Raw genomic sequence first — 59,407 nt, 5'->3', positions numbered from 1 at the left:
CCAACTACTCCCACTCCTTTGTTTAACTATATGGTCAATGTGGCCAAGTCAACTGAGGGAACCGTCATAGACTACACCTAAGTACTTCACCGACTCCACTTGAGGTATAGTCTCGAGACGGTAGGATAGCGATATCTTAACGGGAATAATAAATGGGAAAACCAGTATCGAGCATTTTCTCAGGTTAGGTGAAAGGCGAATCTTTTTTAACCAGGTTTCTATGGCGTAGAGATAGCTCTGAATTCTAGGGTTTGACAAGAATTCGTCAGGGAAGGAAAGAACATGGCTGAATAAACGTACACTCGCCAACTGAAAAAAAATCAAGAGACAGATTGACATTTCGGCGCCCAATACTACGGAGAGTTCTGTAGTAGATAATATAGGGAGTGAATATCACTGTCTTATGCATAGAAAGCAATATCGTCTGCGTATACATACGTTTGTCCATCTGGATGCCGAGGAATGGAAATCATGAGAACGTTGAATAATAATGGAGAAGTAACAGCTCCTTGAGGAACACCTTGTGATTGATTATGTATGTTCGAAAAAAAACCTCTTGGAGAGCAGTAGAGTTTCCTCCCATTTAAAAATTCACATGTCCATTTTACAAGATAATATGGAAACTCTAGATTTCGTAATAGTATATCCAATAAAATTGCGTATTCTACACTGTCGCAGGATTTGGAGATGTCTAGTGTCGCAATAGCACATATCTGCCTTTGGCGCCGTGCTAATCTTATTCTACTTTCTAAGTCTGCGTGAGCATGCCATATTGGTATGCATCATGGTCTTCGTTCTCTACAAATTTAAGCATAGGGGCAAATAGTGTTCTTTCAATTCCTTTCACCAAATTTGAGGCTAGCGCGATTGGTCTAATGCTATCTATTGTATATCCTTCCCCATAATTTTAAGAACTGGAATTATTTTAGCAATTTTTCATGCAGACGGAATCCACGAAAATCTAATTGAGTGATTTATAACAGCTAACAGGTCATCAGGAGCTCCCTTAAATAAAATTTTGATCATGGCAGATGTTACCCCATCTGCGCCTGGAGTTGAATCTGGTGGTCGCTCCACGTTTTCAGCCAGTTCTAACATTCTAATTTCTACAAAATTATCTGACGCCCTTCGTAAGCTAGGACAATGTGACAAAACTGAAGAAAATCTAATTTCTAATCCCATTGCGATTTCTGCTAGTGACTGTTCCCTTTCATTACTGCTCAAGACTTTTAAAGTGAATAATATTTGGACGCAGAAGTACTTTCCTACTGCGGAGAAAACTGAGCAACGCGCGTTTATTGTTATTGTTAGATAGGAAGTCAAAACGGTTGCAGTCGTATTCGTCTTTGGCTTTTCAAACTGTATGTTTAAAGACGGCTTGAAAAAATTTATAATCGCTCCAATTTTTGGGACTCTGGTTATGTAATAATTTTTCCAAGCGCCTTTTCTCTTTCTATAACCACAAGCGCATTCTTCATTCCAACAAGGGCTGTATGAATTTCTGTTATTTAGATGAATCTCAATGTCAGACGTTTTGCGAGAACCTTCCAAAGCGGTACAGCTAATCGTAGTTTTATGCTCAGTGCACGCGTCAGACAGAGGTAAAAGAACCTTTCGTGAGCATTTTCTAAAATTATTGTAATTAATGAAAGTTCGCACGTGATCACTCGTAAACGCGACAGGGCGTGCTACTTCAAAAACTACCGGAAGGTGATCACTGCGTGTCGCATATTCAACAGTCGACCAAGAAGATACGGAGATACTCGAGTCACATAATATAAGATCTATTGCAGAGTAAGATCTACCCCGCATAAACGTAATAGATCCTGAGTTTACACACGTTAACCCATTGTCTATAGCCAAGTTCCATAATCTGGTGCCGCACAAATCTTTTAATCACCATGATATATGGTGAGAGTTGAAGTCACCTGACAGTAGGATGTCCCGTCCACAAGAACGATGAACCCTATCCTGTGTGCGTATGTCAAGTACGCCAAGAGGAAAATATTCATGTGCTATGGTAACGGGGCAACTTCCAAGGAAATTCAGCTGTATCGCTAGTATTTCACATCAGGAGTTAAAAGTTGAAATGAAATTTTGGCCTTAGGGCAAATTTGAGGCGAAATAAATATAGTTAATCCGCCACCTCTAGAGGGATGGTCTAGATGAAATGATCTGTAAAATATTATTTGCAAATGTTTTGCAGAATTTGACCAAGCTTCTTGTAAAAGAAATAAATCATGGTTAAGTTGAGTAGTTAGACAAGATAAATCTACTGAAGTAAAATATATAGAGTGGCAGTTCCACTGAAGCACTTTCAGTGACCCTATGGTTTAGAAAGTGTCGCAGCCAAAACTGCCTTCTGTAGAATGTTTTCTTTTCGTATAACGCTGCGCTGACTTTTCTTAGCTTTTGAGTGAGGACCGGAGGAAGAAACATTGATTGATGACATTGTTCTTTTATACGCTCGAGTGTTTTGTTTCACATCTATCATTTTCAAATCTTTGTTAACCAGATTACCATTAGCAGGCCTCACGGAAGAGGAAGTCGTAGGTTCGACACCGTCATTAGAAGGATGGGTACCTGAATTTCTATCACTAGTTTGCAGCTTAGATCATTGGTTTAGGTCGTTGTAGGACTTAGACAGCTAGCTTGGATGAAATGAGATAATTGACTAGAGATGGCCGGCGATATACAATCACCAAGGCTCATTCCCAGCCGTTCCTTAGCTTTTGTAACTGCCTTTTCCACAGCCGCTTCTAAAGTTGTTGTTAGCGATACGCCTGAGATAAGAGTTTGTCTCCCAGTATCCCAGTAACACCCGCATAACCAAGCACCCTTTCATTCACAATGCTTATCGCCTCCTTCCTGGAGCAACGTCATTTGTCAATTATTTCTGCCACCAGCAGCAATTATTGAGCCCTAACAGAGCAGTTGGAAACTGGCTGGGTGATTTCCGCCACGGAAGCAGCATCGCTCATCTCGGGCACTACAATCACTTTGATCGTCCTCTTCCCCACATGTGCAACAACACTGACTTGTATCCTGTACAACTATGGCTGTATCGCCAAAAGTCACAGCATTGTAGCGGACGTGATGCCAGAGGTTCAAATTTGAACACAAGGGGCAACACCTTTAGTTCTGGTGGACAGGAAGTACTTGCGAGCGTTGCAATCACCGATTCTGTTGGGACCCTCTTATTACATGTCTACCACTCGATTGTAGCGATAAACACCAATTACACCAGTCCCAGACAATCTCTCTAGTGTTTCTGATTGAGATAGATCAACATTGACACCTCTGACTATTTCCTTAGTGCATGCGAGGTAACCAGGGATGAAGGCACTAACCGGGCAGTAACGTGAATGATGAATACTTAAGCAAAACCGCGAGACAGGTCTGGTCTGGTGATCTGCGCACGATACCTCGGCGGCCGAACTGTCTCGCTTCTGTGATGGTCTGGTATGCAGAGGTAGCAGCACGGAGAGATTTCTTGATAGCCTGGGGTTTGGTGAGCCGTATAGAGCCTCCATTAGAAGGAACCAGAGCCACCAGGATGCTGCTCGCGTCATTGCGGGTAAACAAATCATGAGGTAATTCGTCTGTCGGAATAGATGCTGTCCAAGGGGAAAAACCCCTGCCTGGGGAGTTTTTGGACATCAGCTAAATATGAAGCAGGTGCAAGAATAGTTAGGAGATCAACCAATAAGCTTAGAAAATCCTAATGCCACCCAAAACCTGCCCAAGTAACAGGAGCACTGGCGCAACCTACCCTAGGGAATTGACCATGAATTGGGTGGTGAGAAAACTGTTCTTATCAATTTTTTAAAAGAAAATGAAGTGAAAGGAAATGTGTCTTGTAAACGTGAATTAAGATGTCTACAGTTACAGTATGTTTTATTGCTGCTGATGCTCGAGACACTTCGTCTTTCCCGGCCCAAGGGCACAACCACAAAGGTCTGCGTTCGATGCACAATCTCGTTCCCGGTACTTTGCGGTAAGTACGTATTTTTTGTCTCACCACGCTGTGAACTTCTGAAATAAAAAGGAATGCATAACCGACAGTGCAACGGGACCTTTTTCTTCGAGCGCAGCATCTCAACCCACTAACCACTAGGCCGCGATCGCTTTCTTTCTTTATGAGCTGTACAACTTCAGTGGAATACATTCGCAACGACGGAGATATTTACATTTCAGTGGCTTTCTCTAAACACACACACACCGACGTCAATAAAGAAAAGAAATAGCGGAAGATAAAGCTTCCTCAAACATGCAAATTCATCTAATACGGCGAGCCAGTGTGGCGGCAATGGTTGAGCTCTGTAGGCCTCACGGATGTATGCGACACTTTCAATAAAGGCTTTTGAAGAATGTGCGTTAACGTCGGCATGACGTGCTTGCATTCTTGTCTTCCACAGGTTGGGAAATCTTAGCAACATTAACATGTCGTAGGGGATGCCGTCCTCGCTGTCCGCAGTTAAGAAGTGAATTATACGCGGTGTTATTGGACATTCTTATTTAAGTGTAGTTCAGCGCGTACCTAGACCACGATCGCACGCAAATTCATTTCGCGCGTGAGCCGACTATGGCTATTTGAAGTTTGGTATGCAGTCACGCACCAGCTTCTCGAGTTCGTTTCTCGTGACAGCTCGCATACTTTAGGCGGTACTGTGTTCGGTATAGACACACATTACCTAGGAATTTCCTCGTAGCAGCTAACGCTACGTAGAAACTGTGCGACCCTGTACCGCCTTCATGATCGCCCCAGTTCGAGAGGTTGTAACGTTTTATCGCCGGACTGTAAAGGGCATCGTCGTTTTAACGTACACTACATGACTTAGCCATACTATGTACGTACCATTGTATAAGAAATAGTCGCTGATGATGTCACAATCCATGTTTCTCTCGCTTACGCTCGTCCAGTATTTATCTGGAACCCAACAGTCGGCATGTTGTAAGTTGGTGTCGAATGGCCGGAGTAGAAATCATGTTGTCAGCGTCATACGATCGTCGTCACTATCGTCTCGCTGCTGTCGTCACAGACACAACTACTCTATTTACACAAACGCGAATTGGTTCACATGATAGCGCTTTGCATAATCCCAGACAATGCTGGAAAGCTGGCTACCTGAAAAATACGTTGCATGACATCGATTTCCACAGTGCGTGTTATGAGTGCCATGTTTCATTTTTAACATCGGCAAAGTACAGTTGCATAACCTCGAAAGAATACTTCGAGCAAATTGGAATTGTTATTTGTTCCCCGCGTGAATTATATTTGGTCTTTGCTGCATGACATTTATAACGCGTTTTTACATATTTGCAGATATTCTTTTTTTTTTCATTCAAAACGCTCCTGCAACTTCACATGTTTTCCAGAAGCCAACATGGCCTCCTGACTCTGGGCTGTCATCATATAGTTGCAGGGTTTTTTGCCGGCGGCACGTTCTAGAACGTAAAACTTGTTTTCATGTAACACTTTATTTCTTACGTGCCTTCCGAGATATTTGCCACGTGCCCATTCTCACTCGTCGCATTCTTCACCGTGGCCAGTCTAGGCAAGGCATCGTCATCAGACAGCTTGTCACCTGGACAATGTGCAACATGAAAGACAAACTGTTCTGTTTCGGTCACCCATATTCCTATTCTTCCTTTCAGTTGAGCAAGACAGAGGAGGTAGGCGAGACTTGAAGTGCCTCTCTTTATTAAGGTAGCTGCGGAAATACCTTAGAGCTTTGACTACTGCAAGTGGTTTTTTTTGCTGCTGAATAAATGCATTCTGGTGTGGTGCCCAAATAGACTACTTGGCCAACTGGATTTATGCAACTAGGCATGCCCCATCGGGTAGGTAAACATTCTTGGTCGAATTCCCAAAATGGGCATGAGAAGCGAAGAAGTCAGCATCAAAAGCGGCCGAGTGGGGAGAAAGAAGGGAATAGAAGTGAATGCCAAGCGTGTGTTTAGCGAGAAGGGTTGAGTTAAACAGAAGCGAAGCAGTAGCCGGTAACAAAAAAAAAAAAAAATGAAGAGATCGGCCACAGGAAAGTCAAGAAATAGCATAGCCGAGTGGAGAAAAAAAATCTAGTGAACAAAGGGAACATTGAGCGAGGACCAGGGTGTGCATTGAGCGAGGAACATTGAGTGTACATAGAAATAAAGTGAAGACGTTTTTAGCAGACATGAAAGAAGGCTTCGCTTATACCTAATTTTCATACATACGTAAGATGCGCCACTTTTTTCTTTACCTTTTGAAGTCAAGGAGAACTTGCCACCTTAAAGGGATGTCGGCTACCGCTCGTCACAGGTAAAGCAAAAAAGAAAAGCTCACAGGACGGCTACAATTGTGTAACGCCTAAAGGCGTTTCAATTCGCTCCCGATCTCGAGCTCGCCAAATCGCTTCGAGGTCTGAAGGTCCTGCTTCGTCCATGACATTTCAGTGTAAGTTATGCTTTATTCCGTTCTCGTCTGTTCTACTGTGCGCCTCTTCAATGCCCGAGTGCTCGCCGGCATACTAAGCATGCACTGGCGCAGCGGAAGGTGCTATGGAGACGACGGCATGATAAAGTGATCACGATTGTGAAAGAATAAAGATAGTACAACGACGACAGCGTGACGGCGATGGCGTGATCGCTACTGTACGACAATGACTGTATGACGACGATGGCGAGAGGATGACGGTATGACGACAGTCTGGTGACGAAGCTGGAACGGCGACGATAGGACAACAACGACGGCACCACGACGACGATATGACAATAACTGCATGAAAATGACTATGACGACGGAATGACGACGATTGCATGACAACGCCAGCATAACCACGATTGAATGGCGACAGCGTGATTACGATGAAATGACGAAGAACGTCGATGGAAAGACGAAGGCGGTATGACGATGACGTCATGACGAAAATAGGATGGCGACGAGTGTATGACGACGATGGCATGGCGAACACGACGTGAGGACGACGGCATGACGACGACTGTATGATTAGAATCGTTCGACGACGATGGTGTGACGATAGTGTGACGACGACAGTGCGGCGTCGACGATGAGATGACGACAGCGTGACGATGATGACGCATGCCCAGCGGCACGGCACCCACCGGCACATACCCATTAGAACTGTAGACTGTAGTATCTCCGGGATCGGCCCACCATCGCGGATGGTGTCAACGGCGCAGCTTAGGCAACGAAAAAGCTTTAAGAAAAATCTTTAAAAGCAAAGCGCCAAAGTAACGACAAGCGCTGAAAACAATCTGAAAGCACCAACACTCATGCAGAGCTGTGCGCCCTAGTAAAATGAAGGTACAGCAGAGCGAACAAGAACAAACATGGACACGAACTGTTTCGTAAACAAGTGAAAGTACTGAAAAACAGTCTGAGAACGGGCACAGAAGCTGTTCCCTCCCTCCCCCCCCCCCCCACACACACACATACACACCTCGCAAACAGTCACAGCCACTCACCTATGTACGCCGCTACGTACGTATGCACACATAAACACGACACAGCTCTCCGACATTGCCGAGCTGTGAGCGGTCTCATTTCTTCGCATTAATGTATTTGTTCTTGGTTCGTAGCGCGAAGTGGGACACACACAGACTAGAAGAAGACAGGACGAGCGTTTCTTCTAGTCTGTGTGTGTGTCACTTCACGCTACGAACCAAAAATATGTTGCTGTACCAACTCGCCCAAGTTTCCATCCTTTTGTGACATATTTGTGTTCTGCGTTTACGATAGAAGAGAGCATGAAACCACAGGCGTCTCACCAACGGACCATCGCTTATTGTAGCACGGCTTATCAGGCAGTATGTGCGGCAAAACACTTTACGACTCGTTCAATGTCTGTAAATATAGCCAATCTTAGAAGGAGTCGTGTATCAGGAGTACAACAGTCGCACAGAGGGCTTGAGACAGTTTTCTGACGCTTGTTGTTGACAAAACCAACTGGCCATCGTCTTTCTTTCCCTACCTGCGACTCACTTGAGATAACACCAATGCCTCGAAAAGCCCAGGCGTAATCTGTGCGCACTTCAAGTGCTCGATAACTTCGTCCCTCCACGTGCCCCTACCTAATGCTTTCTTTAGTGCCCCAGAGAAATGGGACTGAAGAACGCGTGGACAGACTTGTGTGGATTCCCGCTGGCACTCATTATCTTATCTGTGGGTGTGTGGGATCGGTCAAGGGTGTGACAGTAGAGTAAACCGCTTTGTCGCACAGCCACGGTATTACGAAACTTGACAATTTGGGATCCGGAGAGATAAGGATTGGCATACGTCGGCTGGTAGAAAGGGAACTGCAATGCTGCACTTTTAAATGAATGATGTACGTTCCTCGTTGTGACTAGAGACAGTGAGATGAATCACATCTTGCACGACCAAATGTACTGATGGAGGCAGACGCTTCCCAATAGGCCGACAGTGCGTTTACTCACCTCTAGCTTGCGTTCGGTGGATCGGTTCGGCCATTATCTTCACTTTAACTAAGAAGCATTCTTGTTTTTTTCTAGAAGTCGCTCTATTTGGCATTCGTGACCGAGGCATACTGTTGCCAAGCAGTCTTGAACGCAGACAATCAGCATAAGAAACGCAATTCTGTGATTTAACGTCCCAAAACTCTACAGTGTGTTATGAGCGACGCTGCAGCGAAGAATTCCGGAATATGCGAGTATGAGAGTAAGGGAAAGCTCTTCTGCAGATGAAAAGTCTCCCTAACAAAACATAATTGCAATGAATACTCAGAATGATGACGCACCTGGCACGTTTAGTATCCAAACTTGCCGTGATTCTGCAACGTCTGACAAACATTCATATTGGATTTGCCCCAAAAACATGCATTTCACTGCTGAAATAGTATACTGAGCTCTCCTCCTTCTTGGGTGTCTACAATCCTGCAAGCGAGACAATTGTTTCTGCTGATGCTTCATCTTTTGAGGCTCGGAGCAGCGCTAAGACAGAAAGAGATTACAAGTGCTCAGATATCGCTCACGCTTCACGATTTCTTGTAGGAGGCTAAACAGTGCTACCCAGAGATTGAAAAGGAAGCTCTCGCGCTTGTGTGAGCCTGTGTAAAGCTCAACGATTATCTTGTTGGCAAAACGTTCATTATAGAGACTAACCACAAGCCACTAGTACGCTTGTTGACTTCCAGAGGTCTCGATGATCTCACTCCCAGGCTACAGAAACTGAATATTCATTTATTTGATACTGTCAACCCCGTTCTTGGGTCATTACAGGGAAGGTGATGTGCCAAGAATACATGATACATAATTTTCTTTCTATGCAACATACAAATTAACTGACGTTTTTGGTAGTTAACAGCAACAACGAGCAAAAAAAAGGAGCAAAGAACTGTAGTTATACAAAAAAAAGGTCAACAAAAATGCTCGTAGTAAAAATTCAGTATACATCCTCGCAACAGAAAGTATCTAACGCATTTTCAAATTCGGCAGAGCCCTCGTTGCTGCATTAGGCAATCTGTTCCATATTTCGATCGTGTCAGGAAAAAAGGAGAAACGAAAAGCATCAGTACATGTTAGATAAGGTTGAATAGCTCTGCTATTGTTGAGACGATCACATCTCCTTCCTGGAGGTTGTAGATATAGATCCTTGTTTATTTTTGTTCGCCCACTCATGATTTTAAAAAGAAACTTTAGCCTATGCTTACATCTGCGTTCCTCCAGAGGCTCTAGTTCACAAGATTTTAACAAGGCTGTAACAAACTCACTTCGTCGGTATTTGCCACATATGAAACGGACTGCCAATCTTTGTATTCTTTCTATTTTTGCTTTCAGGACTTTCTGATGAGGGGACCACACAACACTAGCGTACTCGAAGACTGGTCGTACAAAAGTTTTGTAGGCTGTTACTTTCACGTCCCATGTGGCGCATTCCAGTTTCTTCTTTAAAAAGTATAGTTTTTGGTTTGCCTTGGAACATATATTATCAATGTGTGAATGCCATTGCAATGTGTGCATAATACTGACTCCTAAGTATTTGAAAGAAGCTGCATTATACAGAGGATGGTTTCTGATGTGGTATATGAAGGAAAGTTCGCTCCTACTGGAGCAAATATGCGTAAATGTTGTTTTGCTATAGTTTATTTCTATGTCCCGCTTTAAACACCACTCGTCTAAGGCCTGTAAAGTTCTGTTCAGATTACTTTGGTCACCTTCGCAACCTATTAGGGAATAAATCAAACAATCATCGGCAAAAAGTTTCATTTTAACAGGTGGTTCAACTAGTGCACCGATATCATTAACAAACAACAAAACAGTATTTGGCCCAAAACAGAACCTTATATGATGGTTATGATGTAAAATTACGACATTACGTCTATCTCTGTCCCTGTCAAAAAACTCAAAGCCGTTGACACACTGTAAAGAGTTCCGCTACAAGAGACAGATCATTCAGACTTTGAAGATGGGGTCGAAGGCACTGTGACAAGTTTAGTCCCGGGTGAAGACATATTATATACAATAACTTCGTTAAAGTCAGAGGTTAGACCTAGTGTGTCAGTAACTCCACGAGCTGTGTGAGAGAGTATAACTCGTCAGATGAGACATCTCTCCTGACACAGAAGCCTTTTTCGAACACAGACACCATCTCACCACTGACTATGACTTGCTCCGGTATAAAATTCGTGTGGTCGTTTCGAATCACTGCAGGCACCAAATTTTACGTCTGCAGCATGAAGGTAATTTTGCCATCACAAAGACACAAGCACGCGCAAAAGACTGTGTCTATTGGCCATCAATTGGGACTGAAATAATACTGACGGTAAAAAAAACTTCAGTGTGTACAAAAACTATATATTTCTCGTCATGCAAATTAGCAATACTCACTCAAAAATATCCGATCAAGCACTTTACCTGAGCTCGAATGTTCCGCAAAGCAACGGACTTTAGGTGGCAGCCGTGGAAATTATCAAGACTTCTAGAGCCAAAACCAAAAACCCATACGTAACCCTTTTAACTCACACAGCTGCACAGAAGAATGGCTATAGTCCAGCTGAGTTACCCATGGGACGACGACTGAGAACGAAGCTTCCTGCGTCTCATGCATTGGTCGTTCCGTAATTTCCTGCAGCACAACAGCTTGGAAATTTGAAGAAGCCTTTTGTCCTCAAACGCAAATAGACTACAACAAGCGCCACAGGTAACGCTGGCTGCAAGAACTTCTGAATAGAGATTGTGTTTGAATTCCAGACCATCCAAAGAAAGGGAAGGTACAAGAACGCACCGAACACCTGTGCATGGTCTTACATCATCGATAGGTAGCTTGGTCCAGTTAGGCGCAACTAAACCCATCTAGCACCGGCACAATAACTTGAGGGGGACAAAGGAACAACATATAAAGAAGAGCTGAAGACTAAGATTTCTCAAGGAACTGACGCACGCGTGGGGTGTGGTGTTATCTCGCATGTCCCCAATAGAAGAGGCTGATGTGCAGAACTGGCCACCCAGAGACACTTGATTTACTCCGTGTAGGAATATCTGTAATGGATGTCCCATATTGCTTGAATCGGTTTCCTAGTCAATGTACAATGACGACGGTTCCGCCATGCTATGTCGTGCTGGTGAGCTCATCCGGGAACACTAATTCGAGCTTCATGCTCAAAATTACCTTCTGGCAGCACCCATCCTAGGTACTTCGAGTACATGTTCACGCGCATATCCATTCTGGTGCATTGATCAAGAAGGAGCACGCACTCAGTGGCTCAAGTCGTAATGCGATAGCAGTTAGGTAGGAGCACACCAAAGAGGGTCCATATCTAATAATGGTAATCGCATTAAAGCTTGCGTCTCTCAGCCATTGCATTTCTTAGGCTACACTAAGCCTACCATGTAGAACACTGATATATCTCACAGTGCTTAACGTGAACGAAATGTGTGCGTTTAATACGCGTCCGTGTTGCGCTGAAATGGACGCTGCAGCTGCATCGACATATTTGATTTACTTTATTGTCCCGCGAAGGAGGTGATTGAACATTGAAGGCTATTTACAATGTATATATACAAAAAACAACTGCAGCGCTGGCCAGTTCAGCCGACAACTCGAGACCCACGGGCAGTTCGTCGTCTTCGTCGGGGCGTCCGCGCGTGACGTCCTAAAGAAACGCGCAATATGCATGTAGCGATATTTATTTCCTTAATCGATACGTTTGCATAAGCAGTGCGTGGCATTTCGATGATTATTATTTCATTTGGGTTAAATGAACATTTAATTTGTGTCACTTTCTACAATCATTTCCGTCATTACCATTACGTTTGCATAACATTTGAATTAACATTTGCGTCAACATCAGGAAAAGCTTTGCTTAACACCGATTTCCACATTAGTGTGGGATCGGCCGATCGTTCTTTTTTCTGATCTTGATTTTAATAAATGCTGGACCATCGTGGGAAGCCTATGGTGTTTGAACCAAATATCCTTCGTTTCCTGTACTCAAGGCATAGTATGTGCTTTTGGGAGCGAGACAGACAGACAGACAGACAGACAAAGAACTTTATTAATAGTCCTGAGTAACCGGCGTTAGGGCACCTCCCTTTTCAGGGAGTCCCCATAGCCGTCGCGGGCCGCACCGACGTCGGGGTCGGAAGATCGTGGTCCTCCGCCCTGTCGCAGGCCCTCTGGACAGCCCGTAGTTGCTCTGAGAGGTCGCCGCTCTTAAGGGCTGTCTCCCAGTCGGTTAGAGTGGTTAGCGATGAGCTGCGTAACGCAGGGCATTGCCAGAGGATATGGGACAAGGAGCAGTACGCCTCCCCACAGTCTGGACAGTGGGGTTCTACATTAGGCGCGAAGTGACTGAATCTGCCCCTGGAGGGAAATGACCCCGTTTGAAGCATGCAAAACACCGACGATTGTGGTCTATTAAGTTTAGGGTGTGGTAGCCGAAAGGCCCGCCGAGCAAGTTGATAATGTGTCAAGATTTCATGGAAGGTGAGAAGCGAATCCCTGTACAACCCTAAGTCGCCGCCCGTGAGTCCACCTGAACCGCCACGGTGTGTAAGACCTCGCGCACAGTCATGGGCCAACTCATTGGCGTTAACAAGCTCAGAGTGCACATTGATTCCCATATGGGCCGGGAACCATTTGATGCTATGAAAACCAGCAGCCCCCTCGCTGCCGAGGATGGCCGCCGCCTCCGCGCCTCCTGGGAGCGAGCGATGGCAGTCGCATATGTGCTGAAAGTGCGGTAGCACGAAGGCACGGAATGTCATGACCGAAAAGCTTGTGTCAAGAGGACGTCCCAAGCTTAGCAGCACCACTCACCCAATGGGAATGTTAGCACCAGGAAGAAACAGAAAGCATGCAAGGCTGCAAATTTCAGATTCACTGCGCTTCGTACTCCTCTCTCCACAAGGCAGTTGACGCGCATAGAAAATACAGAAACATGAATTCGCCTTATAGAACAGTGTACCTGAAGGCACCAAACAGACTCGCCGCTTGAGTGTGTGCGCTTCCTTGATACGTCTCCGGATTTGCTTCTTAGCGTTCGCTAACATATCTTGCCAACACAGGCGAACCTGTACTCTCGTCACACCACACCCTTTGCAATGGCGAGAGACCACGTTCTAATTCTAATATACGCTATTTATTTTAATATACCCTTTCTCTAACAAGTTCTTGTACATCATAAGAAGCCAACAAACACTGACACCAAGGACAACATAGGGGAAATTACTTGCGCTTAATAAATGCAGTAAAGAAACAATAAATCAATGGAAATGAAAGTGGATGAAAAAACACCTTGGCGCAGGTGGGGAATGATCCCACAGCCATTGTATTTCGCGTGCGATGCTCTACCAAGTACAGTAGTACAGTGGCACATTAGATTGTTACAATAAATTCCAAAGGAAGGGAAGTGCGTTAGAGAGCGACATAGCGTTAGATGTTGGAATACGACATTTGCAAATCAACAGATTTGGCCCACAGTCGGTGGACACATAGCATGGGTGACCGACGACCACTAGAAGCGGCCTCTTGCAGTGAAGTTGACTATGAAACTTTAACCTCCAATTTGCTGTCGTTGTATACTTCGAGAATAAACGCTTCGTGATTACTAATTTGCATCTTCCCCTTCCGAAACAGATGCCTTGCTCTTAAGCCTGCCGTACCGCGAGGCTTCTCGAACACGGGATGAGTGCACGGCCTAACCAAGAACAATAGAAAAGGCATAGTGGCCTCTTCTTGTGCGACCCGTAGCACACGTGGTAGGACACGAGGCTTGTGCCCACTAAAGAATCCCTGGAAGAGGGGTTCGTTGTAGTGGGCCTAAGAAATCTTATATACCCTTCTTCCTAAGCTTGGCCTCCGAGATGGCACCGGTGGGCTGGTGCATTCTCGGGGGCCACGTCTTAAGCAAAGAAACTCTGCGGAAATCTTCAAGGTCAAGGAGGTTACATGAAAGGGAGAAATCCCATTCATGGAGAAGCAGCGTGAAGCTAGAAAAAAAAGGCCCGTACAGATTCCAAAAAGATTAAGCTTCGGACATCGAAAATTACGTGCATAGGAATCGCTTCTTATTCAACTGCGAAGCCTTTAATCTGAATAAGCAATGTTGGTTTCCTTGTAGCTTTGTGCTCTTTTCAGTGTATTACAGCTTTCCCCTTGCTCTTTTTCCTTCCTGGCACTTCTGCGCTGCTTTAAAGCGTAGGGAAAACATACTTCGCAAGGGATAAAATGACATTATGAGTACGGCAATGTTCTGTAATGAAACATCGAAGATTTATTCAGAAATGCGGTAACACAAAGAATGTTTAGGTATAGAATGCAAACATAACATAGGACAAAATTTACGCACTATGCAAATGATAAAGGGGATGGTATTGCGCTCGTAGACACCGTGATGTTGGCATAGAAACAACGATCAGTCTACGAAGAGTTCAGAGCATGAGAGGTAAGCAATAGCACAAGACCGTAAGGGAAAAAGGATAAGGCACTCAAGATTAAAAAAGAAGAACACGCAACCTAAAGAAGCTCAAAATAAATGAATGATGTGAACCAAACCCGTGTAGCTAAACATGGAGTGTAAGGTCAATAATAGTGCACCAAATTGATTTTTGCCGAAGCTCGCAAAATGCTAGAACATCCGTAAATCATAAAGTTGGCATCCACAGACCGTAACGTTAAAATGCTGCAAAGGCCTTTCCAGCGCTCCTCTCAGATACATGCCTTAGTCAAATTTTTATCATAACTACAGTTTTGTGTTACGAAGCATTTCCCGCATTCTTGCAGGATAGTGTTAGAAAAATATGTTGCTTTCTACAATGCATATGATATCATCTTCGCATGGCTTTCGGTACACTGCGGCATCGTCCATAGCAACCTTGTTGACGATGATGCCCCTTCAGCCCTTAAAAAAGCCCATAAAGTTCCCATATACTTCTCCACAGCAGACGTGGCGAGGGGTCTTCGTTTGCTTGCTCCAACCAAAACGCAAACTTCTTGAAGCATGCCCAGTATATCGAAGTGTCGCCTACATAGATTGGAGCCTTCACTGAAGCTGCAAGTGCCATCGCACGTTTCCCGCAGTGATGCAGTTTTACCGGGGCGCCTCTGGGAATAGCTGGCTTTTCCCAAAGCCTACTCGTTTCCTATTTCAATGGCAGGCTCACTCATATGTAACCCGTGCAACTGCAAAGAAACAAATGAACATGTATTGCGTGTTTTTTTAGCGTTATAACGTCTAACCCGGCAGTCTTCAAACAGTGGTAAACGGGATCGCAGACCATTTCCAGACACTAAATTTTTTAGACCATAGCCTCATGCTTCACAGGCTTACAAAGCATCGCGCGTGTTACTTCAGTTTAAGAAATCCAGTGGCATAGCTAGCCTAGCTAGTGGACTACCTAGTTACTAGCATAACTTTCAGGCTGAACTCTTCACGTTTCCATCATTGAAGTCTCGATCGCTTGACCTCTAAGTTGATGTTTGATAGGAGGTGAAGCGTAAGAGCATACGCTCGTAACAGTAAGGCTTGTGCATTGTACTTTGTATTTCATGATTTCATGGTATTGTACGATGGTAAAGAAACGTACTTATGAAGAGATACGCGTTCCGGGTAAAGATTGTTGATGAAGGCTAAACGAGATGTCTTCTCTGTAGCGGTAAATCTTCCACCTTTTTTTACGCTAATATGACACACGATGTAACGCGAGTAACTCATTCACAGACATACACACCTTTGCAACGGTTCATTATCGCAACTACTGTGCAATTGTCTACCTTGAGCAAGACAAGCCTGCTTACCACGGCTGCTGATTACATTCGTTCGCCCCCCCCCCCCTTGCCATGTCTTTGACCTGTGCAGTCAGTTCATCCTAAGCAACGAAGCTTGATTTAGCTATCTATGTTCAACCCCCAACGTCACAATGCCTGTAATAAATGCAAGAGCGCCTGCACGCAGATACTTTTGTGAACAGTAACAATGTTCAGGCGGTCTGAAGTACTTGGCATTGATACACTATACTGTATCTTTGGGACAGGCTTAACGAAATTTCCGCATTAAGGTATGGCGACAGCAAAGCCGATGAATACAGCTCCGGCCATGGGGCAGCCTTTATGTGCCTGAAGAAAAAATACACAGCAAACTTGTACGACAATGTCGAATCTGGCCCAGTTTCCAGCGCAGCTGTATTTTTAGCAGTTTCATTAGGAATTTGCATGGTCAGTAAATGAACCACATGCTTTAAAAGGTTGCCCGCATATAAGCCTTTCGAGCACTTGCTTATGGAATTTTTCACAATTCGACCGCACGAATTTAAGTCTGCATGCCCATCAGCGGTCATGTTCTCAGCGATATAAAAGCACTCAATTTCGCGGGCACATATAGTTTTCCCAGCACATTGGTCTAAATTAATTTCTACGCCGTCCGTAAAATATAGTTATAACACTTTGGACCTCTTGTATAAATTATATACTGCAAAACGAGCAATTAGAAAACACACACTTTGAAATTTGCGTCCACATCACTCCTATCCTTCTTCCTATTTACACCAAACCAGGTGGCCCATTTAGATCACCGAGGACACCGAGGAAACCTACTACACGCCTTGTACAACGCATAAAAATATGAAGAAAATTCGGATAGAGCAATTATTAGCAAAGCTCATAAATGACATAGAAACGGTAACCTTTCGTCACACATTACTACTTACATGCCTACAATTTCTGCCAAATGGGAATTCGGTGTAGTGTCGTTCTCCCAAAACACTGGGAAGCATCGAGCACAGCTGCGGCATAACACTTTCGAGCACTTGCACAACAAATTTTCGCAAAGCCTGCTAGCGCTCTTGAAACATTGGCTGCACATGACGCATAAATTTCCCCCCTATTTTCTCGATATGTCAACGATGTGGCGCGTTCACATCTTTCTGTATAGTTTGTAAAACACTCTTGTAACACTCCGAAACGGTCGAATAAGTAATTTGATGCCAAGGCTAAAATTATTCCTCACACTTTGAGCTATGCCTACATATCACCCCCGTAACCTACCCACTATATAACCACGAAATGAACCCCAAAGAATCAAGCTGCCTAGTTTAGCTTACCAAGGACACCGGGGATACCGCGCCTTGTCTTGAGTACGAAATTAAGGGCGGGGGGGAATCTATCATTCAGTAATGATTTCCACACACTTCAAGCTTTCGGTGCTCATTGGCCATGCCTATAGCTCTCATTCTCTCCAACGTAAAACCACCGGTACCTTTGCGTCTCCCAGGAGCGTTAAAAAAAAACATCGAACCAGTGCAGAAAACTAATGCTTAGCAATTTCTATTTAGTCCCTAGTCAAGTCACACACTTCAACATTGTCTCTCAGATCACGCCTGACATAAACCCTATTTCCTCCAAACATGAACTTGACGAATGATCTAGTTTTCCCAGGACTTCGCGAAAACAAGTACATGTAGTGTAGATAGTCAATGTGAAGCGAGGGTGCCGGCGTTATATAAACTGGTGCTGCCCGCAGTCCACCGCCATCAGACGCGACGCGTATCTGATTATCCAGAGCGATAACGAAGTAGGTGAGCTGGCAAACAATAAGCATGGCCCAGTGCAGGCAGTGGTCAGAGAGATAAGACGCCCGTTTTCACCTCTAATGTTCAAAGGTCAAAGCACAGCAGTGTCACTTGTTAAGGTCTAGCACATGTTCGCAACATAAAAACGACTGTTGTGTCTGCATCGCATTTCGGCAAGCTGCAAGAATGACGGGCCGTGACGGATCGCCCGTGCAGCCGCTTCTGAACCTCTCTTCCTATACAAATTGAGTGTCATTACAGAACGAGTTTTGGTTTATACGAGTGTTTATCGAAACTCGGGTGTGAACGATACTGGCGGTTTTAATCAAGTGTTCCGGTAATCAGATTCGAGCGCCAGAACTTTGGGTAGGACATACTAATCACCGCAAGAACTTGAGTGTTTATGTCAGTAATCTTATTTCTTACTTAAGGCGCCTGCCGAATCAACAGTGCGAAGGATTCGTGTGAACTTGAGATTACTGTAAGGGCCGACGCTGAAGCCGAAATAATCGTAAACACAGACCTCGACCTTAATTTTTGGGCAGTCAATTGGTAGCTTTAATATACTCGTAGCTTCGACGTCAGTTTCATCATAAATACCGTATGTGCAGTCGGACGTTCGAAAATAGAATGGCGTTTTAACGTTGATGGGGGTGCTAGGACAAATGCCATACTGGGTGCCCAACTATCACGCACCAACATTTAACAACTATGCATATGCCGCGTAGCTCGACAGAAACAAGATAATGCTGTTTGCCCTCGCTTGGATATACTAAGATTATTTTTTGAATTTCGCCTAAAAACATGATTAGTCTTAATTAATTAATCAACTGCTCAAGTATTAAAATTACATGACAAGGGGTAAGGAGAAAATTGTACAGCAACATAAACTCCCAACACAGCTTACTCTTGCTCAATAGGTGCTACATAAAAGTGTTTTTCTGAGCGGGGAAGGAGCCCGCGAATACACGCAAAATTGCCGCGCGACTGGCCGCTCGAGGCACTTTGCTTGTATTCGCCTGCATATTTCACGCTCGAAAAAAAACACACTTTTAAGTAGCACGTATCGAGAGAGATAGAGGTTTACAGAAAGGCCTAACGTAACTATAGCACGTATCGAGCAACAGAAAGCTCCATCAGGAGCTTTTCATGTTGATCTACAATGGTCTCATTGATACTTTTAATCTAATTGTAGTATTCGAGAAGTTGAATAAATAATTAAGAGTATAATTATCTAATTAGGTGGAATGCAATAAATGATTATCTCCAAGCGACGGCAACATTACCTTAGTTCTGTCCAGCTACCTGGCATTTGCATATATTTAGATCTTCGAGCATGATAGTTGGGACACCTCGTACATGTTGTAGCCTGCATGATGTTTTATCCCACACCAAGGAAACACGCAGCCGCGCGTGTCAAAAGTTACACTTTCTATGGCATTTAGTGAACTCTGTGTGAACAACATTCATACCTCAGCAGAACCAACATTTCACATTAAACGGAAACCGTCAGGTGCTACGTGCGTACTCTAATGGAAAGCCGAAGAGTTCCCGCAGCCCAAAGGCCTTCGTTGTCCAGAGTCATCGCGGGTATGGGATCCGTAAGGCGAAAAAGCGTTTTGCCGACGCCACCGATGACAACAGTCCTCTCCCCCTGCACGGCCGACACAATGTAGAACCTGGTCTTCGCGGAACACGTTGGGTGGTGTATCATGAACTCAAGTCTGCCACAAAAGGGCCACGGAACGGCAGGATTCTCGAGGCTAGCACACAGTTGAGCAGCAAACGAGAGCATGGCACAACCGCCCGTAGTTCCGCATCGCGCAGACAACTTCACGACGTAGCCCGACAACTCCGAGACGGGGCTGAACACTTCCTCGACGTATCCGTTAGAGTAGTAGCAGGCGCGGCTGACCCCAAGGGCTAGGCTATTGGGCGTCCACATCAGTGATGGAGGTTCAGTTGCAGGCAAGTTTCCCAACTGCTGTTCGTGCGAACGAGGCTGCCACCTGCTTTGTTGTTCACGTCGTGTAGCTCCATATGTGGCGACATGATTGGCTTTGGCCAACTGGCACAGCCTACCATCGCTCAATGCCCATTCTTGTACATCTCTTTGAGGATCAGTGATGGCCGGAGCTTCTTGTCTGCGGTGTGTTACGGCCGTCGTACTGGACGGCCAGTCCCGGTGAAGGAAACGCCGGCGACGTCGTCGTGGCACTGCGCTGGGTACAGAGCCGGAGTCTAGAAGAGATTGGAACTGCATGCGTCTGTCACCATCCCTTGAGAGCTGTCGACGCTCAGAAGGTGTGTACTTTTCGTCGTCGTCACTTCTCTGTGCGCCGTCAATGACAGGCGACGTACCGGGCGGCATCATTGATGACGATGCTGAACGGGCACTTGCTGGAATTGTCAGAAGCGAAAGGAAGCGTCGCTCTAACATATACAAAAGCAGAAGTACCGCAGCCAGACGACGTTCGACTCTGGCCAGCAGCACCGTCGCGTCGGTAGATGACTGGCCGTTGGGACTTGCGTATTGCAGATTGCTCACGTCGGCTTCCAACCGCTGGGGTGCGAGAGCAGCGTTGTATCTTTCCGTTCTGGCTGACCTCGCGCAGAGCATTCGCTCCGTCGGCTGAGGGGCGAATGGGAGTGCGGATATGATAATCTCGGGTACTTGAAAGGCGCCAGCTTTCGCTGCCCGAAGGTCTCTTTCGACATGATAGTGTGAGGTCGACTTGCCACGGATGATTGTGGAGGTATTCATTCCAACGTCATCTGGACTCTCTGCAGAGCAGCATACCCCCGAGTCCAAAGAAGAGGTCGAGTTCTCTCCCATTGTGACCACCAGGCTCTAGTTGTGACAACTGTGCAGCAAACTTCGGATCTAACTTTTCGTTCCTTTAAACAGGGATCTCGAAGCACCTTCCATTGGCTCAAGGGCGGGAAAAGTTGGCGACTTGCCTTTCTTTATGCTTGCGACACGCGCCAGCGACGTCGGCGTTTCAGTATGTGCATATACCACTCGGAGCGTTCTCTGCACCGTCAACGCTGATTCGAAGATAATGTAGCCACCGTGCAGTCAGATCGGCCGTAGAAGCAGGACTGAGAAACTCGCTGCGGTCTGCAGTGCGCCATACGACGTCACCAAGGCTACTTGCTTATCTGACGCCGAACCACTTCGGATGCGCGAGGTTTATCGAACGTTCGCTCGAGAGCACTTGAACTTTATCGCAGTTTCACGCTGTGTTTGCCTTTCGTGACCAGGCAGGCACCGTTTCCGCGGAACGATATTCTTGCGCAGCATGTGCATTCCTTGTCGCTCTAGGTAGATAAATATAGATGCTGCGCCTTTGTATCGGGCGATTACGGCGAGTCCAGCGTTATCTTCCCGCACCGGCACATTTATTTTCTCACCCCTCCTCAGCGACCATTTAGTGTCATATTGCGCATATTTGTGTCGTATGGTTTCGTCCCAATGCTTCCTGGACGTCTTATCTACTATTTGTTGCTCTATTGAAGTATGTTGCTGCTGCTGTTGTTGCCGCGCACACTGAAATACTGAAACAGCGGTAAGGGAGACGCAGATTAGAAGACTCACACTAGGAGGGCTGTGCATTTTGCAGCTTTCCTAGCCCGTTGACCGACGCTTCCGCCACCCCTGGGTTCCGAAAACGTGCGCGGAATAGATTTATCCCGCAAAATTCTCCCACGATTGCGGAGGAAACCTTCGCACTATTGTCGGCGCCGTATTTGGCGAAGGGATAGAGAAGTACAAAGAGAAACTTCCCGTTGTTTTCGTATTTCCCCATTTGATTCCTCTGTCCCTATAGACGCGATAAACAATATAACGCTACCGTGCCCCATCTCGCAATCTTAAAGAATACGTTTTGCCTCTCACAGCTAAAATCCGCAGCCAAAGAGGCACTTTTGTGGCGCTAGTTTGAATTAATCAAGTACAGAACAAAAATTAACGCATTGGTAAGTCGATCTGCGTCAAAGTACAGATATGTTCAACTACAACTTCAATAACCAAATGCACGCACTGCGAGATCAAACTCCGTGGGCTCTGTGTGAGATCAACTCTGTGTGCAGAGATTTCTCCCCAGTAACTCCAGATAAGGCAACTGGACTGAAACGAAAACAGGTGGGAACCATGTGGTAAGAGTACAAGAATAATTATGAACACTCTTTCAGCCCTTCAAACCATCTAGTGCTCACATAACCAAATTTAGAGGCAGAGGTAAAACTGTTTAGAGTTTGATGCCTTGTGCATAGCTCTACAGTGTCCACTGTATGTTTTACAGGTCCGTTAAAAAAAATGGAGAAAGGAATAATGCAAAACACTGTTTGCCGTCGTCGCCGCACAAGAGAATGGTGTAGTTTTCTAGTTGCTGCTGTTATCGTTGTTTCTATTGTCGTTGTTGCTATCGTCGTTAACTGAACACACCATGTCTATGCACAAGACGGAGGTTGGCCTCCCAGAAGGCGATATAACAACCACCTAGCCAGCTAAGTAACAAATAAACAAAACGAGTAACTCGTACAATAAAAAGAAAGTAAGCAGAATCCACGCAGTGTGAGAATCAATGTTATGGGAAGCATTTTGAAGGTACATGGATAGCAATCCTTGTTATGAGCTGCGCAAAGTGTTTCCTGATTGCACGTGTCCTCGTAAACTGTGATCGTGTCTGTGACGAAAGCTACAAGACGACAGCACCACCACGAAGGCATCACGCCGACGTTGTTGCCATGACGACAATGGCGTGAAAACGACGTCGATGCATGGTTTGACAACGGTGGCGTGACGATTACTCAGCCCACCATTTCTTCTGCGCTTCCTTTTAAGAAGCAACAACTTATCGCCTATGAACCACGGGGAAGACTGAGGCCCACGCATCTGCTCTGGCAAAAGTGTACTGTGACTATACGATGCCGCTCAATGGGCTGTCGTCTGGAAGCTTTACCTGCTACCGGGTGGAGATTGCGTACAAATTAATTCACTCGTTCTAGCATAGCTCAAGTTCCACGCAGCGGAACGCAGTCTGTTTTTATTTAATACGTCTCAAACGAGGTGAGAGAGGAACCTACCTGCAGCACTACATTCAGCAAATGTTTCGCATTACGTGTTAAAATAGCCTGATATCAATAGCATAATGGCAGGAGTAAAAAAAAAGTTAGAATAGCTAGAGCTCACAGTTCGTATTTCTTCTCTCTCGTCCTTGTAATTTTTTTTTTTTTTTTGCAGAGGCACTCTCGTTCCGCTACCATCTGCCTTTGCACTGTCCTTGCGTCTAGCATCGTCCGACCACTGCTTGATATATTTTTTTTTTCTGCGTCAAAAAACCTGGCCTGCTACTTTACTTACCTGGGGAGTGCTAATACCATGAATACGAAAGTCCTCGTACGGAGCTTTTGTCTCGGATTCCACCACATTTCCCGCCCTAAAATCAGATATGCGCCTGCATTGTTTTCAACACTTCTTTCCCACCTCCGCAGCCCATCAAGTATGCAGCTTACAGGTTTTCACACGGCACGCATTAGAAGGACGACGATGATATCGGTCGCTTCTTTTGCACCGAATATGTCCTCGTGACCAGTCGCTGTACCTCTCTGCTCGCATACGTGCCTTGCCTTTTATGGCAGTCTGCGTACGCGCGACGAAATCAGTGCCAGGTCGGCAACCGCGCGCATCTACGAGGCCCACCGCGTGGCGCGCCGTACTCGATAAGGAAGCCGGCGCCGGCCACCTTGGCTTACTCAGCCTCCTCTCTATGCCCTCCCTCCCGCCCAACACAATCGCCCTTTTCCCACTGTTTGCCTGCCTCTTGACGGTGACGCCGGACGTCCTAATCGGTCTCGCAACGTTGGACAATGTTGCACCTTTGGCGCTGGCACCCTTTTCAGGCAAAAAAAAAGAAGAATATGTTTCTCCGCTTTTCTTTATTGGTTTCAATACTAATTATCGTCAATGCATTCTTGCCAGAATGTTGCCACCCACCCTTCAGCGTCACACAGACTTCCCTAAAGAGAACACACTGACGTGGACGAAGAAACAGAATGCAAGGAATAATTATACGCTGTTGCGTGGCAAGATGGTACCTTTAAATTAAGGGGTATTCGCAGAAAACGACGTCGGAAAGTACTTGATTTAGCAAGAACCGCCGTGGTTGCCCATGGGCGAGATCGAATCCCGCCCATGGCGGCCGCATTTCGATGGTGGCGAAATGTGAGAACACCCGTGTACTTAGATTTAGGTGCACGTTAAAGATCCCCAGGTGGAAGAAATTTTCGGAGTCCTCCACTACGGCGTACCTCATAATCAGAAAGTGGTTTTGGTACGTAAAACCCCATAATGAAAAATGATTTAGCAAGTTTAGGTCCCTATGCCACATGACTGCACTGACGTGCTCTCAGCACAAATACAAACGCGGAAAAATTGAAAGTGACTATTTAGGTTGAGTTATTGCGCATACAACTTTGCCTGCATTTGTAACAGCTGTTCAACTCAAGCTCATCAATCTATGAATGGGCTCACGCAGATGTTTAACGACCCGCGATGGAACGACAGAACATCGCAGTACCTCGTGGTTAAAGGGACAGGTATTAGGAGAGTTTTATTTTATTGTTCGCGTTTCCAATTATGTTGATGGCATAGGTACGGTTCCTCATCAATCGCTGCTTTGGGTGATCGTTGACAAATTTGCGCAAGCAAGGCACAGATACTATGAGGCTCGGTGAAGTCCCTCTTGTCCTAACGTCCCGAAATAATATATATCAAGGTAACGCCAGTCTTTCACTCAGCCGCCATCGTGTTTATCATCTCACTCTTCCGTCATTACCCGTGCATGAATGGCTTAGAGGTGTCACGTGGCATTTGTGCCGGTTAACGGAGGTGTTTATTTATTATGAATATTATCATTATTATTACTTTTTTTCAAAACTTTCAAAAGCACGGTAAACGGCAACAAACGCACCGATAGGGGCTTAGCGCACAGAATACACTTTCAAAACGAGCAGTGATGATAAATCATGTGGGTTCAAATCATGCGTGTTGAGAGGTTTGATAACCATTCGGGGGCACTGACAGCGCTCTTTACCGGAGGAGGATTAGAGCTGGAGGGAAGCGGGAAAGGGAGCTTGGCGCCACATTGAATCTTATCTAGCGACCTTATGTGCTCCTTGAGGCGCGTTATAGCGGGAGGGGGGGGGGGGGGGGGTCTAACGGCTCCATCTAGCGTGCTCTGAGCGAACGACGACTCTTGACTCAGAGATTTCGATGAACACTTTCGCGATATTTTGCCACTCGCTTTAAGGTGATTCGGCAATGACTGTGGAAAAGGTGAGATGAAGTATGAAAACACCAAGTACAACCTTCCTATAGCAAATAACGTTTCCCAACATTTCGAAGTCACATTTGCAGTGTAGGAGGTTCCGCCTGCAGCAAGTTGTCTACGGTCTTCCTCTCTGACGTAATACTTCTTCATTCAATATGAGTACTTATTTTCATCTATCCTTTCGCCGCGATCATTGTCTTGTTTGCGTGTGTTTTTAACTGAAAAATTCCCGAAGAAATACTCTCAGGATGACTGCCGAGCTTAATGCAATCAGCATGGAAGCGCTGCACACACACACACACACACACACACACACACACACACACACACACACACACACACACACACACACACACACACACACACACACACACACACACACACACACACACACGCACACACACACACACACACACACACACACACACACACACACACACACACACACACACACACACACACACACACACACACACACACACACACACACACACACACAATATATATATATATATATATATATATATATATATATATATATATATATATATATATATATATATATGTCCCGCACCTCCACCACTTTATATTACTGAGAACGATCAAGTTGTCCAGCGCTGTTTATTCCAAAAAAGGCAACGTTGCATCACAGGCTCCTGCAGAGAAACACGTCAACGAATCTTAGTCCAACAAGAGTGGTGACTGTCATGTGCACTGACCAGGGGAAGTGCATGCAGCAATACGACAATACCTGCTTTCCTCTTTCCTTAATGCCGCATCAATTGATTAATTGCGATTAAATCATTAATCTAACAAATACAAATGTATATGCCTTTGTGAATTCTTTGTCATTGCACTTGATGTAAATAAAAAAGAACCTCTCCGGCCTGGACAGCACTGCAGCTTGCAGTATTTCGAAAATAAATAAATAAATAAAATTGATAAATTGGAGGGATAGAAGTGTCCCAGAAAAGGCACTACTGGTAATAAAATAACCTCGAGCGCGTGTCGAAGGGGTGCCGCAGTGCTGCACTTGGAATGCCCGGGGGGGGGGGGGGCGGGCGGTCCCGCACTTCTTTAAAGCGCCCCCCCCCCCCCCCCCGAGGCCCTTCTGACTTTAAGTAGTGCCTCCTCCCCCTTCTAGTGACGCCACTTGACGTCGTTATAATCAGACAATCTTTCGTGAATATTTATGGACACACGCGCCGTGCATGGACTACAGAGCGGTGACGCTAGATAGCGCAGCGGGTCCAGATTAGCAATTATGATCTTTAATGAGTCGGGTATTTACGTGGTGTGATTTCAACGTCAAGTCATGCCCTTAGCCAAGTAATGTAAGTACCTCTGCATATACATAAACGAAGGACAGACATACTCTAGCACCTACCCAAGATAACTTTAAAATAAAAGGGAAGCGGAATGCAGCGATAACGAAACTAAGAATTCACAAACGGCTTAAGAGGAAGCTTTAGCTCGGGTGCTCCTATCTAAATACATGTAAAAGGAGAATTCGTTTTTCTCGGCAACCACTGCACTAAATTTGACGGTATTTGCTGCATTTAAAAGAAAAGCTTAAAATCTTGTGACTGTTGGTTTCGAATTTTCGATTTAGGTCGTCACATTTTTATAAAAATTTGGCAAAAATTGCAAATTTTCAGAAAACGAAACTATCAAGTTTACAACTCCGTAACTCAGGAAGAAAAAATGATATCGCAATTCTGTGAATTGTACCTGATAGCACATCTAAACCGGACAAAATTGATATGTTACACATGAACCTCGAAAAATGGAGTAATGTGTAATTACAACTTTTGCAGAACCTTCGTAAACAAAGTAACAAATTCACGTAAGAAGTAAAATAACATATCAAATTTGTCCGCTTTGAATGGTCTAATGGATGCCGTTTACAGAATCGCGATATCTGTTCTTGACGCAGAGCTATTAGCTTGTGAACTTCGTGCTTCTATTTTTTTCAAACGTCTGAATTTTTGAAAATCCTTTTAGCAAACTTCGAGCCCTAAATCAAAATTCCGCTTCCAGCAGTCACTAGAATTTAACTTTCTCTCTCACATGCAACAAATTTCATTAAAATCGGTCTAGGGGTTATCTCAGAAAAACGTTTTTGCGTTTTTACATGTATTTGAATAGGCCGCGTCGGAGCTGGGCCCGAGCTAAAGCTTCCTCTTAAGGAAGCTTTAGCTCGGGCCCAGCTCCGACGCGGCCTATTCAAATACATGTAAAAACGCAAAAACGTTTTTCTGAGATAACCCCTGGACCTATTTTAATGGCATTTGTTGCAGTTGAGGGAGAAAGTTGAATTCTAGCGACTGTTGAGAGCGGAATTTCGATTTAGGGTTTGAATTTTGCTTAACGAATTTTCATATATTCGACAGTTTCAAAAAAATATTAGCACGAAGTTTACAAATTCATAGCTCTGAATCAAGAACAGATATCGCGATTCTGTAAGAGGCGTCCATTATATCTCTCAAAGCGGACAAATTTGATATGTCGTTTTAAATCTTACGTGAATTTGTTACGTTGTTAACAAGGGTTCTGCAAAAGCTGTATTTACGTATTACGAATTTTTTTCATATTCATTTGCAACACATCAATTTTGTCCGCTTTAGATGTGCTATTAGATGCAATTCACATAATTGTATTATCATATTTTGTTGATGAGTTAGAGTTGTAAACTTGATAGTATTGTTTTTTCGAAATATTAGATTTTCGCCAATATTTAATAAAAAGTTGACGACCTAACTCAAAAATTCGAAACCAAGAGTTACTAGACTGTAAGTCTTTATTTTAAATGCAACAAACCTTGTAAAATTTGGTGCTGTAGTCGCTGAGAAAAACAAATTTTCCTTTTACATGTATTTAGATAGGAGCACCCCAGCTAAAGCTTCCTCTTAAGCGTGCTCTGTTAGGATCGGCCTGCAGGGGTACTGCTCTGCAAAGCTATTTCATCCCGCTGCACATGCTTCGATCAACCCTCCGTGGGGGCGCCCTACAGAGAACCAGCGAGGACACCGCTAACCAACCATGAACTTACTTCAGAGAACTGTGGACTACGGCAGCTCTGGAATTTAGAGGCGCCGGCTGGGGTCGGGCGTGACCACCTGGCTACGGGGACGCAAGACAATGGACACCACGACGGCCGCGTTGCGAAGGTCAGCTGCGAGTGCTGCGAAGGTCGTCTGCCCTCGGAGGGGTGCAGGGAAAGTGTGTACGTGTGTGTGTGAGCCCTCCTCCTCCAGAAAGGCGGGTCGTCTACGATGCCGTCGAACGATGACGTCGAACGGAGTGTTTACAAGCAGCTGTTTGTCGCTGCTACAGTGTGTGCTCGTCATCGTGCTCTGTGCTCATCAATGCACTCGTGAGCTGTGTGCTCGTAAGCTGTTTGCTGTATGCTCGTCTTGCGTGCTCCATTTGGGAGCCACGCTAGACTGTCGAATGTCTCTTGTTTAAAATGGAAATACTGTAAATAAACCCTGTACGTCTAATTCCTCCCAAGTTCCTCTCTACGACCTGCAACCCCTTCAAGTGGTGGCAGCGGCGAGATCGTTCGACAACTCCTAAACTGGTAACAGCGGTGGGATCGTCCGACAAATCCTTCAGCTCCTATCTAAATAACACATATAAAAGGAGAATTCGTTTTTCTCGGCGACTACTGCACCAAATTTGATGACGTTCGTTGCATTTAAAGAAAACTCAAAATCTAGTGATTCCTCGTTTCCAAATTTTGACTTCGATCGTAAATTTTTTATTAAAATGCAGCAAAAATAAAAAAAATTCAGGAAACGACGCTATCAAGTTTACAACTATGTAACTCAGGAGCGAAAGGCGATATCACAATTCTGTGAATTGCATCTAATAGTACATCTAAAGCGAACAAAATTGACATGTTACACATGAATCTCTAAGAAGTTAGTAATATGGAAAAACAGCTTTGGCAGAACCCTTGTACACAACGTAACCAATTCGCGTAAGATATAAAATGAGGTATTAAATTTGTCTGCTTGTAATGGTCTAGTGGATGCCATTACAGAACCGCGACATCTGTTCTTGACTCAGAGCTATTAATTGCAAACTTAATGTATCTATTTTTTAAAACTTCGTAATTTTTGGGACAGTTCTATAAAGACTTATACAGTACCAGTGGCACCCACGACGATAACGGAAGAGAGAATAGCCTAGAGGAATTCGAAATCCCGCAGGTAACGCCGGAAGAAGTAAAGAAAGCCTTGGAAGCTATGCAAAGGGGGAAGGCAGATGTGGAGGATCAGGTACAGCAGATTTGTTGAAGGATGGTGGGCAGGTTCTTCTAGAGAAACTGGCCACCCTGTATACGCAATGCCTCATGACTTCGATCGTACCGGAATCTATATACAAAAACGCTAACATAATCCTAATCCATAAGAAAGGGGACGCCAAAGACATGAAAAATTATAGACCGATCAGCTTACTGTCCGTTGCCTACAAAGTATTTAATAAGGTAATTGCAAATAGGAACAGGAACACCTTAGACATCCGTCAACCAAAGGGCCAGGCAGGATTCCATAAAGGCTACTCAACAATAGACCATATTCACACTATCAATCAGGTGATAAAAAATGCGCGGAATATAACCAACCTTTCCATATAGCTTTCATTGATTACGAGAAAGCGTTTGATTTTGTCGAAACCTCAGCAGTCATGGAGGCATCACGGAATCAGGGTGTCGACGAGCGGTATGTAAATATACTTAAAGATATCTATAGCGGCTCCCCCACCACCGTAGTCCTCCATAAAGAAAGCAACAAAATCCCAATAAAGAAAGGCGTCAAGCAGGGAGATACGATCTCTCCAATGCTATTCACAGCGTGTTTACAGGAGGTATTCAGAGACCTGGATTGGGAAGAATTGGGGATAAGAGTTAATGGAGAATACCTTAGTAACTTGCGATTCGCTGATGATATTGCCTTGCTTAGTAACTCAGGGGACCAATTGCAATGCATGCTCACTGACCTGGAGAGGCAAAGCAGAAGAGTGGGTCTAAACATTTTTCTGTATAAAACTAACGTAATGTTTAACACTCTCGGAAGAGAACAGCAATTTACAATAGGTATCGAGACACTGGAAGTGATAAGGGAATACACGTACTTAGGGCAGGTAGTAACGGCGGATCCGAATCATGAGACGGAAATAATCAGAAGAATAAGAATGGGCTGGGGTGCGTTTGGCAGGCATTCTCAGATCATGAACAGCAGGTTATCATTATCCCTCAAGAGAAAAGTGTACCAGTACTCACCTGCGCGCAAAAACCTGCAGGCTTACGAAAAGGGTTCTACTTAAATTGAGGACGACGCAACGAGCTATGGAAAGAAGAATGATGGGTGTAACGTTAAGGGGTAAGAAAAGAGCAGATTGGGTGAGGGAACAAACGCGAGTTATTGACATCTAAGTTGAAATCAAGAAAAAGAAATGGGCATGGGCAGGACATGTAATGAGGAGGGCAAAAGCAAAACTATCAAGTTTATAACTTTGTGACTCTGCCATTAAAAAGAATATTTCAATTTCATAAACACGCACAATGTCACATCTAAAGCGGGAAAAATTGATATGTTATACAGGGCTTTGAAATATACCCCTATTTTGTGAGTAGGACTTGCAAAACCTTCGTAAGCATTGTTACAATTTCCTGCAACCTGCAAATGCTTATATAATCTTTTTCTGATTTAAGTTGTCTAACGTATGCAGTTTACAATACTGCGATAGCTGTATTTGGCTATCAGCTACGAATTTCGTTTTTTCGTTCCTAAATTTTTTTGAAGCTTACCAATTTTCGTAATTTTTAGAGACATTCGAGGCCCTCTAGCAATAATTTGCTTGCTTCAGACCCTAGAATTGGTCTGAAGAGGCATGTATGCAGTCGTGTAAGTCCGAGTAGGCTGTCCGGTGGGACCTTGTTCACTCCCGTCATTCATTGTGCTTTGGTATTTCTTCTTGACTCGTTTCGCTTCTACGACGTTGTAGCCGTTGTCAGAGTCCATGTGCTTGCTGTTGGAGAAACCGGAGCCTGACACCTCCATGTCAGTGGGGCGAGCCTCGCACTGAGGCCCAAGGGCGAAGGGACGGGCTCGACCTCGTCGCAAGAGTTGGCGTGCCATCTGTCATCGCCTCGGACGACTTCTCATTATAAAAGCGCAATTAATCCTTCACTGTAACATAAACTATCAGAGCGAGGCACGCAGCTACGTTTGGTCACTTCACTTCGTCTTCGCCGCTCCCACGTGACGTACTAAGCCTTTTACAAAGAGAGACCTTGGTAGGGTTCCGGTATGCCTCACACCGGCTAAAAAGGACAACGGCAACCCATGGCAGCGTAACAGAATAGCAGACCAAATTACAACGCGAACAACTCTCTTTTGCTGTTTAGCCCGTTTTGTGGTGGTCAGTAGCCAGAGATTTTCAGCCGATACAAAGGCGCCAATGCAAATGGCGGGTGCTTTTGCGGAACCGAGTTGCGGGGCACGTTCTTTGCCGAAAGCCAACTACCCCTTGAGGAGCGCTTGCTATCGCGCGAGGGCTTTGCGGCGTCTGGCGGTTTAGATAATGTGGTCGGTGGGCGTGTTTTGCCACGCTTGTCCACTTTGTGGGCAGATAGTGCGGGGGCGCATTTGTCGCACCGAAGTCCACTGCGGGCCTCTTGCCGCGTTGCCACACCTCTCGATTATATCTATTTCCACAATGCCTGTGATACGCATGATTTTAAAACAACACATGGTGCGAGATAGATAGATAGATAGATAGATAGATAGATAGATAGATAGATAGATAGATAGATAGATAGATAGATAGATAGATAGATAGATAGACAGACAGACAGACAGACAGACAGACAGACAGACAGACAGACAGACAGACAGACAGACAGACAGACAGACAGACAGACAGACAGATAGATAGATAGATAGATAGATAGATAGATAGATAGATAGATAGATAGATAGATAGATAGATAGATAGATAGATAGATAGATAGATAGATAGATAGATAGATAGATAGATAGATAGATAGATATTCAAAGCAGAGAAAAGCAGGGAGGTTAACCAGAATTAAAGCCTCCGGTTTGCTACCCTACCCTAGGGGAGGGAAATGGGACGTAAAGACGGAAAGTAGAGGCGAGACAAAAAGAAAAGCGTGAAGGAAAAGGGGAGGGCGGGATGGGATCATTATAGTTTTTCTTATAGGCCACTCCCACGTAAAAAGGTCAACAAAGCCGTGATCGACTTTCGGTGCGACTACAGTTCATGTCGGCATTCCAAGACTGTTCTGAAAGTGGCCTGTCGTCAAGGCGTGCCAACACGGCCGCTTGGGACAGCCGGTGCGCGCTCTATCGAGGACAGTGGCAAAATACGTGTTACATAGTCTCCTCGCCACCGCAGTGACCACGAGGCGCGCTCTCGTCTATACCGACTCGGAAGGCGAAATACCTTGTGAAAGCCACACCAAGCCACAGTCTGCAAAGTACTGCTGTCTCGAGTTGGGAGGGTCCAGATGGGGGTCGAAGTCGAAGGTACAGGTCCAATCGGTGTAGGCGTGTGTGCTTCAAACTTGGTGTGTTCCATAAAGATCTTATGGCTTCATTTGCAAGCACACGAACTTTCACTGCTACGTCTGTTCTTGAGAATAGAATGGAGTTTTGCGAGTCCTCCCCATGTGCAGATCGGCGTGTTCATTGCCCATTATGCCACAGTGGCTTGGAATCCACTCTAAGGCGATGTCGTGCCCTTGCACGACGAGATGGTGAAGCAGCAGTTTGATTTCTAGAACTAGTTGTTCGTGGTGTCCGCGGCGTAAGGCAGAAACCAAACAATGAAGAGTAGCCTTGGAGTCACTGAACACGCTCCATTTCTTGGACGGTTCATCAGAAATTACGCCAAGTGCACAACGAATAGCAGCGAGCTCCGCGACAGTCGATGTAGTCTGGTGAGATAGTCGAATCTTTACGGTGGAGGTCTTTGCAGGAAAGATCCCCGATCTTGCAGACCCATACACCGTGGTTGAAGCGTCAGTATATAGACTATGATGCGCGTTGTATGTCTCGTAAGCACGAGCAGTGAAAGCTGCTTGAGTGCTGGAGACGAGAGTTGTGCTTTTGTTCGTATTCTTGGTACCATTAGTCGAACGTTTCCTTGAGCCAAGTGCCATGGGGGAAACGGAACTCTCGCTGGAGCTGTGTAACGCGATGGAAGGCATGTACGGTAGGGCAGGACTGTCTGACAAAAGAAGGCACTTGGTAGATCCTCTGGCATTGAGGCTAAATGATGGGCAGGTGCTCGAGCAAGGTGTCTTACGTGTGCTCTGAGCGCTTCCATGACTATATGGGTATTGGCTGGGAAATCGTGTGCAAGCGCAATTGTTTCAGCTGTTGACGAGCATCGCGGCAATCCAAGACACGCTCTAAGTGCATGGGCCTGGACGCTTTCGAGTGTACGGATTTTAGTTCTGCAGGTGTTGGTCAGCACAGGCAAGCTGTATCGCAAATACCCAAGAAAGAGAGTCCTGTATAGTTGCATCATTCCATGTACTGACGTACCACAGGCTTTTCCTCCATGAAGGTTGAACACACTAGAAACATAGTAAAATATCCAGCCTCAAGGCGGGAGACGAGCAGGGAAGAAAGCGGAGGTGCGCCACCGTAGTAGTGTCGACGCCGGGTCGCGGTCACCTTTCCGTCGTCGTCAAACCGTCGTCGTCCTCGTCAGGGTGCCATGTCGTCTACTTAAACATGTCGGCGGTAGTTTGTGGCGCCATGATCAAACACCGTTATCGATGTCAGCAGTGTACTTCGGTATTGTTGCTGACTTCTTGATGTAATACGTTATTAGCCACAAATTTTGGCAATCCGCAGCACAATCGCAGGGCTTCCCGTTCAATAAAAACAAGGGGGTGTAATTTGTAAGCTGGCGCACCAGAAAATAGCACACACCCAAATTCTAAAATGGGCCACAAATACATTTTATATACAATTAGTAGTGGGTCTTTCCGCATCTCCGACCGGCCAAGTCAACTGAGTGAACCATCATAGACTACACCTAAGTACTTCACCGACTCCACTTAAGGTATAGTCTCGACACGGTAGGATAGCGATATGTTAACGGTATTATTCAAGGCGAAGACTTACACTTCACCCGGGGAACACAGGGATCGATTATTAACATATAACGAAATCACGAAGCATTATTATTTAAGCAGAAGGGAATACCCATTGCCACATGGTAAGCTTTGCAGAGCCCAAGCTGTCACATTACGTTTGCTACAGACAAGAACATACCCAAGTCCATATTTTATTAACAGGATCTATCCGGAGAGGGAAATTCAAACCAACTGTAATAAGTGCAATGGCATCATTACTCTTGACCACATGCTTTGGCAGTGCCCCGCGGTCTTCACAGACCGTGACAAGGAACAAGAATGGTGGCGGCAAATGCTACATAGTGAATCACTCTCTGACCAATTACGGGCAGTCCAGAAGGCCCGCGATGTGGCTGAAGGGCTCGGCCTGACAGTCCCAACGTGGGAGCGGCCCGCGTCAACGTATGGTTGACCTTCAGGACCCAATAAAGTTCTCCATACCATACCATACCAATATCGAGCATTTTCTCAGGTTAGGTGAAAGGCGAATCTTGTTTAACCAGGTTTCGATGGCGTAGAGATAGCTCTGAAGTCTAGCGTTTGACAAAAATTTGTCTGGGAAGGAAAGAACATGGCTGAATAAACGTACACTCGCCAACTGAAAAAAATCAAGACACAGACTGACATTTCGGCGCCCAATACTACAGAGAGTTCTGTAGTCGATAATATAGGGAGTGAATATCACTGTCTGATGCATAGAAAGCCATATCGTCCGCGTATACATATGTTTGTACATCTGGATGCCGAGGAATGGAACTTATGAGAACGCTGAATAATAATGGAGAAGTAACAGCTCCTTGAGGAACACTTCGTGATTGGTTATGTATGCTCGAAAAAACCTCTTGAAGAGCAGTAGAGTTTCCTCCCATTTAAAAATTCACATATCCAGTTTACAAGCTAATTTGGAAACTCTAGATTTCGTAATATATCCAATAAGATAACGTATTCTGCACTGTCGCAGGATTTGGAGATATCTAGTGTCGCAATAGCACATATCGGCCTTTTGCCAGTCCATATCTGCCAGTCCACATGAGCATGTCATATTGATCATCATGGTCTTCGTTCTCTACAAATTTAAGCATACGGGCATATGGCGTTGTTTCAATTAATTTCGCCAAATTTGAGGTTAGCGCGATTGGTCTAATGCTATCTATTGAATATCCTTCCCTACTATTTTAAGAACTGGAATTACTTTAGCAATTTTCCATGCAGACGGAATCCACGAAAATATAATTGAGTGATTTATAACAGCTAACAGGTCATCAGGAGCTCGCTTAAATAAAATTTTGATCATGGCAGATGTTACCCAATCTGCGCCTGGAGTTGAATCTGGTGGTCGCTCCACGAGCAACCGCGCAGCCCACTGCACCGCAGGGAGTCATACCCGTCCAATATGCCACTCTCCAGAAGGTAGAAGACGTAGTAGCAAAAGCTATTCAGAGCCTTCAGACATCCCTACAAGCTAATATGCAGCAACAACTCACAGCTATACAACAGTCAGCGGCACAACAACAACAATTCGCAACTCAACAACAACACTCTAACACTCAGTTGGCGGAACGCATCATGAGACTAGAGGAACGCATACTAGCACTGGAAGCTCGTCAAAGCCGGCGCCCCAAGAAAACAACTCATCAGACCCTACCAGAATTGCCAGATTCTCTGGGCTCCCCAGAACCCCATCTTGTGCACGCATCACCACCCCTTGATAACCAAGATGGCTCCGCCCCAACATATATGCAGTAAGCGCGGGGGCTCCCCAGGCGAAACCACGGTGTGGCAGTGGAATTGCCGGGGCTACAAGAACAAGTATGGATCACTGATACAATACATCGCTACATCAACAAGGCCACCTGAAATCATCGCACTGCAAGGAACGAACACACACGTCCGCCTACCCGGATACGTCACTTATGGCACTGATACAGGGAGCAGCCTTCACACCCTGGTCAGTAAAAAGCTAGTGGCCGTTCAACACCACCTCCAGCCATCCGAACCGCTTGCCATTCTGCTCGAAATTATCCCACAGGCAACAAAGAAAAAGGGTCCCATGTTTGTTCTAAGCGTCTACTGTCGGCCGAAAAGCGCGCCATCGGTCCTCAAACTGGTTTTGGAGCAAGCAACGCACGCAGCAGGCAACCATCCGCTTCTAATTGTGGGCGACTTTAATGCAGCCCACCCCCTCTGGGGTTATACGTACACCAACCCCAGGGGAAACATGCTTCACAAAGTTATTGAGGACCTGGATCTCACGCTCGTCAACGATCCAACGAATAGCACGAGGCTCGGCACAAGTGTCCAAAGAGACACGAACCCCGACTTAACCCTCACCAGAAGTATCCGCCAAGCTTGCTGGACAAATCTGGAGGAATACCTAGGCAGCGACCACGCGCTGCTAGCCACCACTCTCCATGGTCTCGAATACAAAGCCAGGATAGGCACGGCTCGCCTCACGGATTGGACCAAGCTGCGGGAGATAAGAGAAGAAAGAGCTGCGAACGAACAGAGCCAACAGCTTCAGTGAATTAAGGAGTGGATCACTCAGCTTCACCAGGATGTGAAGGCGCACACCAAAATGCTTGTAACATCCACCACCACTCCAAGCATCGACGCTCGCTTGCTCCACATGTGGGAAGACCGGCGTAGCCTGCTGAAGCGTTGGAAAAGGCAAAGATTAAATCGCAAGCTCAAGAGGCGAATAGCACTACTCACGCAAGAGGCTGCGGAATACGCTACCACGCTATGCCGAGAGAATTGGCTATCCCTCTGCGACAGCTTGAGAGGAAGACTGAGTACTTCCAAGACGTGGAAGTTATTGAGGTATTTAATCAACCCGGCCAGCAGCAAAACGGAATCCCACCACAATATGGCTCGAGTAATTCACCAATTTCCTGGAAACGAGGCGGACCTCCTTTTGACTCTCAAAGCCCAGTACTTCCCCACACAGACATCGGAGCCTCTGCCACCCTACACCGGCACCCCTAACGAGCTCCTAGATGAGGACATTCATCTACATGAGGTAACAGCGGCGATAATGGGCTTGAGACGCCACACAGCCCCGGGAATGGACCAAATTACCAATCAGGCACTTGTAAATCTTGACAGCCCCTCGCTAGTAGAGCTTACTGCTCATCTTAACGAAGTATGGAGGAAACGAAACCTTCCCGAGGACTGGAAAATGGCCGAGGTTCGTCTGATACCGAAGCCAGGCAAGCCACCAGCCATTGAGAACCTACGACCGATCTCCCTCACTTCATGTGTAGGAAAGCTCCTAGAGCACATCGTTCTCAACCGGCTACAGCCATTCCTGGAGGATTCGGGGAAACTTCCAACAACGATGATAGGATTCCGTCCACACCTCTCAACTCAAGACATCCTACTTCAGCTGAAAGAGGAGGTGATTGTACCAGCGACACGCAACTCCCCCACGGCTATCCTCGCCTTAGATCTTAAAGGGGCGTTCGATAACGTCAAGCACACAGCAATCTTACAGAGGCTAAACGCGCTGGGCTGTGGGGCCAGGACGTACTCCTATATCAGAGATTTCCACTCAGATAGAAAAGCCATCCTAAAGGTCGGGGACAAAGCCACAAACCCCTTCCTACTGGGCGGGCGCGGCACACCACAGGACGCAGTGTTATCCCCCCTCCTTTTCAATATCGCCCTAATAGGCCTACCGCCGCTCCTCGATAACATCCCAGGGATCCGGCATGGCCTATATGCCGACGACATTACCATCTGGTCGTCCACAGGGTCCATCGGGGAAATGGAGAACCGCTTGCAGGAAGCTGCAGACGTGGTGAGCGACTATGCTAAGTCATGCGGGCTCAGCTGCGCCCCCCAAAAGTCGGAGCTACTCCTGGTCTCACCGCGAAAGAAGCACACATCCGACTCGCCCACTATCAACATACAACTGGAGGGACACACCATCGTTCCGTCTCAGAGCGTAAAGATATTGGGAATGGTTTTCCAGTCGGATCGCACCAATACAATATTAATTCAAAAGCTTAAGAATACAGCAGCCCAAGTTACGCACATGATCCCGCGAATAACAACCAAGGCAAGAGGCATGGGGGAGGCGGACACGCTTCGGCTTGTCCAAGCCTTTGTCGTGCCTCGAATAACTTACGCTATTCCATACGCACTACTCAACGAGACGGAACTGAAGAAAATCAACACAATGATCAGAAAGGCATATAAGCAGGCGATGGGCCTGCCGACCAGTACTTCCACAGAACGCCTACTACGACTAGGTGTGCACAACACGGCCGAGGAGCTGATCGAGGCACATTTATCCAGTCAACGAACAAGGCTGGCGGTTACGGAAGCAGGGAGGTCCATTCTCTTACGCCTGGGGCTCTCTGCCTCTCTGAGCCATCCGCCGCCTCAGACTGTGAGCTTACCCTATGCCATCCGGAGAAACATCACCGTACGTCCTCTACCTCGCAATATGCACCCAGTGCACCACGCAGAGCGAAGGAAGGCCCGCGCCCTGGCCATACACAAGCGATACGGGACTTTACCCTCTACAGCGTACACGGACGCGGCTTCTTACTCCAGACACGCAGCCACAACAGCCACCGTAGTCGTCAACACAACATCGGAGCACCATTTCACTCACACGAAACAATCCCCTCCAAGCCGAGCAAGCGGCCATAGCCCTCGCGCTCTCCCAAACAGAGGTTGAAGTCATACTGACCGACTCCCAACAGGCGTGCCGCAACTTTGCTAGCGGCAGAATTCATACCACTACGCTCCGGATCATCAATCAAAAGCCGCCAACGAGATCAGTCATGATCATCTGGGCGCCAGCTCATCAAGGCATTCCTGGCAACGAGGTCACCAACCACGTGGCTCGAGATCTGACCCACCGAGCCGAAGCCGAGGAATCTGAACCCGAGCGCATGCACCCTCTATTCTCTTACCAAGACATCACACAACACTACAAGCTCACCCGCAGAACATATGCACCCCCACACAAGTCACTACCTAGAGAGCAGGAGCGATGCCTCCGAGCTCTACAGGTTAATACATTCCCCCACCCAACCAGAAATCACCTCATAGACCCTACAAAATTCTCTCCGCAATGCCGCTTCTGCGCAGAGCCCGGGTCCCTCAGGCACATAGTAGGGGGTTGCAGAGCGGCTCCATTAAATCCTCCGGACCCTTACCCCACTAACGAGCTTTGGGAGAGAGCCTTGGCCAGCTCCGACCTCGAGGATCAGCAACGGCTGATTGCGAGGGCCCAGGACGCGGCCCGAGCTCAAGGCATCCTGGAATGAGGACGCCTCTCCAAAGCTTCATTCACCGAATAAAAAAGTTTATTCTCTCCACGTTTTCAGCCAGTTCTAACATTCTAATTTCTACAAAATCATCTGATGTCCTTCATAAGCTAGGACAATGTGACAAAACTAAAGAAAATCTCATTTCTAATCCCATTGCGATTTATTCTAGTGACTGTTCCCTTTCAATACTACTCAAGTCTTTGGACTGAATAATATTTAGACGCAGAAGTACTTTCCTACTGCGGAGAAAACTGAGCAACGCGCGTTTATTGTTATTGTTAGATAGGAAGTCAAAACGGTTGCAGTCGTATTCGTCTTTGGCTTTTCAAACTGTATGTTTAAAGACGGCTTGAAAAAATTTATAATCGCTCCAATTTTTTGGGACTCTGGTTATGTAATAATATTTTCCAAGCGCCTTTTCTCTTTCTATAATCACGAGCGCATTCTTCACTCCAACAAGGGCTGTATGAATTTCTGTTATTTAGATGAATCTCAATCTCAGACTTTTTGCGAGAATCTTCCAAAGCGGAACACGTAATCGTAGTCTTTTGCTCAGTGCACGCGTCAGACGGAGGTAAAAGAGCCTTTTGTGAGCATCTTCTAAAGATATTGTAATTAATGAAAGTTCCCACCTGATAACTCGAAAACGCGACAGAGCGTGCTACTTCAAAAACTACTGGAAGGTGATCACTGCGTGTCGCATACTCAAGAGTCGACCAAGAAGATACGGAGAGACTCGAGTCACAGACTATCATATCTATTGCGGAGTAAGATCTACCCCGCATAAACGTAATAGATCATGAGTTTACACACGTTAACCCATTGTCTATAGCCAAGTTCCATAATCTGGTGCCGCACAAATCTGTTTTTAATCCCCATGATATATGGTGAGAGTTGAAGTCACCTGACAGTAGGATGTCCCGTCCACAAGCACGAAGAACCCTATCCTGTGTGCGCATGTCAAGCACGCCGAAAGGAAAATATGCATGTGCTATGGTAACGGGGCAACATCCAAGGAAATTCAGCTGTATCGCTAGTATTTCACACTCAGGAGTTAAAAGTGGAAATAAAATTTCGGCCTTAGGGCAAATTTGAGAAGAAATAAATATAGTTAATCCGCCACCTCTAGTGGGATGGTCTAGATGAAATTATCTGTAAAATTTTATTTGCAAATGTTTTGCAGAATTTAACCAAGTTTCTTGTAAAAGAAATAAATCATGGTTAAGTTGAGTAGTTAGACAAGATAAATCTACTGAAGTAGAATATAAAGAGCGGCAGTTCCACTGAAGCACTTTCAGCGACCCTATGGATGGATGGATGGAAACAACTTTATTCTGAATCCGGCAAATTTGACGACCCGGGCTCAGGTCTCCCATGAGGGGACTTCGAGGCCTTGCCTCGTCGCCGCCTCTCGGGCTTGCTGGACAGCCCACTCTTGTGTCTTGAGGTTGGAGCTGCGCAGAGCGGCGGCCCACTTCGACGCAAGAGCCTCCGGAGCTACTGCCATTGTAGCTGATGTAACCCGACACTCCCACAACATGTGTGACAGCGTCGCTCTAGTGTCCTGACATAATTTGCAAAGAGCAGTCGGGTATTGCGCGGGGAAAATGTGCTGCAATCGCACCGGACTGGGGAATGTTTGTGTTTGCAATTGTCGCCAGATGACTGCCTGGCGACGTTTCAGCATGGGGTGAGGTGGGGGCAGCAACCGCCTGCCTAGCTGGTAGTGCTTGGTGATGTCATTGTACCTGACCAGGCGTTCTCGCGTGTTTTGAGCCAGCAGTTCCGAACTCGAAGAGGCGGTCTCCGATTCTGCGCGGCGGGTCAGTTCTCGCGCAGAGCGGTGTGCTACCTCGTTCAAGTTAATGAGGCCCTCATCGGTGGGGGTGGCGACGTGCGCTGGAAACCATATGATGGCGGTGTTATCAAAGTGCTGTCGACCAGCTTTCCTTAGAATCTGGAGAGCTTCGGAGGAAATGCGCCCCCGCGCGTAGTTGCGAACTGCGGATTGTGAGTCGCTAAAAACTACCTCGCAGAGGGGGTCGGTAAGCGCAAGCGCAATCGCTACCTCTTCTGCTGTTTCGGGGTATTCCGTTGCGACACTACACGAGTGCGTAAGCCGGGAGCTAACGTCTACGACTACCGCCGTGAACCGGTGTTCTCGTGTGTATTCTGCGGCGTCTACAAAGCGCGTAGTCCTCTTTCCACCCAAGGAGCGCAGCAGTGCCTTGGCACGGGCCTGGCGTCGGCCCCGATTAAATTAGGGGTGCATGTTTCGAGGTATAGGGGCGACAATCAGCGTGTCGCTGAGGTCAGGTGGAATGATCTGTTTCTGACCGTGTTGGACGTGGTAGTTGAAGCCGAGTTTCTGCAGGATGTACCGGCCCGTGGCTGTCAGAGACATGCGTTCGAGTTGAGAGGTTCTTTGCGCATCCACGATTTCCTCAAGCGTGTTGTATACCCCCAGCTGTAGCAGACGAGCAGTGCTTGTGGACTCCGGTAGGCCAAGGGCGATCTTGTAAGTCTTGCGTATAAGGGTGTTGATTTTCTCCCTATCAGTGACATTCCACTTGTGGAAGGCAGCCACATAAGTGATGTGACTGATTGCGAAAGACCCTATGGCTTAGAAAGTGCCGCAGCCAAAACTGCCTTCTGTAGAATGCTTCCTTCTGGTATAACACTGCGCTGACTTTTCTTAGCTTTTGAGTGAGGACCGGAGGAAGAATCATTGATTGATGACATTGTTCTTTTATGCCCTCGAGTGTTTTGTTCCACATCTGTCATTTTCAAATCTGTGTTAACCAGATTACCATTAGCAGGCCTCACGGAAGAGGAAGTCGCAGGTTCGACACCGTCATTAGAAGGATGGGTACCTGAATTTCTATCACTAGTTTGCAGCTTAGAATCAATGGTTTGGGTCGTTGTAGGACTAAGACAGGCAGCTTTCATGAAATGAGATAATTGACTAGAGAGATTGCCGGCGATATACAATCACCAAGGCTCATTTCCAGCCGTTCCTTCGCTTTTGTAACTGCCTTTTCCACAGCCGTTTCTATAGTTGTTAGCGATACGCCTGAGGTAAGAGTTTGTCTCCCAGTAACACCCGCATAACCATGCACTCTTTCTTTCACAATGCTTATCGCCTCCTTCCTGGTGCAACGTCATCTGTCAATTATTTCTTCCACCTGCAATTATTCAGCCCTAACAGAGCAGTTGGAACAATTGGCTGGGTGATTTCCGCCACAGAAGCAGCATCGCTCATCTCGGGCACTACAATCACTTTGATCGACCTCTTCCCCACATGTGCAACAACACTGACTTGCATCCTGTACTACTATGGCTGTATCGCCAAAAATCACAGCATTGTAGCGGACGCGATGTCAGAGGTTCAACTTTGAACACAAGGGGCCACACCTTTAGTCCTGGTGGACAGCAAGCTAGTACTTGCAAACGTTGCAATCACCGATTCTGTTGGGATCCTCTTATTGTCTACCACTCGAAAGTAGCGATAAACCGCAATGACACCAGTCTCAGACAACCTCTCTAAAGTTGCTGATTGAGATGGATCAGCATCGACACCTCTGACTATTTCCTTAGTACATGCGAGGTAAGCAGGGATGAAGGCACTCACCGGGAAGTAACGCGAATGATGAACACTTAAGCAAAGCCGCGACACAGGTCTTGTCCGGTGATCTGCACACGGTACATCCGCAGCAGAACTGTCTCACTTCTGTGATGGTCTGGTATACAGAGGTAGCAGCACGGAGAGGTTTCTGGATAACCTGGGGTTCGGTCAGCCGTATAGAGCCTCCATTGAAAAGAACCGGAGCCACCGGGGTGCTGCTCATGCCATTGCGGGTAAAAAAATCATGAGGTAATTCGTCTGTTGGAATAGATGCTGTCCGAGGGCAAAAGCCCTGCTGGGGGAGTTCTTGGACATCAGTTTAGAATGAAGCAGGTGCAAGAATAATTTGGAGATCAACCAATAAGCTTAGAAAAGCCTAATGCCACCTAAAACCTGGCAAAGTAACAGGAGCCGCAGACAGGTGCGAGGAGCGTTCGAACGGAAGTTCCTTAGTGAACTGGCGCAACCCACCCTAAGGAATTGGCCATGAACTTGGTGGTGAGAACACTGTTGTTATCGATTCCTTGAAGAAAATAAAGTGAAGTGAAATGTGTCTTGTAAATATGAAATAAAATGTCTACTGTTACAGCATGTGTCATTGCTGTTGCTGCTGCTCGAGAGACTTCGTCTTTCTCTGCTTAACGGCACAACCACAAAGGTTTGCGTTCGAGGCACAATCTCATTGTTACTTTAATGCAAAGAATTCTTCGTCTCGTTCACGGTACTTTGCGGTGGGTGCGCATACTTCTTGTCTCACCACGCTTCGAACTTCTCAAATAAAAACAAGTGCAAAAAACAGTGCAATGGAAAGTTTCCCTTCGAGCGCAACATCCCAATGCACTACCACTAGGCCGCGATCGCTTTCTTTCATCATTGGCTGTACAATTTCCGTGAAATACATTCGCAATGACGGTGATATTTACGCTTCAGTGGCTTTCTTTAAACACACGCACCAACGCTAATAAAGTAAAGAACTAGCGGAAGATAAACCTTCCTCAAGCATGCAATATGATGTAATACGGCGAACCAGTGTGGCGGCTATGGTTGAGCTCTGTAGGCCTCGCGGATGTATGCGACACTTTCAATAAAGGCTTTTGAAGAATGTGCGTTAACGTTGGCATCATGACGTGCTTGCATTCTTATCTTCCACAGGTTACGAAATCTTAGGAATATGAACATGTCGTAGGGTACGGTGACCTCGTTGTCTGCAGTTAAGAATCGAATTATACGCGGTGTTATTGGACATTAGTATTTAAGTGTACTTCAGTGAGCACCTAGACCATGATCGCACGCATATTCATCTCGCACCAGAGCCGACTATAGCTATTTCATGTTTCGAGCGCAGTCACGCATCAGCTTCTCGAGTTCGTTCCTCGTGACAGCTCGCATACTGTAGGCGGCACTGTCTTCCGTATAGACACACATTACCTAGGAATTTCCTCGTAGTAGCTAACGCTACGTAGAAACTGTGCGACCCTGTACCGCCTTCATGATCGCCCCAGTTCGAGAGGTTGTAACGTTTTATAGCCGGAGTGCAAAGGGCATCGTCGTTTTAACGTACACGACATGACTTAGCCATACTATGTACGTACCATTGTATAACACATAGTCGCTGATGACGTCACAACCCATGTTTCTCTCGCTTACGCTCGTCCAGTATTTATCTGGAACCCAACAGTCGGCATGTTGCAAGTTGGCGTCGAATGGCCGGAGTAGAAATCATGTTGTCGGCGTCATACGATCGCCGTCACTGTCGTCTCGCTGCTGTCGTCACAGACACAACTACTCTATTTACACAAACGCGAATTGGTTCACCCAGCGGCACATGCCCATTAGAACTGTAGACTGTACTATCTCCGGGATCGGCCCACCATCGCTGACGGCGCCAACGGCTCAGCACTGAGTAACGAGTTCAGGAAAAGCTTTGACAGCACCAAAGAAATGACAAACGCTGAAAACAGTCATAAAAGCACGAACACTCGTGCAAACTTGTGCACCCTAGTAAAATCAAGGTACAGCGGAGAGTACAAGAACAAGCACTAACATGGACAGTTTCGTAAACAAGTGAAAGTACCGAAAACGGTCTGAGAACGGGCACAGAAGCTGTTCCCTCCCTCCCTACACCCACACATACAAACCTCACAAACAATCACAGTCACTCACCTATGTCTGCAGGTACGTACGTACGCACACTCAAATATGGCACAGCTCCACGATATTGCCGAGCTGTGAGCCGTCTCATTTCTTCGCATTAGCATATTGGTTCTTGCTTTGTAGCGCGTAGCGGCACATACATAGACTAGAAGCAGACAGGACGAGCGCTTCTTCTAGTTTGTGGGCGTGTCACTTCGCGCTACGAACCAAAAATATGTTACCGTATCAACTCGGCCAACTTTCCATCTTTTTGCGACATATTTGTGTTCCGTGCTTGCGATAGGAAGAGAACATGAAACCACAGACGTATCACCACCGGACCATCGCTTATTGTAGCACGGCTTATCAGGCAGTATGTGCGGCAAAACACTTTACGACTTGTTCAATGTCTGTAAATATAGCTAATCTTAGAAGGAGTCGTGTCTCAGCAGCACAACTGTCGCACAGAGGGCTTGGGACAGTTTCCTGACGCTTGTTGTTGACAAAACCAACTGGCCATCTTCTTTCTTTCCCTACCTGCGACTAACTTGAGATAACACCAATGCCTCGAAAAGCCCATGCGTAATCTGTGCGCAATTCAAGTGCTCGATAACTTCGTCCCTCCACGTGCCCCTACCTAATGCTTTCTTTAGTGCCCCAGAGAAATGAGACTGAAGAACGCGTGGACAGACTTGTGTGGATTCCCGTTGGTACTCATTATCTTATCTGTGGGTGTGTGGAATCGGTCAAGGGTGTGACAGTAGAGTAAACCGCTTTGTCGCACAGCCACGGTATTACGAAACTTGACAATTTGGGATCCGGACAGATAAGGATTGGCATACGTCGGCTGGTAGAAAGGGAAGTGCAATGCTGCACTTTTAAACGAATGACGTACGTTCCTCGTTGTGACTAGAGACAGTGAGATGAATCACACCTTGCACGACCAAATGTACTGATGGAGGCAGACGATTCCCAATAGGCCGACAGTGCGTTTACTCACTTCTAGCTTGCGTTCGGTGGATCGGTTCGGCCATTATTTTCACTTTAACTAGGAAGCATTCTTGTTTTTTTAGACGTTGCTTTATGGCATTCATGACCGAGACATACTGTTGTCAAGCAGTCTTGAACGCAGACAATCAGCCTAAGAAACGTAATTATGTGATTTCACGTCCCAAAACTCTACAGTGGGTTATAAGCAACGCTGCAGTGAAGAACTCCGGAATATGAGAGTATGAGAAGTAAGGGAAAGCTCTTCTGCAGATGAAAAGTCTCCCTAACAAAACATAATTGCAATGAATACTCAGAATGATGACACACCTGGCACGTTTAGTATCTAAACTTGCCGTGGTTCTGCAACGTCTGACAAACATTCATATTGGATTTGCCCCGAAAGCATGCATTTGACTGCTGGAAGAGTATACTGACCTCTTCTCCTTCTTGGGTCTCTACAATCCTGCAAGCGAGGCAACTGTTTCTGCTGATGCTTCATCTTTTGAGACTCGGAGCAGTGCTAAGACAAGAAGAAATCTGATTGCAAGTTCTCAGATATCGCTTACGCTTCAGAATTTTTGTAGGAGGCTAAACAGTGCTACAAAAAAATTGAAAAGGAAGCTCTCGCGCTTGTTTAAGCCTGTGTAAAGCTCAACGACTATCTTGCTGTTTGCAAAATGTTCATTCTGGAGACTAACCACAAGCCACTAGTACACATGTCGACTTCCAGAGGTCTCGATGATCTCACTCCCAGGCAACAAGGACTGAATATGATAAATATGATGTCAAATTACGACATTACATCTGTCCTTGTCAAAGAACTCAAAGCCGTTGACACACTGTAAAGAGCCCCGCTACAAGAGACAGATCATTCAGACTTTGAAGATGAGGTCGAAGCAACTGTGACAAGTTTAGTCCCGGGTCAAGACATATAACCTGCAATAACTTCGATAAAGTCAGAGGTTAGACCTAGTGTGTCAGCAACTCCACGAGCTGTGTGAGAGAGTATAACTCCTCAGATGAGACATCTCTCCTGGCGTAGAAGCCTTTTTCGAACATAGACACCATCTGATCACTGACTATGACTTGCTCCGGTATGAAATTCGTGTGGTCGTTCCGAATCACTGCAGGCACCAAATTTTACGTCTGCAGCATGAAGGTCATTTTGCCATCACAAAGACACAAGCACGCGCAAAAGACTGTGTCTATTGGCCATCAATTGGAACTGAAATAATACTGACGGTTAAAAAAACTGTTCAGTGCGTACAAAAACTATATAGTTCTCGTAGTGCAAATAAGCGATACTCACTCAAAAATATGTTATCAAGCACTTTACCTGAGCTCGCATTTTCCTCAGAGCAATGGACTTTAAGTGGCAGCCGTGAAAATCATCAAGACTTGTAGAGCCAAAACCAACAACCCATACGTAACCCTTTTAACTTACACAGCTGCATTGAAGAATGGCTATAGTCCAGCTGAGTTGCCCATGGGACGACGACTGAGAACGAAGCTTCCTGCGTCTCATGCATTGGTCGTTCCGTAATTTCCTGCAGCACAACAGCTTGGAAATTTGAAGAAGCCTTTTGTCCTCAAACGCAAATAGACTACAACAAGCGCCACAGGTAACGCTGGATGCAAGAACTTCTGAATGGAGATGGTGTTTGAATTCCAGACCATCAAAAGAAACGGAAGGCACAAGAACGAACCAAACGCCTGCGGTCTTACATCATAGATAGGTAGCTTGGTCCAGTCAGGCGCAACTAAACCCAGCTAGCACTGGCACAATAACTTGAGGGGGACAAAGGAACAACATATAAAAAAGAGCCGAAGACTAAGATTTCTCAAGGAACTGACGCACACGTGGGGTGTGGTGATATCTCGCATGCCCCCAATAGAAGAGGCTGATGTGCAGATCTGGCCACCCAGAGACACTTGATTTACTCCGTGTAGGAATATCTGTAATGGATGTCCCATATTGCTTGAATCGGTTTCCTAGTCAATATACAATGACGACGGTGGCGCCATTCTATGCCGTGCTGGCGGGTTCATCCAGGAACACTAATTCGAGCTTCAAGCGCAAAATAAGCTTTTGGAAGCACCCATCCTAAGTACTTCGGGTACATCTTCACGCGCATATCCATTCTGGGGCATTGGCCAAGAAGGAGCACGTCCCCAGTGGCTCAAGTCGTCATGCGACAGGAATTAGATAGGAGCACACGAAAGAGGGTCGATATCTAATAATCGTAATCGTATTAAAACTTGTGTCTCTCAGCCATTGCATTTCATAGGCTACACTAAGCCTACCATGTAGAACACTGATATATCTCACCGTACTTAACGTAAAGGAAATGTGTGCGTTTAATACGCGTCCGTGTTGCGCTGAAACGGATCGATGTTGCTGCTGCATCGACACATTTCCTTTACTATATTGTTACGCGAAGGAGGGATTAAATATGGAAGGCTATTCACAATGTATATTTTAAATAAACAACTGCAGCGCTGGCCAGTTCAGCCGACAACTCGGGACCCACGGGCAGTTCGTCGTCTTCGTCGGGGTGTCCGCGCGTGCCGTCCTAAAGAAACACGCAATATGCACGTAGCGATATTTATTTCCTTAATCGATACGTTTGCATAAGCAGTGCGTGGCATTTCGATGATTATTATTTCGTTTGGGTTAAAAAAACATTGAATTTGCGTCACTTTCTACAATCATTTCCGTCATTACCATTACGTTTGCATAACATTTGAATTAACATTTGTGTCAACATCAGGAAAAGCCTTGCTTAACATCGATTCCTACATTAGTGTGGGGTCGGCCGATCGTTCTTTTTTCTGATCTTGAGTTTATTAAATGCAGGACCATCATGGGAAGCCTATGGTGTTTGAACCAAATATCCTTCGTTTCCTGTACTCAAGGCATAGTATGTGCTTTTAGGAGCGAGCGATGGCAGTCGCATATGTGCTGAAAGTGTGGTAGCACGAAGGCACGGAATGTCATGACCGAAAAGCTTGTGTCAAGAGGACGTCACAAGCTTAGCAGCACCACTCACCCAATGGGGATTTCAGCGCCAGGAAGAAAGAGAAAGCATGGAAGGCTGCAAATTTCAGATTCACTGCGCTTCGTATACCTCTCTCCACAAGGCAGTTGACGCGCATTCAAAACTCTAACCTCTAGAAAATACAGAAACATGAATTCGCCTTATAGAACAGTGTACCTGAAGGCACCGAACAGACTCGCAGCTTGAGTGTGTGCGCTTGCTTGATACGTCTCCGGCTTTGCTTCTTAGCGTTCGCCATATATCTTGCCAACACAGGCGAACCTCTACTCTCGTTACACCACACCCTTTGCAATAGCGAGAGACCACGTTCTAATTCTAATATACGCAATTTATTCTCATACATCCTTTCTCTAACACGTTCTAGTACATCATAAGAAGCCAACAAACGCTGACACCAAGGACAACATAGGGGAAATTACTTGCGCTTAATAACTGCAGTAAAGAAACAATAAATCAATGAAAATGAAAGTGGATGAAAAAAAAATGGCTGTGGCTTAGCTAAGGTGAAGCCGAGGATGCGAAGCATACTAGCCTTTATTTTAGTTGTTGAACCACAGTTTAGCCTGGTGAACTGCTGTTGCTTGGCTATATTTGGTTCGGCTAGACGAAGAAACAACTCATGCGTTACTCTGCTTCGCCTTCAAGAGTGGAACGCGACAGCGTTCCCGTCGACCCGCCAAGGGGTGTAAGACAATGGGCTACGGCGCAGCGACTACGCGCCCCGCATTGGACGCGGTGAGCGTCGAGCAACGCAGCGTTCGGCGCGGCAACGAAATGTGCGCCTGAGCAAGCGACGCACGCCTGAGCCTTAGAAACAGCTCGTTTCTAAGGCAACACCGCATTCACTAGAGGCGCTTTTGTACCGCTTTGAAGCATCGTACTCGTGGCTCAGTGGTAGCATCTCCGTCTCACACTCCTGAGACCTTGGCTCGATTCCCACCCAGCCCATCTTGCAAGAGTTGAGCCAAAGCCACCTAGAAAATCAGTCTCTGTAGCACGCCGCAACCTTCGCTTCTCATTCCTACGAGCAGCTCTGTCTCCAGGAGGCATCTCACCTCGTGAGTGTCTAGCAGAGGCAAGCGCAGCTGCTTATATACCGCCGCGACTCCGCGAGCGACGGCGCGAGTTGGAGCCCCGTTTCTCCTCTGTCGTGACGTCACGGTGTCACGTGGTATTGAAGGCGACACCGCCGCGCCTGAGGAGCTGGGTTGAGCTCTCGTAATATGCTTCGCATAAAAACAACTTGCCGCAGGTGGGGAATGATCCCACAGCCATCGCATTTCGCGTGCGATGCTCCACCAAGTACAGTAGTACAGTGGCACATTAGATTGTCACAATAAATTCCAAAGGAAGGCAAGTGCATGAGAGAGCGACATAGCGTTAGATGTTGGAATATGACATTTGCAAATTAACAGATTTGGCACACAGTCGGTGGACACACAGCATGGGTGGCCGACGACCACCAGGAGCGGCCTCCTGCAGTGATTTTGACTATGAAACTTTAACCTCCAATTTGCTTTCGTTGTATGCTTCGTGATTACTAATCTGCATCTTCCCCTTCCGAAACAGATGCCTTGCTCTTAAGCCTGCCGTACCGCGAGGCTTCTCGAACACGGGATGAGTGCACGGCCTAACCAAGAACAATAGAAAAGGCATGGTGGCCTCTTCTTGTGCGACCCGTAGCACGCGTGGTAGGACACGAGGCTTGTGCCCACTAAAGGATCCCCGGAAGAGGCGTTCGTTGCAATGGGCCTAAGAAATGTTATATACCCTTCTTTTTAAGCTTGGCCTCCGAGATGGCACCGGTGTGCTGATGCAATCTCGGAGGCCACGTCTTAAGAGAATAAACTCTGTCGAAATCTTCAAGGTCGGGGAGGTTACATGAAAGGGAGAAATCCCATTCATGGAGAAGAAGCGTGAAGCTAGAAAAAAGAAAGGCCCGTACAGATTCCAAATAGATTAAGCTTCGGACATCGAAAATTACGTGCATAGGAATCGTTTCTTATTTAACTCCGAAGCCTTAAATATGAATAAGCAATGTTGGTTTCTTTGTAGCTTTGTGCTCTTTTCACGTGTATTGCTCTTATTGCCCCTTGCTCTTATTCCTTCCTGGCACTTCTGCGCTGCTTTAAAGCGTAGGGAAAACATATTTCGCAAGGGATAAAATGACATTATGAGTACGGCAATGTTCTGTGATGAAACATCGAAGACTTATTCAGAAATGCGATAAGACAAAGAATGTTTAGGTACAGAATGCAAACATAACATAGGACAAAATTTACGCACTATGCAAATGATAAAGATGATGTTATTGCACTCGTAGACACCGTGATGTTCCCGTAGAAACAACGATCAGTCTACGAAGAGCTAAGGAAATGAGAGGTAAGCAATAGCACAAAAGCGTAAGGGAAAAAGAATAAGGCACTCAAGATTAAAAAAGAAACACGCAACTTAAAAAAAGCACAAAAGAAATGAATGATGCGAACCAATGCCGCATTTGTAATTCCACAGATGGTCGAATCAGACGTGGTGGAAATTGGAACTTACTTATTCATTTGCTTCATGAGAACGACACGAAATCTGATAGGAGAACAGCAGTAGCATGACTCGTCCATCGTGAGAGTCAGGACACAACGGAGGAGGCCATTCTGGATCGGCTTGCAGCTAGGTATTTACCGCTTAAGGATAGCAATGAGAGTACAGACATGCCTGGATATACAGGGGAAGACTGTGAGCCTATGGATCAAGACTTCACAGAAAGCGAAGTTCGCGCAGCCCTGTACGACCTCAACAGTAGATCTGCTGCCGGTCCAGATGGCATTTAAAATGGGCTGTTGAAAAATTTGGACGATGATTCTATAAAATATTTAACAGAGTATTTCAAGAACTCTGGAAAAACGGTGATTATCCGAAGGAATGGAGAATTGCTAACACAATTCTTATTCCCAAACCAGGCAAGCAACTCAATCTAGATAACCTAAGACCCATATCGTTAACATCATGTCTGGGCAAAACCATGGAGCATGTCATACTCAATAGACTGACTAAGTATGTAGAAAACAGAAATGTTCTTCAGCATAACCTGATCGGATTCCGTCCTGGACTTTCGACTCAAGATGCAATGCTTTTAATCAAACATCACCTTATTCTTGCTAGCCCGCTACATACGAGAGCTCGTCTAGGCCTAGATGTAGAAAAGGCGTTTGATCGCATAAAGCACAGGGCCATATTGGATATACTCTCGGAGATGGGATTTGGTAAGCGATTGCACAATATAGACAAAGCCTTTCTTGATGGCCGTTCTGCTTGTCTCAGGTTAGGCGAACTCCAATCGACAACCCTGGAACTTGGGAATCGTGGGACACCACAAGGGTCTGTCCTATCTCCCATGTTATTTAATTTGGCAATGTCAAATGTGGCTCGAGGCCTCGCGCAGATTGAGGGTATCCACTTTGCTATATATGCAGATGATGTAACAATCTGGAGTGCCGAAGGTAATATGGGACAAACAGAGACCAAACTACAGGAAAGCATTTATGTGGTGGAAACAACACTTGAGGGTATGGGACTGAACTGCTCTGCTAAAAAATCAGAACTATTGGTATTACGGAGCAGTAAGCGTGGGCGCAAGCCGAACTGATATATCCCAGAGGAAGAACCCCGCATTTACATATACGCCAAGAATCGAGAACCAATCAGGCAGGTGGAGACTACTAGAGTGCTAGGACTTCTCCTGCAAGCGATTGGATGTAATTGCAGGATGATAGAACACATCTCTAACAAGTGAGAAGAAGCCATTAGGCTTCTGCGTAGAGTTACCAACAAGCATAAGGGACTAGGAGAAGACAATGCCATAAAATTGGTACATGCATTCGCCTTTTACCTCCTCTCGTACGTGGCTGGCATGCTACAATGGACACAGGCTGATAAGAACAAGCTAAACGCTTTAATCAGACGACTTATAAAGACTGCACTAGGACTTCCCATCAGCACGGCCAATGATAGCTTATTGCGCCTAGGGGTGCATAACACACTAGAGGAGATAGCTGAGGCTCAACAGGTGGCCCACCAGGAGAGACTAATGGGGACATGACCTGGGAGGGCGCTACTTGAAGAAATTGGCGTAGAAATTAACAACCACACCAACGAAGCAGAATTATTAACACAATTGCAAGCGGGACTACGAGAAACAATAAAGACGACCCCGTTCCCTAGGAACATGCACCCGCCACATAACCTCGAGAGACGGTAGGCAAGGGCGAAGGCACTTCTTCAAGACATAGATCAACATAAGCAGCAGGCGCTGTTCGTTGACGCTGCCTGGGTTAAAAATAAGGATGCGTATACCTCCGTTGTTGTAGACACTCAAGGTAACATACGGGATGCCATCGCCGTCTATACCAAGGACCCAGCAGTAGCAGAACAAGTAGCAGTCGCCTTAGCCATCCGGGCTAATCGGTGAACACATACTTACAGCGACTCTAGAACAGCCATACGCAACTTTACCAACGGATATGTGACACGGATAGCAACAAAATTACTAGAGAAGATCAACAGTGAGAGGATTGAAATCCGCTGGTTTCCTGCACATCTGGGGGTGGTGGACGGAGCTCGGAGAAACCTCAATGAGGTGGCAAATGAAGCAGCAAGAGGACTTTCCAGCCGTGCTCTTCAAGACCGAGCAACTTACACTTCACCCGGGGAACACAGGGATCGATTATTAACATATAACGACATCACGAAGCATTATTATTTAAGCAGAAGGGAATACCCATTGCCACACGGTAAGCTTTGCAGAGCCCAAGCGGTCACATTACGGTTGCTACAGACAAGAACATACCCAAGTCCAGATTTTATTAACAGGATCTATCCGGAGAGGGAAACTCAAACCAACTGTATTAAGTGCAATGGCATCATTACTCTTGACCACATGCTTTGGCAGTGCCCCGCGGTCTTCACAGACTGTGACAAGGAACAAGAATGGTGGCGGCAAATGCTACACAGTGAATCACTCTCTGACCAATTACGGGCAGTCCAGAAGGCCCGCGACGTGGCTGAAGGGCTCGGCCTGACAGTCCCAACGTGGGAGCGGCCCGCGTCAACGTACGGTTGACCTTCAGGACCCAATAAAGTTCTCCATACCATACCATACCAACGCCGTATAAGCATGGAGTGTAAGGTCAATCTTATTGCAAAAAATTAATTTTTTTCAGAAGCTCGCAAAATGCTAGAATATCAGTAAAGCGTAGAGTTGGCATCCACAGATCGTAACGTCAAAGTTCGACATAACCTCAATATGAAACCTTCACAGGCTTGCGCTCTGGCTTCATGCTATAATCATGGTAGTAAGCTGTCTCTGTTTTGAGGGCTGCAAAGGCCTTTCCAGCGCTCCTTTCAGATGCATGCTTTAGTCAAATTTTTATCATAACTACAGTTTTGTGTTACGAAGCCTTTCCTGCATTCTTGCAGGATAGCTTTTTTTAATTCGTTGCTTTCTTCAATGCATAGGTATCATCTTCCCATGGCTTCCGGGTCACTGCGGCATCGTCCATAGTAACCTTGCTGATGATGTCGCTTCAGCCCATAAAAAAACCATACAGTTCCCATATCCTTGTGCACAACAGACGTGGCGATGGGTCTTCATTTGCTTGCTCCAACCAAAACGCAACCTTCTTGAAACATGCCGAGTATTTTGAACTGTCGCCTACATAGATTGGAGCCTTCACAGAAGCTGCAAGTACCATCGCACGTTTCCCGCAGTGATGCAGCTTTACTGTGCTGCCTCTGGGCATGGCTAGCTCCCAAAGCCTACTCATTTCGTATTTCAATGGCAGGCTCACCTATATGAGGAATTGTCTACCTTGAGCAAGACAGGCCTGCTTACCGCGGCTGCGGATTACGATCATCCACACTCCCCCCCCCCCCCCCCCCCCCCTGCTTTGTCTTTGGCTTGTGCAGTCTGTTCATCCTGAGCACCGAAGCTTGGTTTAGCTACCTACGTTCAACCCCCAACGTCACAATGCCTGTAATAAATGCAAGAGCGCCTGCACGCACATGCTTTTGCGAGCAGTAATAATGCTCAGGTGGTCTGAAATACTTGGCATTGATACACTATACTGTATCTTTGGGAAAGGCTTAACGAAATTTCTGCATTAAGGTACGGCGACAGTAAAGCCGATGAATACAACTCCGGCCATGGGGCAGCCTTTATGTGCCTGAAGAAAAAATACACAGCAAACTTGTGCGACCATGTCGAATCTGGCCCAGTTTCCAGCGCAGCTGTCTTTTTTTTTTTTTTAGCAGTTACATTAGGAATTTGCATAGTCAGCAAATAAACCACATGCTTTAAAAGGCTTCCCGGATAAAAGCTTTTCAAGCACTTGCTTATGGAAATTTTCACAATTCGACCACACGAATCAGCGGTCATGTTCCCAACAATTTATTAGCACTCAATTTTGCGGGCACTTATAGTTTTCCCAGCACATTGGCCTAAATTAATTTCTACGCCATCAGCAAAACATAGTTATAACACTTTGGACCTCTTGTATAAGTTATTTACTGCAAAATGAGCAATTAGAAAACACACAGTTTGAAATTTGCGCACACATCACTCCTATCCTTCTTCCTATTTACGCCAAACCAGGTTACCCGTTTAGATCACCGAGAGCACCGAGGAAACTTACTACATTCCTTCTAAAACGCATGAAAACATGGAGAAAATTCGTATACAGCAACTATTAGCAAAGCTCATAAATGACATAGAAACTGTAACCTTTCGTCACACACTGCTACTTACATGCCTACAATTTCTGCCAAATGGGAACTCGGTGTAACGTCGTTCTCCCAAAACACTGGGAAGCATCGAGCACAGCTGCGGCATAACGCTTTCGAGCACTTGCACAACAAATTTTCGCAAAGCCTCCTAGCGCTCTTGAAACATTGGCTGCACATCGCGCATAATTCCCCCCCCCCCCCCCCCCATATTTTCTCGATACGTCTACGATGTGGCGCATTCACAACTTTCTGTATAGTTTCTAAAACACTCTTGTAACACTCCGAGACGGTCGAATAAATAATTTGTTGCCAAGGCTAAAATTATTCCTCACACTTTGAGCTATGCCTACATATCACCCCCGTAACCTACCCACTATAACCACGAAATGAACCCCAAATAAACAAGCTGCCTTGTTTAGCTTACCAAGGACACCGGGGAAACCGCGCCTCGTCTTGAGTACGAAATTAAGGGCGGGGGGGAATCTATCATTTAGTAATGATTTCGACACACTTCAAGCTTTCGGTGCTCATCGGCCATGCCTATAGCTCTCATTCTCTCCAACGTAAAACCGCCGGCACCTTTGCTTCTCTCAGGAGCGTTTAAAAAAAAAAAAACACCGAACCAGTGCAGAAAACTAATGCTTAGCAATTTTCATTTGGTCCCTAGTCAAGTCACACACTTCAACATTGTCTCTCAGATCACGCCTGACATAAACCCTATTTCCTCCAAACATGAACTTGACGAATGATCTAGTTTTCCCAGGACTTCGCGAAAACAAGTAGATGTAGTGTAGATAGTCAATGCGAAGCGAGGGTGCTGGCGTTATATAAACTGGAGCTGCCCGCAGTCCACCGCCATAAGATGCGCCGCGTATCTGATTATCCAGAGCGATAACGAAGTAGGTGAGCTGGCAAACAATAAGCATGGCCCAGTGCAGACAATGGTCAGAGAGATAAGACGCCCGTTTCCACCTCTAATGTTTAAAGGGCAAAGCAGAGCAGCGTCACTTGTTAAGGCCTAGCACATGTTCGCAACATAAAAACGACTGTTGTGTCTGCATCGCATTTCGGCAAGCTGCAAGAATGACGGGCCCTGACGGATCGCCCGTGCAGCCGCTTCTGAACCTCTCTTAATATACAAACTGAGTGTCATTACAGAACGAGTTTTGGTTTATACGAGTGTTTATCGAAACTCGGGTGTGAACGATACTGGCGGTTTTAATCAAGTGTTCCGGTAATGGGGATGTTCGAGCGCCAGAACTTTGGGTAGGACATACTAATCGCCGCAAGAACTTGAGTGTTTATGTCAGTAATCTTGTGTCTTACTTCAGGCGCCTGTCGAATCAACAGTGCGAAGGATTTGTGTGAACTCTAGATTACTGTAAGGGCCGACGCTGAAGCCGAAATAATCGTAAACAAAGACTTCGACCTTAATTTTTGGGCAGTCAAATGGTAGCTTTAATATACTCGTAGCTTCGACGTCAGTTTCATCATAAATACCGTATGTGCAGTCGGACGTTCGAAAATAGAATGGCGTTTTAACGTTGATGGGGGTGCTAGGACAAATGCTATACTGGGTGCCCAACTATCACGCACCTAGATTTAAAAACTATGCAGATGCCACGTAGCTCGACAAAAACAAGATAATGCTGTTTGCCCTCGCTTGAATATACTAAGATTATTTTTTGAATTTCGGCTAAAAACATGATTAGTCTTAATTAATTAATCAACTGCTCAAGTATTAAAATTACATGACAAGGGGTAAGGAGAAAATTGTACAGCAACATAAACTCCCAACACAGCTTACTCTTGCTCAATAGGTGCTACATAAAAGTGTTTTTCTGAGCGGGGAAGGAGCCCGCGAATACACGCAAAATTGCCGCGCGACTGGCCGCTCGAGGCACTTTGCTTGTATTCGCCGGCATATTTCACGCTCGAAAAAAAAAACGCTTTTAAGTAGCACGTATCGAGAGAGATAGAGGTTTACAGAAAGGCCTAACGTAACTATAGCACGTATCGAGCAACAGAAAGCTCCATCAGGAGCTTTTCATGTTGATCTACAATGGTCTCATTGATACTTTTAATCTAATTGTAGTATTCGAGAAGTTGAATAAATAATTAAGAGTATAATTATCTAATTAGGTGGAATGCAATAAATGATTATCTCCAAGCGACGGCAACATTACCTTAGTTCTGTCCAGCTACCTGGCATTTGCATATATTTAAATCTTCGAGCATGATAGTTGGGACACCTCGTACATGTTGTAGCCTGCATGATGTTTTATCCCACACCAAGGAAACACGCAGCCGCGCGTGTCAAAAGTTACACTTTCTATGACATTTAGTGAACTCTGTGTGAACAACATTCATACCTCAGCAGAACCAACATTTCACATTAAACGGAAACCGTCAGGTGCTACGTGCGTACTCTAATGGAAAGCCGAAGAGTTCCCGCAGCCCAAAGGCCTTCGTTGTCCAGAGTCATCGCGGGTATGGGATCCGTAAGGCGAAAAAGCGTTTTGCCGACGCCACCGATGACAACAGTCCTCTCCCCCTGCACGGCCGACACAATGTAGAACCTGGTCTTCGCGGAACACGTTGGGTGGTGTATCATGAACTCAAGTCTGCCACAAAAGGGCCACGGAACGGCAGGATTCTCGAGGCTAGCACACAGTTGAGCAGCAAACGAGAGCACGGCACAACCGCCCGTAGTTCCGCATCGCGCAGACAACTTCACGACGTAGCCCGACAACTCCGAGACGGGGCTGAACACTTCCTCGACGTATCCGTTAGAGTAGTAGCAGGCGCGGCTGACCCCAAGGGCTAGGCTATTGGGCGTCCACGTCAGTGATGGAGGTTCAGTTGCAGGCACGTCCTGCAGCTGCTGTTCCTGCGAACGAGGCTGCCAGCTGCTTTGTGGTTCACCCCGTGTAGCTCCATATGTGGCGAAATGATTGGCTTTGGCCAATTGGCACAGCCTACCATCGCTCATGGCCCAT

General features: G+C 46.0%; 1 long non-coding RNA gene across 1 annotated transcript; it reads right to left on the bottom strand.

Annotated features, from left to right (window-relative positions):
* Positions 1-14,712: 14,712 nt before the first annotated feature.
* On the bottom strand, positions 14,713-45,906 carry LOC140216790 (uncharacterized). Its single transcript, XR_011893476.1, has 2 exons — positions 45,616-45,906; positions 14,713-22,156 (listed from the first exon to the last, which is right to left on the bottom strand). It is a non-coding gene; the product is annotated as an uncharacterized lncRNA (long non-coding RNA).
* Positions 45,907-59,407: the final 13,501 nt, after the last annotated feature.

The sequence above is a fragment of the Dermacentor andersoni genome, chromosome 3, assembly GCF_023375885.2.
Source record: "Dermacentor andersoni chromosome 3, qqDerAnde1_hic_scaffold, whole genome shotgun sequence".
NCBI lineage: Eukaryota > Metazoa > Arthropoda > Arachnida > Ixodida > Ixodidae > Dermacentor > Dermacentor andersoni.
The sequence above is the reverse complement of the archived record's forward strand: the minus strand, read 5'-3'. Positions and strand labels throughout refer to the sequence as shown.